The 72,089-nt window shown below is 35.8% G+C and overlaps 3 protein-coding genes across 4 annotated transcripts in view; 1 reads left to right on the top strand and 2 right to left on the bottom strand.

The window, feature by feature from the left end:
- Nucleotides 1-1,991, bottom strand: part of LOC127858049 (chorion peroxidase-like) — a 16,904-nt gene extending 14,913 nt beyond the window's left edge. The window contains exons 1-4 of the mRNA XM_052394919.1: nucleotides 1,902-1,991; nucleotides 1,557-1,789; nucleotides 1,047-1,229; nucleotides 524-569 (exon numbers count right to left, since the gene is read on the bottom strand). Of these exons, the coding sequence (XP_052250879.1) occupies nucleotides 524-569; nucleotides 1,047-1,229; nucleotides 1,557-1,789; nucleotides 1,902-1,978 (539 nt within the window). The 5' untranslated portion in view covers nucleotides 1,979-1,991. The remainder of the gene's footprint in view (nucleotides 1-523; nucleotides 570-1,046; nucleotides 1,230-1,556; nucleotides 1,790-1,901) is intronic.
- A 5,561-nt stretch (nucleotides 1,992-7,552) lies between these two features.
- Nucleotides 7,553-8,737, top strand: LOC127857178 (zinc finger MYM-type protein 1-like). The gene has a single exon (XM_052393595.1). It carries the CDS (start codon nucleotides 7,553-7,555, stop codon nucleotides 8,735-8,737), a length of 1,185 nt encoding a protein of 394 aa, XP_052249555.1.
- A 26,996-nt stretch (nucleotides 8,738-35,733) lies between these two features.
- LOC127858052 (lipid droplet-regulating VLDL assembly factor AUP1-like) lies at nucleotides 35,734-60,842 on the bottom strand. Of its 2 annotated transcripts, none has more exons than XM_052394930.1 (10): nucleotides 60,710-60,842; nucleotides 55,464-55,598; nucleotides 53,763-53,916; nucleotides 48,919-49,030; nucleotides 48,144-48,250; nucleotides 47,289-47,404; nucleotides 45,059-45,228; nucleotides 42,598-42,744; nucleotides 41,713-41,831; nucleotides 35,734-41,405 (listed from the first exon to the last, which is right to left on the bottom strand). In XM_052394930.1, exons 1-10 carry the CDS (start codon nucleotides 60,742-60,744, stop codon nucleotides 41,268-41,270), a joined length of 1,233 nt encoding a protein of 410 aa, XP_052250890.1. In that variant the 5' UTR covers nucleotides 60,745-60,842; the 3' UTR covers nucleotides 35,734-41,267. The 2 variants fall into 2 exon arrangements, with proteins under 2 accessions (XP_052250890.1, XP_052250891.1); XM_052394931.1 differs by lacking the exon at nucleotides 60,710-60,842 and adding an exon at nucleotides 55,801-55,943.
- Nucleotides 60,843-72,089: the final 11,247 nt, after the last annotated feature.

Genomic DNA, 72,089 nt, shown 5'->3' with positions numbered 1-72,089 from the left:
CAGGGTAAATTTTGACCCCAGTGTCATAACTTGAACAAACAAAGTAGAGAACTATTAAATGTTACTACATACCAAATGTGGTAGCACTAGACCCGTGGTTATGGACAAGAAGATTTTGAAAGTTTGCACAAAATAGGCTTTATATAAGCATATGTTCAATTTATTGACCCCCGGGGCGGGGACAAATTTTACCCCAGGGGCATAATTTGAACAAATTTGAAAGAGGTTCACCCCAGGAACATGTGTGAGAAGTTTTATCAGAATTGGACTTGTAGTTCAGGAGAAGAAGATGTTTAAAGAAAAAGTTAACGCACGCACGCACGGACGCACGCACACACGACGGACACAGGACCATGACAAAAGCCCCGCTGGCCTCTGACCAGTGCTGCTAAAAATGGACGTAATTTTTATATTAACAGAAAGTCAAAGCTTGTATGGTATTATCTCTGGTATTCGCTCACAAGCATAGATGTGTTACCCATTTTGAACAAAAATGTTTGATGTCTTACAATGTTAGTCTTACCATTTTGAGTCTTGTTCACAGCACTGAAGGGGTTCTTGGTCATCTCCTATTTTGTTTTAATAATAGAATTTGTCAATATTCGATAGAAAAAAGCAAACCATTTGTAATTATGCATAATGGTAAGTTGGAAACAAGTTCATTTGATTTAAATGTAAAACCACACGGAGAAGAACATGTGAAAGTTTCGATGTTTGTATTCAACTTCTTTCCTGTCATTAATTTAACCGAACATATGTTTAAAATCAGAAAAAGCAACAGAAACATAAAGTTATTAATGCGTTCCATCTGTTTATACCATATCTATAAAGTTAATAACAGCAAAACGAATATAATACGTAAGATCTATTCTGTAAACATGCACAATATCAGGCAGAACTAGTTACGTATGTAGACAACATTACAAATAATGTTAGTTTTGTATGGTTATATTGTTACTTGAACGAACCCTATAAAAATAACACTTTTATAAATTGTTAATTGGCAATAGTGATTTAATACCATACTAAACAAGGCATGAGCTTACGTGTAAATGTCTTGGTGCGTATAAAATCATGTCCTAGAAACTGTCCCGCTTGCATGACCATATATGACAAGTTCATCTCGGTCCTCGCCACTGGGCCTGCCGCGTGGACCTTGTTGCTGATTACACGGGGTGGTGGCAACTTGCTCCCCGAGCAAGATGAGGACACCCGAGGAGTTGAATGGCCTGGATGTGAAATACGTGTGTTTGTATATATTTTCAGCTTTTATTAAATTAAAGAACACATTTCGAGGGCACACAACAATACATTTAAGATAAATCATGCCTCAGAGCATACTTAAAATATTAAGTGAAGCCATTATCGAAATACAATTTGTGTTTTTTCAAAAATTTATTTTTCAATAAAATGCTGAATGTAGTCGTTAATTAAAATTATATGACACATGATTTTTTAAACATTAACCTCTATAACCATATATTGTAAATACAGTTGCTTTATGAATTCAACTAAATTTTAACTTAAAGACATACATATATTAACAAAACACTTACCGTCATGGTAGGCATTTGGAACTATACGCCGCTGCATTGCACCATAGGTACCCCAATCTGGGTGTAAGAGATTGTTGCAGACGCCGGTTGTCGTCCGGAAAGGATACTTTGGATCACATATCTCTTTCCTGGGTATACAGCCATTTGTGAGAACTTCCGTACGTGGACAGCCAACGGCTGCTGTAAATTGACGACCAGCAAACCGTCGACAGCTGTTCATCAAACATCGCGGTCTGTAAGCAAAATTTCGATATGCGTTAGAGGCATGGCCGATTAGTTATGGTACGGAAATAATAAAATGTTTTATTCAACCGGAATACACTTTATTTGTATTATAGTACTTACGTGTTATTTTCTCTCATCATCTGCATCATATTATGACATGGTGTTGCGCGGAAGTGTCCCGACCCAACCATGTGCATCTGATTTGTCCTTATACCATATCTTCCACCTGAAAAGCCATGATAAGAAAAATGAACTTCCATAAAGAAAAGATCTTAGTTTTCCGAGTGTTAAAAAAGATAATGCTTGGAGGCTAGCTACGCCTTTTTATATCCCGCCCAAAGTTGGTGGTGTGGTGAGGGGCATCTTCAAATTTCGACAAATTTGACTGGTTCAATGCGACAAAAGAACCACATCCACCATATAAATTATTTAATAAGCATAGTAGTATATGCATGGCAAACAACGAAAACTACCAGAAGATAGCGCGTTCGACCTTGACATTTTCCGACAGAAATTAAGAAATATTTACAATAATAACGTGGTCATTATGTGTGATAGGAAATGTGAATACACTAATGTTTAATATAAAACACTATTAATACAATTAAGTACAAAAGGTGCAGATTTAGAAACCAATCACTGTAGTATTATATTTGTAAAACCCTTGTAATTTTAACCCACTTATGCCTAGCGTCTAGAAAACCTTGGCAAACAGCGTAGACCCATATGAGACGCCGCATGATGCGGCGTCTCATCAGGGTCTGCGCTGTTTTCTTAAAGTAATTTCCGTAAGAAATATTCTAAATATAAAAATAAATATACTAGACATCCATAATGTTAAAGACTTTAACTAAAGAATGTCGCTGGGATAATGGCGTCATTTCGTCAAGAAAATGACGTCATTTCACAGTAAACAATGAAAATTATCGATAATTTTCACTGATTATTTTCACTGTTTGAAACTGTGAAATTATCAGTTTTAAGTCACTGATATATCTCTATAAACCACCGGAAAGCATAAAATAAACTGATCCAATTTAGAAGGATGGGAGAGTCCATCAGGCATAAATGGGTTACATTTACCGTTAATATAACATCAAACAAAATATGAGAGGGTGCCGACTGCTTAAATAAATAAATGTATGCCTATGCGTTTGCTATTTATAGAAATAATGATATAAGCAAAACTGACAAACAAAGGCCGTTACATCATCTAGAATATAAGAAAGTTAACATGAATGTTTCTATATTTTATTTCAAAAACAGAAACTAAATATAATCGATACATGTACTGCGTTAAAAAAAATTTGCAACAAATTATAATTATAATTGCGTTAAACTGATTCATCATTAAATAAGTAGCATTTTAAAATCACTGATAGTTCCCAATTTCGAAAGAAAAACAACACATAAATGTAAATGGTACAAACATCACATTTTGATAAGTCCGAAATTAAAATACTGGTCTGTTTTCACCCTCAAACACATTTAATAGTAACATGTTAGTTGTTGCTTAACTTATTACACGATTAATCTTTATAATTCATACCGACAACCGTGAAACGTGTAAAACTCCTTACGCATCATGCTCATGTAAGCCGCTTGTGGTTCATTTTCACAGCTACGTTCAATGCCAGGTGATGCGCATGCGCAGTCCAGTAGTAACGCAAATGCGAGGAAACCACTCAATGCAAACATGAGTCTATCCATTTTTTGGTGGCTGAAAATTTTAAGCAAGTAGATATGAGCCGCGCTCTGTGAAAAGGTGGTTGAATGTATGTGCGTCAAGTCTCGTTCCAGTTTAGCCTGTGCTGTCGCCTAGACTTGATTTTTGCTTAGTAGAGACTATCTTTAAACGAAATATATCATAAACGCAGAAAATGTCGTCCCTTATTAGCCTGTGCGGACTTCACAGTCTAATCTGTTATCTTGGTTAAACAGTTTTTTTTTGCAATCTAAAAAACGACAACAATAACAAATAACAACCGTGCATATACTTATGGTTGATAAATCAAATGTTCCTAATTTGCAAAGAATTTTTCTCTTTTAAAGAAATCGCTCGCTAGGTACTGCATGTCACGTGTATACAAAAAGCATTAATACAATCAATGGAACAATATATGTTATTCAGGTCACATATTGATCTCACTTAGAAACCAGAATATATTAGTAACTTGAATGCTGATGTCTCTCCAGTACCAAATACGGGCTTGTTCAAGTTCCCCATTTTACATGGTTGTATGTCGTATCTGCAGCAGTTCAACTTGACACAAACATAGACAGCAAATACAAACAAAAATGAAAGGATGTTTTGATAGCAGACCAATAAAGGTGTTAACATGGTTTTCACATGCAGTAGGAGCACGTGTTCAAATACATCCGACCAACCTGCAAATGTTTTGCATATGTACAGTCAACTCACGTTATCTCAACATCGGATATCTCTATTTTCTCGATATGTCGAAGTAAGCTCAATGTCCCAACTTTTTTCCTTTCTTATCTATATTAATAAACATCGCATGCCTCGATTTTTGTTATGTCGAATAATTCGATATAAAAATTTGTCCAGAGTCCCGATTTTACATGTATTTACTGTGGCAGTGCTCCAGCTAGGCTTAAATCGAATGGCGCCGCGCCCTGCCCTCCCGAACCTCCGCCCTGCTCCCCCCTACCGCCGCCCTGCCCCCCCCCCCTAATTTTTTTTTTTTTTTTTTTTTTTACATATGATAATTCATAAATCTCTTATTTCATTGTAATTACTTTAATCCTGATTATAGACATTATATTTAAATGGTTTAATAATAATGGGAATAATACAATTATTTATAACATATAAATTAACATACAATATGAAGCATTCCAGAAACACCCGCGCCCTCGTACGTGCCCTTTTCACAAAATACTGCGCATCGAAAGTGTCCTTTTGACAAAATACTGCGCGTCGAAAGTGCCCTTTTGACAAAAAAGCCCCCCTGCCCTTTTCAAATCCTAGCTGGAGCACTGCTGTGGTTTATCTCCAAGTGCGAATAACTGTCCCAGTGTCGGCAAAGTTGAGAATTTTTTTCTTTGTCACTTCACCAACCGCTTCGCCCGGCTGCTCCCGATTCATTACGGTAGATAATTAATCCGTTCATTGCGTCAATGATCAATCGTGTGTAATGTCGTTAGCCATTAACACTTAAGTAAGGCCTGTCACGTTAACTGTCACTTCAAATCAGGGGCGTAGATAATGGGGGGGGGGGCACGTGGGGGGGTGGCCGCCCCTCCCCCCAATATTTCGGCTAGTCATCGTTATATAAATAAACGTAAAATCCCCAAAACAGCGCCGCCCCAAAGCCATAGTTCGCGAACGGTCGCGAACGTTCGCTACTGAACGCTCGGTTCGCCGCGAACGTTCGCGAACCGAAGCGAACCCTCTTGGGAGGTAGTTCGATATAGTTCGCTAGCGAAACCAAGATGGCGGACAAAGAAATATGTTGTATTTGTTCAGTGTAACTTCGATATTGTTTCCTTTTTTTGTAGTACAAAATGAATTGAACAATAAACAAAGTGTATAGGAGGTTTTTGGGATTCCGATAATGACGTCACGTTTGCGCATCCTCAAATTTTGGCCGTCAACACTGCGGCCATTCTGCTATTGTTTGCGTTTGATGATCCGTATCGTGATAAGATTTCAATCATATTCGCGACCCTTTTTAAGAACAACAAAATACTCAGAAATTGAAATTCTTTCAGATTTAATAGAATCCAATGAATGAACACAAATAAGGACGAAAACAAACAACAAATTGATCGATTTTATGTAATCAACATAAAGAAACTATTTGAACCTTTATGTCCGTAAAAACTTACCTTGTTACAGATTAACTAAATCCTCTTGATACATATAAATGTTTTTATTTAATTGTTCACAACAATTTTGTCACTCCTTATTTCAGCATTTTTAACCACCCATTGTTTAATTGCCCCTTTGTTCATCACAAACCGATTATCTCGATATGATCGGATACTGTCCAGACAATTACTAAGAAAACAGGGTGTCATAAACCCAGGGACCTATATTTGTATGACTCAGTATGGGGTCATTAACCACATGTGTCTGGTCATTAAACACAATTTATGATACCTCCGTGTCATCTCTTGGCATATTAAGCCAAAAACTTAACAGTTGCTTTAATAAAACATTTGAACATATTTAAAAAATAGGCGTACATTTGTCCGAAATGGATTAACATGAACTATTAAGTATATATATTAACCAGTTTAAACATAACACTTAAGTGTTTTATAATGAAAATACATTTAAAATATTGTAGAAATTTACTGCTACACAATTATCGTATTTAACGGGTACCCGCAAATGTAAACTCCGATGTAATAACGTGTAAAGATCGTGCGTTTTTGCAGTGTTCGAAACATCATCGTGAAAACAAGCAATCGCGTTTGATCATAATGCGGATATAAAATACTTGGGTAAAATAAATGTATAGATTTATGGTATAATAAAATGCCAGATTTGTATCGCTCATTATCACTACAAAAGAGTTTTCAATATAGATGTGCATTCTAAGACAGTTCAATTCGCAAAATATACAGGTGTTTTTTTTCCATTTGAATGCTATAATTTATTAATATTTTCATTAAATGTAAACGAAACGAAAATTCATTCAATGTAAAAGAAAATTACAACTACGTTTGAAGATTGTAATGTATTGCGCTATTTTAGGGCTTTGTTTTATAACTGATTCAATGCACCTCTTACACTAAATTTCGATCGCTAATGAAAAATAACACTATCGCATCCACACCACTTATAATTATAATCAAATTATTATAGGTTTTATTATTTTTGAAATATCTGTTAGTTAAGTACTTTCTGTGTTATTAGCGATTTCCGCCATCAAAATCGCAATCAATTTTCTGGGAGCCGCCATCTTGAAATGTTCGCGCCGAACTTATCGTTCAATAAGACCGAATCGGAAACGAACCATCATTGGCGAACCTTCGCTGTAACTGAACGCACTACAGTATTTTTGTAATAACGCGCCGTCAGTGCAGAAGCCATGTGTCCCATCTCCGTCTGCTCTGAGGTTGCCTATAGTGATGTGTCAATATCCCTTGTTAGGTGTCATAAACTAGGGGACGGGGTAAATGTAATTGCGTTAATTGTTTTATTGTTCTTTTCCGTGATTGCACTGTCGGTGTTTTGATTAGGGACAGGCGATTCTTTTAATTTTAATTGATCGCTTTAATTCAAAGGTAACTGCCACTTAAAACAATTTTGAGTAAATATACTCGTGAAAAACAGTAATTAGTTTGAAAATATTTTTGTTCTCTAAGTACATCAGTTATTATTTGATTAGAAATCATTGAAACAATATCATATATGTAATTGTTTAATGTTCAAAATGAGTATTCCTTATCAGCCTCGAAATTTTGCGTTTCATAAGCGTACATTTGGGAAGAAAAAGCCAGAACAGCATTCATTCCAATCTTGTTGGTTTGATTCCTTCACATGGCTCCACTACGATGAGGTATGTATAGTAGTATTAAATTTTAATTTGCGATCGTTCTTATCTTTTATGAACCTAACGTTGATCTAAATACAAACGAAATTTTGAAAAAAAAGACACAACATACAAAAAATACTCGTATTGTAAAAAAAATTGTTGCTTAATAATTTTTCTTATTATTATCATTAATATTTAACACAAAATTTATAACAATGTTATTCTTTTCAGAGCCGGGACCTTGCGTTCTGCCATCTCTGCATGGCGGCCAAGAAGTTGGGCAAGATCGGCAACACGAAGGTGGACGGCAGCTTCATCAGTGACGGCTTCTCCAACTGGAAAGCGGGTACCGAGAAGTTCCGGAAGCACGACGAAAGCGAGTGCCACAAGGAGGCGGTCGAGCGACTGGTGACGCTTCCCGCCACGACGCGTGACGTGGGAGAGATGCTGTCAGCGGGGCACGATAAGGAGAAGGCCGACAACCGGAAGCAGCTGCTGCAAATTCTACGCAGCATACGGTTCCTCGCACGCCAGGGCATCGCGCTACCTGGGCACAACGACGATGAGGGGAACTTCATGCAGCTGCTACAACACCACGGGGAGACGGACAGCTCTATCCTCGCGTGGCTGGAACGGAAGCGGGACAAGTTCGTCGCCCCTGATCGTTCGTTCGTCCAGAATGAAATACTCCAGCTCATGGCACTGCGCATCCTCCGTAAAGTGGCCAGCGACATCAAGACAAACGAGTTCTACACAATAATGGCTGACGAGACAACAGACAAGTCCAACCGAGAACAAGTGGTGGTAGTCTTCAGACACGTGGACGAGGACTTAAATGTACACGAGGACTTTGTTGGGTTTCACCAAGTAAATTCCATTGACGCCAATACACTGACGTCGGTCATAGAAGACACTCTTATAAGAATGAACCTATCCTTGAGCCAGTGCAGAGGGCAGTGTTATGACGGGGCCAGCAACATGACCGGAGCGAAGCGTGGTGTGGCGACCAACATCTTAGCAAAGGAGGAGCGAGCTGTGTTCACGCACTGCTACGGACATGCGCTCAATCTGGCGGTTGGGGACTGTGTACGTCAGTGCAAGCTCTTGCGCGACACCATGGATACGGTGCATGAAGTCTCCAAACTGATTAAGTATTCACCAAAGAGGGACAGTACTTTACAGACCCTGAAGGAGGAGATGAGCCCCGATACCCCTGGGTTCCGTGTACTGTGCCCCACGAGATGGACAGTGCGTGCAGCAAGCCTGTGTAGTGTCTTAGACAACTACACTGTGTTACAGACCTTGTGGGACACCTGCTACGAGCAGACCAAAGACTCGGAGATCCGTTCCAGGATAGTAGGCGTGCGGTCCCAGATGGAGAGCTTCGACGCTCCACGTGCACAGGTGTGCTACCGACGCAATGGACTTGTTAGATGTTGCCAATAAGTTCGTCAGTGTGAATGAATCACGGTTAACTATCTTCGGGAAGTTTTCATAGAATGTGACACTTGGCATTAACATTACGCGAACAGTGCATGATAAATTGTGGCTTAAAAATGAATTATCCGTAATTTTTGTTTATTTAACTTAATTAAAAAATATTTCTTCATCCTGGTTCAGTATTTTAATAGTGCTCGAAATGTGGATACATTATTTACTAATCATGTCATATTGTATTGGTTGTTGTGTATTTTCATGTGGTTATTTATAACACTCTCCCATTTTCAGGTGTTAAATATGTCCATCAGTAATAAAATATATCCATTGTGAATGTAATGTTAACGTTTTTATTTCTCATATCACTTGTTAAACTTCGTCATTAAAAAACATAAACATTTACTTAATTTTATGTTGTAATTAGAGTTTTTGAAAAGAAAATAATAACATTTATATCAACATGAAAGTTCCCCAAAAACGCACAATATTAATTGTAATTGTGTTTTTTTTTCGGAACCACGGGAGAGGACAACCCTCTCAAACGAACCTCTTTGTGTTCCCAGTACAGAAACTGGATCGCCCCCCCCCCCCTCCCAATGTTGGGAGGTTATCTACGCCCCTGTAACTGCAAGTAACTGCAATTAATTAATACACAGCCTGCCGAAAGACCGAAATACTAATTCGTATTAAAAGCATGCATTGATTTATATTTTTGCGTATATAACCCGTCGCGAAGTTGCAGAACTACAAAATGTACATGTGCAGTTCAGTATTCCGGAACGTAATTTACGCATATTAAGATGGAAAACCCTCGTCTTGGTTGGACGTCAATTGACATGACGCCTTATCAGTGATCGCTCCGCCCACTTAATCACGTGGCTCAGCGGGAAGAAAACCAAGACAAGCTAACACCAAAATGGCTTCTATGCCTATAGACTGCATATAGATTTACGCGATATTCCGGATGATTTTATGGACTTGTTTAACACCATATTACACTTGTAAAGGGGTTGATGCCATTTAGTTATTCTGCAAATGGAAAAAATATACGATTAAAGAGAACATCAGCTATTTATAACGGGTAAATCGGTACATTAAAGATATTTCGTTACATTAACGCGATGCAAAATCTTTGTGAAATCTAAAGGACAATGTCCGATTCCTATTGTGAAGTTTCAGAGGGGGTAATCACGTGATTGTCAAGATGGAGGCGTCCAGAGCCGAGGCAGATATTTCTGGCCGTTTTATAACCTTTATTACTTGTTTTATATTTTCAGAAGCCGCCCACTTTCCAGCCATATCAGCAATAAAGTTACTAGCGTTTATTTCGTAATATTATTTGCTATTCATCTCTACTCGCTGCGGCATATCTTAGCGGTTCGACCTTATCAAAGCTGCAGGAAGAAAATATGCAGGAAGTAAAGTCGTGATATAAAGCGAATTTTAATACAAAAGAACCGCTAATCAGTTTTTTTTTTAAATAAATATGGCTGGAACGTGAGCACTATTTAAATAATAAACACAAGTTATATAAAAGTGTATACAACGGCAAATAACCAATGCCTCATAATATTTGATTTCCCTTTTTAAATAATACATCGCTTATTATTCGAATATCCAAAAACATATGCAACTATTACGTATCCGATGTTAAAGAAAAACTTATTGCGTAAAACTTAACTGCAGCGTACGTTTTTAATGTGTTAATTTCGATCAACGCTTTTGCATTTGACAATTAATAAATGCTCGTTGGGTATCTGCACAAGACCTTTTAAATGCATTTATTATCTGTTATTGATTTTTTTTTCGTATCACAAATAAACAATGGATTTTTAAAAACAAAAATTAAAATAATTTTACTATTTCGATGCAAACAAGAACAATAGTTAAAATCGCATTCGATTTTTTTATAAAGCTAATAAATTCCAGAAAATCTTACCGAACCACACTCTGGCAAAGCCCAAACTAGAATCATTAAATTTTTTCGACACGTATCTATTTAACTTTTTTGATGATCAAGCAAAAGCATTTATCAACATTCATCAAAGATTAATTGCCTAATTATGCGCTAATAACATTAAATTAGTAAATAAGTATGCATGTATGCAAATCGCGGTTCTGGGATCGGGGCAATACTACAGAATGTTAAATTACCTGAAGTACTTATTTTTTAACATGAGGGTGATGAAGGGTTTGTCATTCGTCTTCTTGCTTCACGTGTGATTGATTGAGACGTATCGTCTGATTGTGTGACGTACTTTACGAAGTGGAATAAGCTTAGTCTATGAAATCTGCATAATTGGTATTAATCATAAGTAAGCCCTTTAAACTTATTGATATACATCACTCGACGCTGTAGAAAAGGAACAGTGATGCAACACTAATGTTGTACTTTTTAAGTAAGAAAATACCGGTTGATGGATTTATATTTTGCCAGTAAAACATCACTACATTTAATGTGATATTTTTTAAGTAAGTAATGCAATATCCATCGATGGATTTTTATTTTGCATCTTAACGATGGCCGAATTGAGTATTGATCAGTCTTTATAAATCTATCTTGCATGGATAAATACTACGTTCACTTGTGAAAATAATTGCTTTTATGTGACATACTTTACACAATTCTAGTGACTTGATTAAAATGCTGACATTAACAAATCAGTCAACATTTTGCAGTTTATTTCAAATGCATACTTTTTAGAATTTCCAATGTTGGTTGTAATGAATATTATTTTAAATGACTTGTTTATAAAAACAGCAACCCTTTAAATCAAAGTACTGACAGTACTGGTGTGACGATGCTTTTGAAGAGGAAAGATATTAAAGCGTTAATTTAAGTTTATCTACATCACAACAATTGTGTATGCGGGTACGAAAAAAATTGGTTGCGAAAAAATTATGCCAAAAAATAATTTGGGTTCAAAACAAAATTTGGGCACGAAACAAAAACTGGGTACAAAAACAAATTGGGTACGAAAAAACATTGGGTACGAAAAAAAAAATTGGCTACAAAAAGTTCGGGTACGGAAAAAAAATGGGGGTACGGGGAAGTAGTACCCGTGGGGAATTTGACCCACAATCGCACATTCTCGGAAGCGGTAATGAGGTCCTACCTACGCGCGTCAAAATGTTAGCGAAATATGTAAACAAAGCGGTAGCCTGTCAGCAATGTTTGAAATAACGAAGAAAATCGTGTATTGATGTAAGTTAATTGAAGAAATGTACAGAAAATATGTTAAATAACCAACGACGATATTTTTCTCAGCCACATAATTGTTACTAGTTTGATATCGCAAAATGAAAGTGAAAGTAGAACTGTCAAAGATGACAACCTGTCAACGTGTTGTTTTTGCTGGCAAGAGAGGGCGATTACACTCAATGTGTTCACATTTTTACCATGGCTTTGCCAATGACATTTATAGTATGGGTGGCTTTGTTATTATTTATTGCTATCATGTAACTGCATGATTGTGGATATGTTTACAATACACAAAGTATAAATAATGATATAAATTACTGATTGAGATTATACTAATCTGATAACTATAGCCAGGTCAACTAAGGACTTAAAATACAATTGTTTGTCCTGATTTCATGAAGACTTGAGCTATTTATGCACATAGAGTATTAAGATATGGGGTGATCGACACATAAAAAGTATTTTTGATCTGTGTTGTGAAGGCTCTTTTTCCATGACTGTGAAAGGTAATTTTTCATGTGAAAACGATGTCAATTCTTTTCTGAAACATTTCATTCAACCATTGCATATAATGAACTGTTCTGCATATAATTTGCCATTTTGATAGGTGTTTATTAGGTGATCTACAGTAGATGACCATGGTGCCAGAGAAAAGGGATATACATTTGAGATCAGGTCAGGGCTCCATATAAAAGTGGTTAAATGGTATACATATTATATATGGCCAGTGCTGAAGGTAAAATGGGCATATATTTTCGAAAATGTTACCATTTAAAAATGTTTAAATACCGCTTGACTTAGACTCTTAAAGGGGTGTTGCGGCAGTTTATTTGACCGAGGAACTATTTATAGCAACACCGCTGATGCTATTATCACAACCCAATAATTTTGTTATCAGTATCATCAGAAATGACCGAGTTGGTTCATAATCCAATTGTCAGTGGTTCGATCCCAGGTGGAGGTTTACCTTTTTTTTTACTTTTTCGTTCTTTCTTTAATTTCATTCTTGTTTTATACTGGAGCTCTTAAGTAATGTTGTTTAAATTAATCAATTTAAAGTATTAAATCACAAACTTCAAAAAATGCCGAAATATGAGAACAAGTACATGTAAGTAATTAATGATTAAGGTCGAGTTTAATACTGTATGGTCTTATGTTTTTGATTAAATATTGTTTTTTTATTAATGTCTTTCGGTAAGCTGTTTTGATCCCACTATTTCTAATGTTTATGCATATTGCTAACAATGTATGTACCGTTACTTGGGTTTTTCTTCATTGCTGTATTTTATGAAATTTGACGTAGAGGGTAGGGATTGTTAAAACAAAATATCTCTGTTTTATGATGACAAAACGTAGATGAACATATTTGAGCAGTTTCGCAGAATTCTATTTGACAGAAAAAAATTAAATTCCATTTATGTGGTAACAATACAAAACAAGAGCTGTCAGAGGACAGCGCGCTCGACTATTCGACAGTATAACGTAAGCCATCATGTGGAAATTGTTCATATTCAATAATTTATAAGACGATCTTTCAAAAATAAAAAAAGGAAAAAAAAAATTCGGCGGGGGCTAGGGGGGGTAGGGGGGTGAGAGGGGGGTTGTGGTAATTTATAAGATGATGTTGTTGTTGTTTTTTTGGGGGGGTGGGGTGGGTAGGGGGGGGGTGAGAGGGGGGTATAATGTGGGGTGTGGTAATTTATTAGATGATGTTCAAAAAAAATTGGGGGGGTGGGGGGGTAGGGGGGATGCGGGGTGAGAGGGGGTATAATGTGGGGTGTGGTAATTTATTAGACGATGTTTAAAAAAATTGGGCGTGGGGGTAGGGGGAAGGAGGGGTAGGGGGGTGGGGTGAGAGGGGGTATAATGTGGGGTGTGGTAATTTATAAGACGATGTTTAAAAAAAAATATTATTTTTTTTTGGGGGGGGGGGTGGTTTGAGGTGGGGGGGGAGGGATTCTGGTGGGGGGGGGGGAGGGATTCTGGTAGGGGCGTGGGGTATTGTTTGGATGGAATCCATTGTGGTATTCAGGTAAGTGTTGTTTTGTCAAAGTAATAATATAATGTGATCATAAATAAAGAAGTTATGGCAGTTTAAGCAAAAGGTTCAATTATCTAAGTGTTAAAGGGGCCATAATTATGTCAAAATGCTTGATACAGTGGTCTGCTCTTGTTTATAGGTTGGGGTCATGTTGGTAAACAAGTATGCAACATATAAAAGCAATATGTTAAAGGATATAGGAATTATTTGGGGTAGAACGCAAACTCTAACATAGATTTATCAATAATATGCATATTCTAAGTATAAAAGGGGCAATAATTATGACAAAATACTTGATAGAGTTGTCTGCTCTTGTTTATAGGTTGGGTTGATGTTGGTAAACAAGTATGCAAAATATAAAAGCAATATGTCAAGGGACAATGAAAATACATGGGGTAGTTCGAAAACTTTAACATTTGCTGCATATTCTAAGTGGAAAAGGGGCCATAATTATGACAAAATGCTTGATAGCGTTGTCTGCTCTTGTATATAGGTTGGGGTCATGTTGGTAAACAAGTATGCAAAATATGAAAGCAATATGTCAAGGGAGAAAGAAAATATTTGGGGTAGTACGAAAACTTTAACATTTGCACGCAAACGCTAACGCTAAGGCAGACGCCGACGCCGGGGTGAGTAGGATAGCTCCACTATATATATTTCATATATAATAGTCGAGCAAAAAATGCCGTTTTTTTGGGTGAAATAAAAATTATAAAAAATAATTTTCTCAAAATTATACTTGTGTACTCCATTTTATTGGTAGTGTGTGGTTTAATTAAATGGTATATAATGTATCTTAGATTATATAATATCTACATGTTTCCAATTTCATAAGTTATTAGTTATTTTTACGCATTTAGTGATTTTTCAATTTTATTGAAAAATTACATGTAATATAATGGTGAATACAATCAAAACAAGGCCGGTGACCCTATGTTTTCATTTCATTTTTCATATAGTATTCGTATATATATCTTAGATCTTAATTTTGGACAAAATCTATTTGATTGTAAAAATTCAGCAAAACTGCAGCAACACCCCTTAATTCATCTAGCATTAACATATGTACTATATCTTTTTAACACTAAAAAATAATATTTAAAGAACACATTTAATCTACCAATGTGTACAGATAGTACTTAACATATTTGACTGTATTGAATGTAGGAACTAGTTAAAATATCCATTACAAAAAAAGATCAGGGGGTGAAATATTCATTGCCTGAAGCTTTGACCCTGGAGCTATGTTTATATATCTTTAAACACACTGATTAAAGAAGTTAAACAATACAACAGAGGGAAAATCATCCCCTCTAAACAACATGATATATTACTAGTATTATGTATAATATTTTGGATCTGTATCTGGATCTGGATAGGTACACACCTTAAGGTATACGCGCTGTGGGAGAGAGATGGGAGTGACTTACATTTTGGATTTAATTTAATTCACTGAAATTCATCACTGAAGTTACAGTATGATCTTATTTGATATAGATGTACATGATTGTATCACGCATATATGTTAATTAATTATCAGTATAAATTACTGTCATGATTTCAGTATTATTTAAATGATTTCACTCAAGTTTATCATTGATATACATTAATTTTGTAAATATTATCAATACAAGTATACTAGATGCAAACATATTTGAAATAATACAGTTTGATATACTGTATATAATGTAACTACACATCCAAGCAGTCCATAAAACCATTGCAACCGAGCCACCTGGTGTACCAATGCACCAGCAGAAAAGTCAAATGCCTTCTAACTTATTGCATTTTACTATTTATAACATCTACATTAGTTACAGGTACATGTTTACATTTGTATGTGTTTGAAAAAATGTATAATCTTTAATAACATCATCTGACCATGCATGTCCTAGATTTCAAAATCAAGGCCCTAGTCTGACACATTGATAACATTAACGTTAAACTGTTACCAGGCCTCTGAAATTAATTTGTATTGAACTATATAAGGAAATCTAAATTAGGCAATGATTTTTCTTGTTTAAAAACAGTCATATATCAGTTGTGGCCTTTCGGAAATGACCCATTTGTGCTTACTTGTCAAACCTTAAAACTTTCCACACTTCAGTAATAGCAAATCTGGATTAAGGTAGTCTTCAATGGTACATTTACACTTTAGCTGTGTCACAAGAGTGCTGGTAAAGACAATTCACATATTTAAATCTAGGCCATGTCAAACTCAAAGTGTCAAAGACAAATGAAAGATGTGTTTATAAATTATTGTCCCTTTGTTTACTACTGCTGTGAGTTTTTATATAATATAACTGATGACCATCATGTTAGAGAAAATTCACATTATCTTAGTATATCAGGTTTAGCAGCCTTTTAGATAACAAAGTTGGCTAGTTTTCAACGTCGCTTCTGGGGATCAAAATCGCAGCGCAACCTCCTGCAATCAAAGTCGACACTCTACCACTAGGCATTTAGGTAGATTCTGAAATTGTTCGATCCCTCGAGAGCAACCAAACCAAACATTAAGTCAAATATTTCCGACTCAGTTTTATTGAGTCTGTTCATGAGAGATATAAATGGAAGGTGCAACATATTTCTCACGGCCCCCTAGCATTGCCTTAAGCAGTATTCAATTCTCGACACGAAAGTGCTGGAGTCATTGATCCCGAGGGACCAGAAAAACAAGAGATGTGTTTGTCAGAAACACAATAGCCCCTATTGCGCCGCTTTGAAGCCATATATTTAACCTTTTACCTTGAAGGATGACCTTGACCTTTCACCACTCAAAATGTGCAGTTCTATGAGATACACATGAATGCCAAGTATCAAGTTGCTATCTCCAATATTGCAAAAGTTATCGCAAAACTTTAACCAAGGTTAAAGTTTTGATGATAGACAGAATGACAGACAGACAGGCCAAAAACAATATACCCCGATCATTCGATCCGGGGGCATAAAAAACACTGGATTAATGTTTGAAAAAAAATCATTTGATTAATGACAATTCTAATATTTGAGCCAGGTCACAGGGAAAGGGCAGTCTTATCAGTATTCAATTAAACTATTTGTTATCGTCAGAAAACCGCTTTTAAGCAAACAGCTTTCAAGCGACTGCAGGCTGATCTGGATCCAAACTGGCCTCAATCGCCTTGATGTCTCTTTTACTGTGACACAGTGCATTTAACTTTAAAATGATATCAAGTACTTAAAAATAGAAAGAAGAAAGAATACTTAAGTCGTCACAAGCAGTCGACGAACGAATACGTAAGGGTCGCTCATCGGTGTTTTCCCTGATGACAATAAAAGAAACAACATACGACATTAATCCGTTGAAAATGGCCGATCTCGTGGAAAAGATATCAATCCCCATAGCTCTGTAAGGATCGGAACTCTGGTCATCACAGACGAACGACGATATCCTTAAACTAGAAAGATTCATCAGACTCACAACAAAAATGTGTCAAAATCTGCCAACTCGCACAAGGACTGACATGTCATTAAGCCTAATCGGTTGGTTACCAATGATTGCTAAAGTTGACGCAAGACAACTGATGTTGTTTCATAAACTGTTCTCTATTAACACTTAGTACCATGCGAAACAATTATTTGAGTATAGACTAGCGCTATTTAATATCCGAGGCAAATCATCACAGAAAGTGTTTATACCGGACATATATTCATTATTGGAAAAGTATAATCTCGTGAACTATTATACAGCGTATTGTGAATCCACTGTGATTCCTCCTAAACTGACGTTTAAACGCATAGTAAATAATGCGATACGCCAATATCATACGGAGCAATGGACGGTACGCGTCACAGGGGATCCAGAATTTGTGCAATTTAGCGTCGTTCACCTCCACATCAGGGCTGCTCGCCTCTGGGCCGCGGCGAGGCCCCCCCCCACCTATGAAACAACTGAAGCCTCGACAGCTGTGCGTGTGCTAGTAAACACACGGATACAAACTCCCGGACCTCCTTGCAGACACTGTGGTCTCATAGTTATAGACAGCGACATTCATGCCGTCGCCTCCTGTCCAAGACTAAGTGCACTCAGACTTACATTACAACGAGAGTGCCACATCCTCCCCGATACTAATCCATATGATAAAGTGACATTACTTCTATCAGCGGCCAACTCTCTCAATGATGAGACAACCAGACGTATATGTACTTTTATTCATATGAGTATAACTACAAAGTAATCGTGTTTCAACAAACAGACATTTTTCGAATTTCAAGTTACATTTTATTCAGATGTAAATAATACTTGTGTAAATAGTATATGACTTTAGGTTTATATGTATGAATGTATATTTTTATTTGAACGAAAAAAAATGGATAATGATTATTTAAAATAAAAACTTAAGCAAAACTTGAAAGTTCAAAATGTGTCCTTGTGACAAAAGTGTTTTGATTTGATGTCAGTTTGTTAAATGAAATATTATTGTAAGATATCATACTCACATGAATTGATGTTTGAACAATTCTTTATACACCTACGAGGCTACGCATGTAAAAATATTAATAACAGTACTTAACATGCAAATAATGAACAAAAGCAGTATTATATGTGTAAACAATAAGTTAAATAATTCTTTGAATAAAAGCATTCCAATACCTAGTTTTGATGTAATTAATATTTTTTTGTACATAATATGTAAGCATATTTTAATTTAAATATTATATCAGTATTGAAAATACTGGTTTAACGTGAAATTTTAAATAGTTTTTAACATAAAAATATTTAATATGGCCTACTCAAAATGTCATTGTACCTTATAATTACAGTGTATACAAAACTGTAACATAATTTTAAATGACAAAAGTATATTTTAATGTGCAAATTTTATAAAGGAGCATAAAGGAGCACAATCCTTTTACAACAGTCACTGTGCATTAAAAACTGCAATGTCATTATTATACTCCGTTCCCACAATGAATGAAGACAGATAACGGGTTAGTCATACCATCCTTCTCCTCGGAAGGGCATGTAGAACTATAAATACTACCATACATTTTGTTTTACTTAAACGCTTGTATACAGAGTAGTTTGAAGATAATCAATTTAAAATAAAAAGTGTTCATACAGATTAGTATTTATTTCCTCTGCGATGAAGCGGACTAAATTGCTGTGCACCTGTGCATCATTCGGTCGGTATTTTAGAATTAAGGTCAGGTGGACCATACGTTTCTACAAGAAGTCTACAGGAATATAATTCTTTGACATACCATCATGCACATTTGTTTGATGGTTAGGAGAGGGGAACGTAAGACGCCTTTTGATTTGAGGTCAACAAGTTACAGCTCATTGTCACAGGAGCTTTTCATACAATAAAATTTGCTTCAATTTTATCATTGCATATCTTTTGAAGTATATGCTTTATATATGTTCCTGTCATGCAAACATTCTACTAGTAATTACATTTTACACTTAACAACGGTGAATGAAAATTGAGACGAGGTTCCAAATATGTTTTATCCCGTTTTGTGACCTTTCTATTTGAATTTAAGGAAGATGACAAGTTATGTTTGACAGATGAATAAAATAAAAAATATATCAGGTCACCGGCCACTGGCTTATGTTTTTCTTGCCCAAAGTTACATGCTTCTTGAAAAATGTGTAATATGGAGCTCTGAACATTTCCAACAAAATTACTTGGAACACTTCTCACAGTAAAATTCAGCGTCTGTGTTTACATCATTTTCCTGACAGGTGAAGATAGAAAAGTCATAGAACAAATCCGATCCTCCGTGAGTTGAATTGTCGAATTTGCATGCCATTGTTGTAATATAATGAAACGATGAAATGAAAGTTGATGTGTAAAGTAAACATCTATCAGGTGGACCATCATCAAATGCTGTTTACACACATGATAAATGTCGATTGACACACCTCACGTACTTCACGCATTTACAGACGGTGGACACCAATATATCGTAAAAGCTCCCTATGATATTTTAGCGAAAGTAGGCAAATAACTTATCCAATGTTTAATGAAAATTACCCAAGGATCATTCATGTGAAGTTAAATTAAAATCTACCCGATGTTTCAGGAAGATACTGTAAGTCGTTACAAGAAAAGAAGGCAAAATTAACACACACACACACACGCACACACCCAGACTGACAATGAAAAATACGGTAGCCTAAAAGCTCCACGTGAGCACTGTGTTTAATACTCGATTGGCAACTTTTGCACCTAGCCAATAACAAGTTAATAATTATATTTACAGTTTGTGTGTACAATTTACTCAATTTTTATTGTGATCTACAATTACACGTACATGAAAAATTACTTAGTTCCCGGATGTTGAACTCTTGTCGTGGGTCACAAATATATCTTGTATAACTGTATGACTGTAAATGAATGGATTTTAGATAAATCTAATCGCATATTCAAAGATTTACGTAAACATTTTAAGCTATAGCATGCTGTAAAGATCAGTTGTCTTGTGAGCAGCCCATTGATATTTGTTCAGTATGGGTATTTGGGACAACTTAAAGGGATCTTTTCACGCTTTGGTAAATTGACAAAATTGAAAAAGTTGTTTCAGATTCGCAAATTTTCGTTTTAGTTATGATATTTGTGAGGAAACAGTAATACTGAACATTTACCATGGTCTAATATAGCCATTATATGCATCTTTTGACGATTTTAAAACCTAAAAATTATAAAGCGTTGCAACGCGAAACGATTGAATAATTTGGAGAGTTCTGTTTTTGTCGTTAAATTTTGTGAAACTACGAAGATTGCTTATATAAGGTATAAAATACGTCAAGTATATGTATTCGGCGGAATAGCTCAGTAGGCTAAGGCGTTTTTACTTCAGGACTCTGACAGGACTCCAGGGGTCACTGGTTCGAAACCTGGACCGGGCAATGTTCATTTCCTTTTTTAAATTTTATTCTTGATTATTTACTGGAGCTGTTACGATAGAATGCTTACATTTATCGATATAAAGCATTTAATGAATAAGTTTAAAAATGCCAAAATCTGTGAAAAGGCCCCTTTAAGGTAGCTGTTAGTGATGTATTGGTTTGTATGTATTTGTTTATGTTGTATATTTGTATCATCGTATGTTGCACAATGGACCACAGTGTACAATTGTGTAAGGTTGATTTATTGCTTTAAGTTGTTTTAATATTAATATAAGTGCTTTGATTCTTGTTTGTATATGTAGTATCATATAATCTAGTATCATATAATCTAAAGGGGAACCACACATCAGCACGGTTATCAGCTGGAAACCGTTTGGACACCATAAATTATTATAACGGTTGCCATGGCGACTGTCGAGTACACATTTATGTTTAAATTAATGTATGTTGTTTTAAGTATTTTAAGGACGTCTCCCATCACTCCTGTATTCATGCCTCCTGCCTACATTGATGTATTAATATACTCAAATAAACTGTAACTTGCTTGTTACAACTATGTGAGTTATTATCAATACCCAACGTGGCAGGTGGTGATATTAAATTTAAATATCTACGTATTTTATTATAAGTACAGTCCACTCTCGTTATCTCGAAGTCGGCGGGAACAAGAAAAAATATCGAGATAACGAGAGTTCGAGATATCCGATTCGGCGTTTTCAAAGAAAAAATGAGACGAAAATTTACCTTGTTTTTAGCATCTAAATACCTGCTAAGTGGTCTAACTAAAGCCGTCACCGTGTGGCATAATACTCTCTACCTGATATATACGCGTTTTTACGAGGTAAGATTAATTTTGCTATTTAATTGCTTAAGTATTACAAAATTGCATGAACACATGCGGTTATAATTGTTCTAAACTGTCGAGTAAACATCCGGTAATGTTTCTAATTAAAATAATGATGCAATTGACGTCCAATCAAGACGAGGGTTTTCCATCTGAACATGCGTAAATCACGTTCCGGAATACTGAACTGTACATGTACATTTTGTAGTTTGAAATATTCTTTAAAGTTAGCCATGATAATGAGTTTTGGAGAACAACATTCTGTAAATTTGCAACGGTTTATATACGCAAAAATATAACTCAATGCATTTTGGAATGTTGTTTGTAAAAACAAATAGTCTTTCGGCCTTTCGGCTTACTGTGTATTAATTGCAGTTAATATTGATGTTAAAAAGTGACAGTTAAAGTGACAGGCCTTACTCAAGTGTTAATCGCTAACGACATTATACATGTGTGATCAGTGATGCAATTAACGGATCAATTTCCTATCGCACAGTATGGGGAGCAGCCGGGCGAAGCGGGAGGTGAAGTATCAAAGACAATTTTTCTCACCTTTTGCCGACTCTGAGGCAGTTATTCGCACTTCGAGATAAACCACAGTAAATACATGTAAAATCGGGACTGGGGACACAATTTTATATCGACATATCGAATTATTCGACATAACGGAAATCGAGATAAGCGATGTTTATTTATATAGACAAAGAAGGCAAAAAAATGGGACATTGAGTTTACTTCGACATATCGAGAATATCGAGATATCCGATGTCGAGATAACGAGAGTGGACTGTATGTTATTCCAGTTTGAAATAATAACAATAAGGCGATCTTCTTAAATCATTCACTATAAAATTTGAACATGACTTTTTTGATTATTTAAGATACATACCATAGTGTGTGTGTGTGTGCCTAACCGATACTTTTAGTAAGACGTACTAATGTAAGGACGGACACACGAAATTCCTAAAATTGTCCGCTCGGATACTGGCCATTGCATTGTGTTAACTCAATTTATTACGTTTGACAGTAAATGCATTATTTTCACATTAAAATGATCCTATCTTATCAATTGATAATTCTTATATTGTAGTAATTGTATCTATTATAAATACTTCATCACTTCATTTATTATAAATATTAACACATACATAATAATACGTTATTGGAATAAAACAACATATAACATAATCAAGTATGCATCAGTTAGTTGTATTGAAGATATGTTTTAAAATGAACGTTTAGAATATATATATATAATATGAACACACAAAAACAACACTCTTTTTCCGGTTCCTAGTTCGCACTAAATGGGACGGACAACATTGTTTTCAATATTTATTTATACTTATAGGATTCTACCCCATTTTGATTATCGTTCCCGAAATATTATCAATGCAACACACATGCTCACCAGGGGAATTCCTGGTAGTTCGGAGTCCAAAGTTCGGAAGGTAGATTGGATTGAACTTCGATGTAACTCCTAATGCGCGTATATCTGAAGAGATCAATCATAACTCACCATCGTTTTCCGTGTTCTCCCTTTGATACTAATATATCACTAGTAACACAGTTATTTGTGGAAACTCGGTTTGAAAAATTAATACATAAGTGTTGTTTATTTGCAAATAAAATACTCAGTTTTACCTTAACTCGAAATTTGGTGTAAATATTCATCTTCTATACAAAACCATATAGCGCCCTATAACATTAGCAATACATCAAATTAATGTTAATTTATAGCTTAATTCTACACAAGTATTTAAATTCAATTTCATTCAGTACAGATCTTATGATACAATATTTTTAATACATTATGACATCGATAATAATAATAATAACTTTATTTTATGAAGATTTCACATTAAAAAATAATTTCTTTTTTACAATGTGGTCTTCAGTAACATAACACAAGTTTATATTTTTAAACATGCATACTAACATAAAAGGGAAAAAGAAAATGAATTATACAGTTAAATGTTATAATAACTTCCTTATCAATTCCGACGACGTGGGCGACGACGACGACGATGATGATGACGACGATGATGATGATGATGATGATTATGATAATAAAAAATATGCAAAATATTATACAAAAATCAATATTTCAAAAATCAATCTTTCAAAATTAATCACATCAGACACATCACAACAAAGTATTAACATAGAAAAAATGAGCATACACATATATCAATGATTTGTTTGTATGTATTCTTTAAATTATATTTTTAATGTAGTATTCGAAGACACTTGTCGGATGCTTATTGGAATGAAATTCCATATGATTCCTGCACAAAACAAAAGCGCTCGTTTTCCATAATTTGTTTTAAACGGAATAGATGATATATCAGTGTGGGTGATCGATCGAATTGCGCACACATTGTTATTTGAGATATGAATAACATAAGTCAAATAAGAGGGCATTGCGCCTATTACAAACTTATGAACAATAGATCCAATAGGAAAGTACATCTGTTATTAAATGTCAACCGACCAAAGGGACCATCATTGAAACATATTGATCGCTTATGTTTTAAAGAAGATGTACTTTATGGACGATTTTGTGTTCAGGTATATTTTCCACAATCTATTGAACATAAAGACATAAAACAAACTAATAAGATTTTATTTCAAGTTTGATAGCAATAGCTTGGGTGGGATGGTTGGACGGTCCTTCAAAAATAAAATAAATAAATATTTGTTATTTTTACCATGTTTCAAAAAAATCTTTTTGGGGGTGGGGTGGGGTGAAGAGGGGAGTATAATGTGGGGTTGTGGTCATTTATTAGATGATATTTCAAAAATACGAAAACAAAAGAAAAAATATTGTTTTCATTTGTTTTGGAGAGGGGGGGGGGGGTCTTTTCATTTGTTTTGGAGGGGGGGGGGGGTCTGGGGGGACGTGGGGATGGTTTTTATGGAGTCCATTGTGGTATGTCAGGTAAGTGTTGTTTTGTCAAAGTATGAATGAAATCTAATCATAAATAAAGAAGTTATTGCAATTTAAGCAAAATCGATTAATTTGACCTTGAGTCAAGGTCATTCAAAGGTCAAAGTCAAATTCAACTTGCCAGGTACAATACTCTCATGATAATAGGAAAGTATTTGAAGTATAAAATCAATAGCCTTGATACTTTAGAAGTAAAGTGGATCTAAACACAAAATTTAACAAAATATTCAAAGTTACATCGACAAATAAGGGCCATTATTCCGTTAAAATGCAAATCAGAGTTATGCAACTTGCCCTGTACAGTCCCCTTACGATAATTAGCGAGTCTGAAAGCAATAGCTATGATACTTCAGGAGTAAAATTTACCAAAACACAAAACTTAACCAAATGTTCAATTATAAAAGGGGCCATAATTCTGTCAAAATGCCAGTCAGAGTTTCATAACTTTACCTGCACAGCCCCCTTATGATATTAAGTGTTGCAAGTATGAAAGCAATAGCTTTGATACTTTAGGAATAAAGTGAACCTAAACACAAAACTTAACTAAATGTTCAATTTTCTAAGTATAAAAAGGGAACATAATTCTTACAAAATGCTCGTTACAGTTGTCTGCTCTTCTTAATAGATTGTAGTCATGTTGGTAAAGAAGTATGCAAACACGAAAGCAATATTTCAAGGGACATAGAAAATATTTGAGGTGGTACGCAAACTTTAACATAAATCAGATTTATCAATAATATGCATATTCTAAGTAGAAATAGGGCCATTATTCTTACAAAATGCTTGTTACATTTGTCTGTTCTTGTTTATAGATTTGGGTCATGTTTGTAAAGAAGTATGAAAAATATGAAAGCAATATATCAAGTTACATAGAAAATATTTGAGGTGGTACGCAAAGTTTAACAGATTTATCAATAATATGCATATTCTAAGTGCTAAGTGAAAAAAGGGCCATAGTTCTTACAAAATGCTTGATACAGTTGTCTGCTCTTGTTTATAGATTTGGGTCATGTTGGTAAAGAAGTATGCAAAATATAAAAGCAATATGTCAAGGAAAATAGAAAATATTTGAGGTGGTACGCAAACTTTAACATTCCAACGCTCACGCTAACGTTCACCCGCACGCATTTCATATACAATAGTCGAGCTAAAAACTAATATTTGAAATATGAAAATTGTAGTCTCTCTTACCACGAAATGTTTTGATTCTCCGTGTGGTTTGCATTCAACCGTTCGGTAGTAAAAGTATATTTATTGAATGTGTTGTCGTTTTCGGAGTAGATGCCTACCGATTTTTTGACGAATATTATTATCAAATAAGAAAATGTTCCGCCACAAAGAACGCATGAATAAAATCTTTTTCTTCATGTGCTAATTTGGAAAATATAAGGTTTAAGCAATCCGTTTTGCAACGTTCGAGGTCGACACACGACATTCGAGCGACATTCTCTCGACGCTCTCTCGACGCGCGACAATCATGCGACAATCAATATTTGAGTGTCGCATATCGCTCTGGGTTTTAGAAAAAAAATATCGCAGAAAATCTTGACTGTCGACTGATTTGTCGCGCGTCGTATTGAGCGACATTCTCTCGACGCACGACATTCACTCGACGCTCAATACGACACTCTCGCGATATATGGAGCCAATATCGCGCAAGTGTCGTATGTCGACCGGTGTGGGAGTAATTTTTTCATATGCAAGCAAGGTGTTATAGTAACTTTTTCAGCTTAAGTAAAAATAGCGGCATCTAGTAGCAGCAATAACAACAGCAGCAGTAGCAGCAGTAGCAGCAGCAGCAGTGGCAGCAGCAGTAGCAGCAGCAGCAGTACAGGCAGTAGCAGCAGCTGCAACAGTAGTAGCAGGAGCAGCAGAAGAATCAGTTGCAGCAGTAGCAGTAGTAACAGTAATAGTAGTTGTTGTAGTAGTAGTAGAAGCTGCAGTAGAAGCAGTAGCAGCAGCATCATTAGCAGCAGTAGCAGCAGCAGCAGTATCAGCAACAGCAATAGCAGCAGTAGCAGTAGTAGCAGGAGTAACAGCAGTAGCAGCAGTAGAAGAAGTAGCAGCAGTAGCAGTAGTAGCAGAAGTAGCTGCAGTAGTAGTAGTAGTAGTAGCAGTAGTAGTAGTAGCAGTAGTAGTAGTAGTAGTAGTAGTAGTAGTAGTAGTAGTAGTAGTAGTAGTAGTAGTAGTAGAAGTAGTAGTTGTAGTAGTAGTAGTAGTAGAAGTAGTAGTAGTAGTAGTAGTAGTTGTTGTAGTAGTAGTAGTAGTAGTAGTAGTAGTAGTAGTAGTAGTAGTAGTAGTAGTAGTAGTAGTAGTGGTGGTAGTAGCAGTATTAGTAGTAGTAGTAGCCATAGTGGTAGTGAGACTGGTAGTAGTGGTAGTGGTAGTGAGACTGGTGGTAGTAGTAGTTGTAGTAGTAACATAATCAGGAGTAGTAATAGTAGCAGTATCAGTGTAGTAGCAGTACCAGCACCACCAGCAGTAGCAGTAATAGTAGTTGTTGTAGTAGTAGTAGTAGTAGTAGCTGTAGTAGAAGCAGTAGCAGCAACAGCAGCAGCAGTAGCAGTATGAGCAGTAGCGGCAGTAGCAGCAGCAGTAGCAGTATTAGTAGTTGTTGCTGAAGTAGTAGTAGCTGCAGTAGAAGCAGAAGCAGCAGTAGCAGCAGCAGAAGTAGCAGTAGTAGTAGTAGTTGTTGTAGTAGTAGTAGTAGCTGCAGTACAAGCAGTAGCAGCAGTTGCGGCAGCAGCAGAAGTAGCAGCAGCAGCAGTAGCAGTATTAGTAGTTGTAGTAGTAGTAGTAGTAGCTGCAGTAGAAGCAGCAGGAGCAGCAGCATCAGTAGCAGCAGCAGGAGAAGCAGCAGCAGCAGCAATAGCAGCAGCAGCAGCAGTAGCAGCAACAACAGCAGCAGCAGAAGTAGCAGTAATAGTAGTAGTAGTAGTAGTAGTAGTAGAAGTAGTAGTAGTAGTAGTAGTAGTAGTAGTAGTAGTAGTAGTAGCGGTAGTGGTAGTGAGACTGGTCTTAGTGGAAGTGGTAGTGGGACTGGTGGTAGTGGTAGTAGTAGCAGAATCAGGAGTAGTAATAGTAGCAGTAGCAGTGTAGTAGCAGTTGCAGCACCACCGACAATAGCATTAGTAGTTGTTGTTATAGTAGTAGTAGCTGCAGTAGAAGCAGTAGCAGCAGCAGTAGCAGTAGCAGCAGTAGCGGAAGTAGCATCAGCAGTAGCAGTATTAGTAGTTGTTGTAGTAGTAGTTGTAGCTGCAGTAGAAGCAGTAACAGCAGCATCAGTAGCAGCAGTAGCTGTATCAAAAGTATTGGCAGCATCAGTAGCAGTAGTAGTAGTTGTTGTAGTAGTAGTAGTAGCTGCAGTACAAGCAGTAGCAGCAGCAGCAGTAGCAGCATTTGCGGCAGCAGTAGCAGTATTAGTAGTTGTTGTAGTACTAGTAGTAGCAACTAGATGCAGTAAAAGCAGTAACAGCAGCAGCAGTAGCAGTATCAGCAGTAGTGGCAGCATCAGTAGCAGTTGTTGTAGTAGTAGTAGTAGCTGCAGTACAAGCAGCAGTTGCAGCAGCAGCAGTAGCAGCAGTTGCGGCAGCAGTAGCAGCAGTTGCGGCAGCAACAGCAGTAGCAGTATTATTAGTTGTTGTAATTGTAGAAGTAGCTGCAGTAGAAGAAAGAAGCAGCAGTAGCAGCAGCAGGGGTAGCAGCAGCAGCAGCAGTAGCAGCAGTAGCAGCAGCAGTAGCAGGAGTAGCAGTAGTAGCAGAAGTAGCAGAAGTAGTAGTTGCAGTACTAGTAGTAGCAGTAGTAGTAGTAGTAGCAGTAGAAGTAGTAGTAGTAGTAGTAGTAGTAGTAGTAGTAGTAGTAGTAGTAGTAGTAGTAGTGGTAGTAGTAGCTGTAGTGAGACTGGTAGTAGTGGTAGTGGTAGTGGGACTGGTGGTAGAGGTAGTAGTAGTTGTAGTAGTAGCAGAACCAGGAGTAGTAATAGTAGCAGTAGCAGTGTAGTAGCAGTTGCAGCACCACCAACAGTAGCAGTAGTAGTTGTTGTTGTTATAGTAGTAGTAGCTGCAGTAGAAGCAGCAGCAGCAGTAGCAGTATCAGCAGCAGTAGCAGTATTAGGAGTTGTTGTAGTAGTAGTAGTAGTAGCTGCAGTAGAAGCAGTAACAGCAGCATCAGTAGCAGCAGTAGCAGTATCAGCAGCAGCAGCAGCATTAGAAGCAGTAGTACTGTAGTAGTTGTAGTTGTAGTAGTAGTAGCTGCAGTACAAGCAGTAGCAGCAGCAGCAGCAGCAGTTGTGGCAGCAGCAGCAGTAGCAGCAGCATCAGCAGTAGCAGTATAGTAGTTGTTGTAGTAGTAGTAGTAGTTGCAGTAGAAGCAGCATCAGTAGCAGCAGCAGGAGTAGCAGCAGCAGCAGCAGTAGCAGCAGTAGCAGTAGCAGAAGTAGCAGCAGTAGTAGTAGTAGTTGCAGTACTAGTAGTAGCAGTAGAAGTAGTAGTAGTAGTAGTAGCAGTAGCAGTAGTAGTAGTAGTAGTAGTAGTAGTAGTAGTAGTAGTAGTAGTAGTAGTAGTAGTAGTAGAAAAAGAAGAAGTAGTAGTAGTAGTAGTAGTAGTAGTAGTAGTAGTAGTAGTAGTAGTAGTAGTAGTAGTAGTAGAAGTAGTAGTAGTAGTAGTAGTGGTTGTAGTAGTAGTAGTAGTAGTAGTAGTGTTAGTGAGACTGATCGTAGTTGTAGTAGTAGTTGTAGTAGTAGCAGAATCAGGAGTAGTAATAGTAGCAGTGTAGTAGCAGTTGCAGCACCACCAACAGTAGCAGTAGTTGTAATAGTAGTAGTATCTGCAGTTGAAGCTGTAGCAGCAGCATCAGCAGTAGCAGCAGTAGCGGCAGCAGGAGTAGCAGCAGCAGCAGCAGTAGCAGCAGTAGCAGCTGCAGCAGTATCAGCAGCAGCAGCAGTACCAGCAGTAGCAGTAGTAGCAGTAGTAGCAGCAGTAGCAGGAGTAGCTGCAGTAGCAGTAGTAGCTGTAGTAGCAGTAGTAGTAGTAGTAGTAGTAGTAGCAGCAGTAGTAGTAGTAGTAGTAGTAGTAGTAGTTGCAGCAGTAGCAAATAACTGCATAAACATTGCATGCTATGCATTTTCCAGATTTTTCATCAAGAGTCAATAACATTAACTGGAATTGTTATCTCTTTTAGTTATTATGTTGAGTGCGAGCCGCACATCATAATTATGATATTGGTTCTTATTCCATGAACAATGAAAACAAAGCACAATGCTCTATAATCTGTAGATTATGTAACTTTTTCAATTGTTTATCAGTCTCTTAACAACCATTTATTGTAAAAGCCTTACATATAGATGATACAAATGTTGTTTATTCATAGATAAATAATTGATGGAACTTGGAAACAATTTGCTCTGGACAATTTTTGAAAATTTGGAAACTTGATTCTGAATTTTGTCAAACATAGTTTTGTTCCATGAATATAGGGTATCATGTTTTGCGTTCATTATGTTATGGATTTTGTTGTTCTTCTGGTTTAAAATATATAAATAAATCACATGAAGAAAAGAGAAGCTAGTTTTTAAAATTTTATTTATTATATTATGCTATATAGACCGCATCATTTATCACTCTTATGAAAATAGTGAAGCTGTGCCGACAGTGGTATACAGTGTACTACTTATTGGAATCCTGTATTTGTCCAGTTCCATAATTATTTTCTTAATACTGTAAGTAGACAATGTTCATATCAATTAAAAATAAATCAGCATAAATATATGATATCCCCTATCTTGTCATGTTTACAATGTACATAATTGTTACCATGTCCGACATCTTTTAATGTTAAATGACATTATTTTAAAATAAAAGTTATGAACTCTAAAATATTTTAATAAAAGTGTATTCATTTCTCCATATATTTAATTAATTTTAGAAAATATTTGAAAAAAAGATTTGATTTGATTAACAAAAGAGTTTCACTACGTGGCAAAAGTCTATGATTTGAGGTAAAGTTTGATTATTGAATTTGATTTGTACAAAACATGTTGAAATTTTTTAGTTATACGTTTAAAACTTGTATGTCTATTACTTTAAAAGAAACATTCTTGAAGTGTTTGTAAAGTAATGAACTTTTTGCATAAACCATGCAAGCATGAATGAACTTAAACATTGTACTGAATAAAATTGTTCATTACAGTGTCAAACATAGTTCGTTCTATTCCATGCTGACCAGTTTGGTCTCCTAATGTGGTAGTTTCAGGTATGAACACTGACTCAACCTAATTTAGTAAGCTTCAATGTCTCTTTCTAGGTTGACAGAATAAAATTTACACTATCCTATTGTCCTGCAATGTTATGCCAAGACGAGTGGTTGGCGGCAGAATCTTCGATTCATCACATTTGTGGTGGCAGCGTATTGGCAAACAGTCCCTTGCGACTTCATGCGGTTTACTTATATCGGACCGTTTAGATTTTCGTTGCTGCTTTCCGCGCTTCGATGGTGATTCAAATGCATGATTTCTGTAAACAAAGATATACATGTATACACCCAAACAAATTACATTAATGCAGCCATCCCCTAAGAATCAAAGTAAAATGTAAACAAGGGCTGTTTGTAAAACATGCATGCCCCCCATATGGGCTGTCAGTTGTAGTGGCAGCCATTGTGTGAATACGTTTTTTGTCACTGTGACCTTGACCTTTGACCTATGCAGTTTCATGATCCTAGGCCTAATTATTCTTGAGTTATCATCAGGAAACCATTTTACCGTTTCGAGTCACTGTGACCTTGACCTTTGACCTAGAGACCTGAAAATTAATAAGGGTCATCTGCCAGTCATGATCAATGAACCTATGAAGTTTCATGATCCTAGACTTAAGCATTCTTGAGTTATCATCTGGAAACCATTTTACTATTTCGAGTCACTGTGACCTTGACCTTTGACCTAGTGATCTGAAAATCAATAGGGGTCATCTGCAAGTCATTATTAATGTACCTATGAAGTTTCATGATCCTAGGCATAAGCATTCTTAAGTTATCATCCGGAAACCATTTTACTGTTTCAAGTCACTGTGACCTTGACCTTTGACCTAGTGACCTGAAAATCAATAGGGGTCATCTGCCAGTCATGATCAATGTTCCTGTGAAGTTTCATGATCCTAGGCGCAAGCATTTTTGAGTTATCATCTGGAAACCATTTTACTGTTTCGAGTCACTGTGACCTTGACCTTTGACCTAGTGACCTGAAAATCAATAGGGGTCATCTGCCAGTCATGATCAATGTACCTATGAAGTTTCATGATCCTAGGTTTAAGCATTCTTGAGTTATAATCCGGAAACCATTTTACTGTTTCGAGTCACTGTGACCTTGACCTTTGACCTAGTGACCTGAAAATCAATAGGGGTCATTTGCTAGTCATGATTAATGTACCTATGAAGTTTCATGATCCTAGGCATAAGCATTCTTGTGTTATCATCTGGAAACCATTTTACTATTTCAAGTCACTATGACCTTGACCTTTGACCTAGTGACCTGAAAATCGATAGGGATCATCTGCTAGTCATGATCAATGTACCTATGAAGTTTCATGATCCTAGGCGTAAGCATTCTTAAGTTATCATCCGGAAACCATTTTACTATTTCGAGTCTATGTGACCTTGACCTTTGACCTAGTGACCTGAAAATCAATAGGTTTCATCTGCCAGTCATGATCAATGTACCTATGAAGTTTCATCATCCTAGGCCTAAGCGTTCTTGAGTTATCATCCGGAAACTATCTGGTGGACGGACCGACTAACCGACCGACATGTGCAACACAATATACCTCCTCTTCTTCGAAGGGGGGCATAATAAATCTAGCGGTTAATTGGAATTTAAATATATGACAGGTGGTATGACATTTCATGGGTGCTTTAATGTCTATTGCGCATTACCTGGAAGTTAAGATGATAAGCTTTTCTTACAAGAAGTAATACGTGTAACAAGTATCTGCGTTTAATGATTACGGTACGTTTTTTGTCTCTCACAATCTAGAAACCTATATACGCATGTCGTTATGAATATCTTAAAGTTACAAGCACATGACTGGAAATTGCAGCCATATCGATAGTTCAAAATTCGTCACCAACTTCAAGTACTATATTAAACGTTTAACATACAATGTGAACATGTTGTTTAAAACATGCTGAATGCACGTAATAATCTGTATATGTATCAATCGATTTCGTGTATTATCCAGTGTGGTGTTTCCGGACTTTATCCGGTGCCAGTATATTGTGGTTTTGTGTGTTATCCGGTGCCCATGAAATCAATATGCGACCCCTTTAAAACGCAAATACTCACGTTTTGAAGTTGCCAGTAATTTCCTATAATTTCATTATAATTCTGAATGATTATAATAGTGGGGTCATATGGTGAAATGATTGTTCACTTTTTGATAAAAGCAACAAACTTGGCACATTTGTAGATTTAAGTATTTTATTCAATTTTAGCTATGGACCCATCTCCAATTTTCAAGATGGCCGCCATTTTTAAGATGGCCGCCAAAATTTAGGATAGATATCGACATTTGCAAATGTTGTATGAAAACCGCACAAATAAATCAGGTGAAATTACTCAAAAAGCAAGAAAATGTAAAAAAAGTTAGTGGTTTTAAACCTACAAGTACACTGTACTCATTGGAATGTTTTGTTTTCTAGCTATGTTATTCTCATATGTACTAAGACGAACAGTTTTTATTATTATCGTGATCACATGTTTTATAAATCTAACTATATCAAATTATTCCAGAAATCAGCAGTTTTGTGTTTGATTTCGTATATTGTTCCTGAAATCTCACTAAAAGTCGTCATTCAAAAATTTTCATGTTTCAATTAAATCAGGAGACCCTTTTGTGTGTTTTAATACAATGGTTAGTCTACTATTTTGAAAATTATTTCAGTTGAGTAAAAATTTGACGAACTTAAATCTGAAAAATGGACTAAACAGCTAAAATAGTTAAAGGTTAGTGGTTTTGAACCTACATAAACTGTAACAAATAGTGGTTTTGACCTATAATAACACTGCTGTCATTTCATTTTTTGTTAAGAGTGATCTTATATGCATGGTTTGTTTCGAGTGATCTTATATGTAATTGTATATATGCGAACAATATTTGATTATTATAATGATCACATGTCTTATCAATCTAATTAAATCAAAGTATTCCAGAAATCAGCAGTTTTGTGTGTGATTTTATTCATTTCCACCCAACATCACTAATAGATGTTGATAAAAAAAGTTGTTGTTGGAATGAAACAAGGAGGCCATATGTGTGTTTTAAAACACTCATTAGACAAATATTTTGAAATTGTTAACTTGGTAAAAGAATTCGCGGAATTAAAATGTGAAAAATAGGCAAATTTGCAAAAATAAATGCGAAATTTGGTGGCTTTTCCCTAAAAAAAAATACATGGATTTTTTTTTTTCTGAATTATAAGAAAGGTTTCTGATACCTATTTAATACCCCAAAACTGAAACCCTGGGTAAATTCCTATGACTGAAAATGTCAATTTGTTTAATTATTCCAGAAATCGAAGGGAAAACTTTCGATTTTGAGTGATTTTACCCCAAAAAAAACATAAATATGCACGGCTGTGACACTAAAGAAATGGGTTTTCTGGAAGGATATAAAATTCTCTTTTCAAATATACACAAGCATTCTTGGCCTCAAAACTTGCAATAAACACCAGTAGCCTGACCATGATAATCTGTTTTATGGATTTATTTATTATAAAAGTAAATGAATATTTGCCAAAAAAGCATATTTTTCCCCCAAAAAATGACCTTTTGACCTTACAAAAGTACAAAATTAACAAAATACTTATAATAAATGTTTTTCTTGCAAAGATTTTTGATTATCAGCATAATTAATAATAAAGTATTGTAATATTTCATTTGATTTGTAAAAGATCGCCATTTTGAAGATGGCGGCCATTTTGAAAAATATGAATTGGGTCCATAGCCTATTTTGTCTTAAATACTTTAAACTACCAATGAGCAAAGTGTGTTGCTTTTATCAAAAAGTGAACAATTCCACTGAATACAAGCACCATATGTTGTGGAGGATGTGACCGCGGTTAGATTTTAAGGCAGCTTTAAGGTCTTGAAGTGTGAACTCGTTGAATGCAGTTATTGAAGGACTGACACAATTTGTTGAGAATATTATACAAATGAATGTATCTGTAAATTCAAAAAAGAGAAAAACACTTGCTTACATAAATACTTTCAATGAGTAGTGAAATTATAGATTTGAGTAGGAAAATCCTATTTGTTTGTACTTTAGGTGGCCATTTTGGAAGCCATTTTGACTTATATGCAATATTTAATTCATTGTTTTTCATGTAGAAACATATTTTAATAAATTGATAACATAAAACAGCTAATTTCAATGCCAAAAACAGAATATTTTAATCAAATATGGCAGTAACATGTAATTTCCTAAATTTTGGCGGCCATCTTGAAAATGGAGGCCATCTTGAAAATTGGAAATGGGTCCATAGCTAAAATTGAATAAATAATTTTATCTACAAATGTGCCAAGTTTGTTGCTTTTATCAAAAGTGAACAACTCCACTGAATACAAGCACCATATGATCCCGCTATAACAACAATGTAAAGTGGTAGTATTATTGGGTTTTTTCTCTCCAGTTATAAAAAAACAAGTATTTTAAACTATTTCATGACTCTGAGGTAGGTATGATTCATTTGTTTTTGATCGTTTTGATAAAATGTTTTATTTTCATAACGTTTTGATAAAATGTTTTATTTTCATAACGAATTTTGAAGTAAACAATTAGCTGAAACACCATAATGTTCCGTGAGCCATAGTATTAGGCATTTTAACGCGGTTTTGTGACCAATTTCACTTTCAATAGCGCATCCTGCATTTTACCTTGTTTATTTTCCGATATGATCCGTTGCCGTTTCGCGTATCATCCGGAAAAGCACAAATGTTTCCAGTATTATCCGTATTGGTTAAGCACCGTGCACAGTGTCTCCAATGTACCTACAGTACTTAAAACTTTGTTGCATGGCTTTTACAATAATAGATACCGGTAATTGAAAACGATGTATGATTTACTTTATTTGACTCTTCAATATCATAATATATAAACATTACAGAAACAGAAAAATTTACATATATAAAGAAACCCAAAAATGACAAAGGAAAAGCATTATTTATATCATTCTTATTAAAATACAGAATGGTACATTCATTTTGTCAAAGCCTTTTACATAAAGAAATGGAATCATTTATAAATACAAAGGTATTTTGTACTTCTTTTTACATTCATGTACAGATGTGTTCCATGGAAAATAAATTCTTTGCAATTGCAAGCAAAAACACAAGAAATGTTTGTTTTTTAATAAACATGAAGTATACTATTATCGAGTGAACAAGAGCTGTCACCATATCATGACTCATGCTCCCTATAAACGCTTAATAGAAGTTATGAGCTTTTTTCGAACCCTTAATGCAGATTTCGAAACCTAAACGCGGACCCTAAGTTCAAGGTCAAGGTGACAGGGGTCAAAATTTGTGTGCGTATGGAAAGGCCTTGTCCATATACACATGCATACCAAATATGAAGGTTATATCTCAAGGGACATAGAAGTTATGAGCATTTTTCAAAACCTAAACGCAGATTTTGAAACCTAGACGCGGACCCTAAGTTCAAGGTCAAGGTCACAGGGGTCAAAGTTTGTGTGCGTATGGAAAGGCCTTGTCCATTTACACATGCAAACCAAATATGAAGGTTATATCTCAAGGGACATAGAAGTTATGAGCATTTTTCAAAACCTTAACACAGATTTTGAAGCCTAAATGCAGACCCTAAGTTCAAGGTCAAGGTCACAGGGGTCAAAATTTGTGTGCGTATGGAAAGGCCTTGTCCATATACACATGCATGCCAAAAATTGCTTTCTGAAGCGACATAGAAGTTATGAGCATTTTTCGAAACCTAAACGCAAAGTGTGACGGACAGACTGACGGACAGTCCGATCACTATAGGACCTCTTTTGAGGGAATAAAAACAGGCATCTGTTTGTCAAAATAGATCCTAGAAATAGTTCACATTCCAAAAATGGCGATTTATTCCAAGCCTTACAAACCTCCTGATAAAAATATGCTTGAAGAAATGTACACTTTCTTTTCAAACTCGTACAATGAAATAGAAATAGAAATCTTTCATCACATCAAAAATTAAACCACCAGACAAAAAGCAAAATATATAAATAAGGAAATAAAACTTATGTAATAACAGTTTCATGTATAATACAACATACAATATTATATTTATATATTGATAAGAATAATATTGATCAAATAAGCGTCATTTAAAGTTCACAGTGATAGATCGTTATACAGCAAACATATCTACTTAGTATTGCTATGATGTGTTTGGATATACATGTGTGTTCTCTGGAAAAAGGGCTTAATGCATAAATGTAATATCTCCCAGATTTGCCAAAGCAGTCTGAGTTGACAGGTACACATTCTGCTTTTATGGTTTTTTTTTTCATTAAAAGGAAGTCTCTATTTAGCATAAATCCAGTTTGACGATAAGTATGGCCCAAGATAAATCAGGTCTGACTGCTCGTGATAATCTGGGACAACACTTAACACACATGCATTTAGCACCATTTTCCAGGAGCGAGAGTCACATGTATATCAATTTATTTCATCTCTGCATATAGATCTATCAGAGGATAATATGTTACTTTTTTACCTTTCTCTCTTTAAGAAACTAAAACTATTTATTTTAAAAAATATATAAATTATCAAATTACATGACTTTTTCTGCCAACCCATTTTCCATGACTTCCAGATCTGTTAAAACACTACAGTACATTTTGACCATAAATAAGTACTGAACATGTAAAGAAAGCATTCATGGTGTTCGTCCCTGAATTTCATGAAATAAAATGTCTACTCTTAATAGTTGTAAACTGAAATAAAATATTTAGATCTTTATTTCAACACAATTTGGACAATTACCCTTTATCAGGATTATTTCTCAAATAACTTTATATTATGATTGTGTGTTTTGCTTGCACATTTACTAATATTTGTTGTGTTTTGCAGCAGTTTTTAACTACCTTTAATGTTAAACCCTTTCCCACTCAGAGGAAAAGTAAAAATGGCTATGTGCAAACAGCATAAAACCAGAACAGCCTTTAAGTAACTTGCAGTCTGTTCAGGTTTTATGCTGTTTGCTGCTCATTAGTATCGAAGGCTTGGAAATGAAGCCCATAAAACTCGAATCTAGTGAGACAGGTCTTGAATTATCCCAACGCTTTTCGGAGAAAAAGTGGGGATATTGTATTGATCTCCGTCAGTCCATCCGTCTGTCCTGGCCACTATCTCCTTCTACACTATTAGCACTAGAACCTTGAAACTTACACACATTGTAGCTATGAGCATATGTGCGACCCTGCACTATTTGGAATTTTTATCTGACCCCTGGGTCAAAAGTTATGGGATTTTCACTCATTTTTTATGTTATTTTACATTAACTTCCTTCATTTCTACACAGATTTACTTCAAATTGATACTGAACCTCTCTTATGACAATACGGTCAATGTCAACTATGCATGGCCCCATTACCAACCCTGGGGCGCCCCGCCCACATAGACCACACCCACCCAAAATTGCCATTTACTATAATTTCTTCATTTCTACACCGATTCACTTCAAATTGATACTGAACCTCTCTTATGAAAATACGGTCAATCTCAACTATGCATTACCAGCCCTGGGGTGCCCCGCCCACATAGACCATGCCCACCCAAAATTGCCTTTTACTATAACTTCTTTATTTCTACACCGATTCACTTCTAATTGATACTGAACTTCTCTTATGACAATACGATCGATCTCAACTATGCATGGACCCTTTACCAACCCTGGGGCGCCCCTGGGTCAAATATGCGATATGGGGATACGCGTCGGCCTCTGCCGCGCCATTTCTAGTTGAATTTAACTTTCAAAGGGACTAAACATGCCTTACAATACGTATCTAAGTGGTAAAGGCTTAAATAAATATCTAGGTTGTAAAGGATTAAATACGTTTCTAAGTGGTAAAGGGTTAAATACGTATCTAAGAGGTAAAGGGTAAAGCTCAATAATCATTTTATCCTACAGCTAAATGATTTCATAGAACATAATAGGACCCAAAAACATTTTTTACAAATATTAAGAGCGAGTGCTCATGACATCATTATGAACATGTCAAACGACAAAAGTCATATTCTTTCCCAGTAAAACTGCAGCTTTTTAGCGATCTTTTCATTATTTCTTTAAAATCGGGGACGTAGAGGTCCCAGAAAGGCTTACAAGGCTCGGCAAGCCTCGCCATGTAAACTTTTCTTCACTCGTGGGATAAATTTAAGTACACAATCACACTAACATAGTATTCTCTATAGGCTGATACAAATGAAATACAAAAGTTACAAGCACTAAACATTTTGATGAGGGCTTACAGGATAGAATATATAACTAGAGCTTTGCCACAGACGTGACCTATACCCCCACGTGCCGCATTGACACAGACTATTTTGCATGCTGTCTTCAAAAAACAAGAGAATCTAATTTATGGCAATCTTTAAGAATTATTATGCCATTATCATTTATAGCCATTTTGACCTTTGAACTCTTTAATTCTTTCACATGACACGCCGTCCAATGACTGTGAACAAAATTAATGTCATTTTAAAATCTCACAATGAATGACATACTTATGGCCAAGATCATTTATTGCCATTTTTGACCTTTAAACTAAAAGTGTGACCTTGGAGATATTGACGTAATTCTTTCGCGCGACACACCGTCCAATGATGGTGAACAAAAGAGCCAGATGATTTTAAAATCTCACAATAAACGACTTAGTTATGGCCCGGACAAGCTCATTTATGGCCGTTTTTTTACCTTTGAACTCAAAGTGTGACCTTGACCTTGGAGATATCGACGTAATTCTTTCGTGCAACATACTGTCCAATGATGGTTAACAAATGTGTCAAATGATTTTAAAATCTTACAATGAAAGACATAGTTATGGCCCGGACAAGCTCATTTATGATCGTTGAACTCATAGTGTGACCTTGACCTTGGAGATATCGACTTAATTCTTTCGCGCGACACAGCGTCCAATGATGGTGAACAAATTTGCCAAATGATTTTTAAATCTCACAATAAATGACAAAGTTATGGCCCGGACAAGCATTTGACCTTTGAACTCCAAGTGTGACCTTGACCTTTGAGATATCCACATACCTTTTTCACACGACACACCGACCTATGATGGTGAACAAATGTACCATGTCATTTTAAAATCTAACAATAAATGACATAGTTATGGTCTGGACAAACTTTCAGTTTAAAACACACTAAGTGACACCGTGACGTAGTTTTTGACCTGGCATGATCCGTATTCAAACTTGACTTAGACATCATCTAGATACAACTTCTGACCAAGTTTGGTGAAGATCGGATGAAATTTCGGGACAGACCGACGGACCGACAAAGTGACTCCAATATAGCCCCCATTACCAATGGTAATGGGGGGTATAATAACAATGCATGTTATCATTGAACAAAAGACACCAGAACATTGGCTCTGCATTCAATCAGGTTAAGATAGTATGAAAACCCAAACATATGTGAGCATAATAGAGCCACTTTCTGCAAAAAACTTGTCTTAAAACATGTGCGCAAAGGGTAATCCCAGGCAAGCCTCTGAATTCACCACATAATCGGGGACGACTATTCTGGATTTTCATTTAAAAGATACATCCTTTAAACGATAAGTACGATACAAATGGACAGTGTCATCCTTTTTGAACCTGTAGGGACTGCCTAGGCTAATCTTAAACGACACTTTACACACATGCATTAAACCCTGTTTTGGCAATGCAAAGGCTCACTTATAGAATAACATGTAATTATTCAAAGAAAGACTCAAAAATTATTTGCATTCAATAAGGTAAGATAGCAACAAAACCTGTATATACCTAAACATCTCCAGGCCACATTTTGGGAAAACCAGGCTTAATGCATGTGTTTAAAGTGTTTTAAGTCCCAAATAAGCCAGTTCAGTGTGCGCAGACTTATCAGGGTTGCCACTTTCTGTCTACTCTGGATTATTGCAAAGAAGAGACTTTCTTCAAAATGATAAATTCCATTTAAAGCAGAAAGTGTCCTCTCTGATAAGCCTGTGTGGACTTCACAAGCTTATCTAGAATGACACTTTACGCACATGCATTAAGCCCGGTTTTTCCAGAACGGGGCTCATTAAGTTCCAACAATTTCAGATAACTGTTCCAATGTTACAGCACAGGTCTACTTTCTTGATCACTGCACAGGTCTACTTTCTTGATCACTATCTTCAAAGAATCTATATTCAGCCACATTTTAAATTTAAATTTCTAACACAATATGTAAAAACACAATTCACCAAATGTTTTACTGTTGAACCAATATCGGACATTCAACATTGACACACATTCTTCGCCATTTTTTTGCCAAGTGAAAAAAAGTATCTTAATATCTACTTAGCCTGATTCAACAATTGCTTTTACCAGTCAACCAGTCAACCACTGTCAATTAAAGGGAACATTGTGTTTTTCTTTGTATCGAAGACGTGCAGTTTCCAGCATCAAGCGTTTTCTATCTTCTAAGGACAAATGTCTATCATTTGGGTTTCGGGAAAACGATGAGGCTCTAAAAAGGGTTGAATCCTGCAATAAAACCAATTGTGTCAAAACATACTTGCTTCATTATTGGTAAACTGGAATAAATGCATGTGCCTAAATTGTCATCCCAGATAAGCCTTTGAATTAAGTCCGGTTTTACATGAGTTTTTTTTATTTCTATATATATTTCTACCAAAATAAATCAAGGAAAGTACAGTCTGTGCCAAAACATAGGCTATACTTTTTAAATATAAATCCATCATTGGTAAAATTGAATTCTTTACTTTACTGACAAGTAGCTTACATGACAAGGTTGTAATCTAATCCAACATTCAGTATTGTGAAGCCTTACCTTATCCAGAACACAAGTGGGTGATGATGCAGATGTGACTGGTTTTACCTCTTCCTCACAATATTCCACCCTACCTTCCAGAATGTTTGTAATGGTGGCATCCACATCTTTTGTAATTTCTATAAAGAACGTCATCAGCAATCAGAAAAATAGATTTATCACAGAAATATTATGATTGAAATATTGTTTAAAACAAAAACAAACAAACTAATAATATGTACAGTTCATGGATGTGCACATGATTTATGCAGATAAATTAATAAACAAGAGATGTGTTTGTCAGAAACACAATGCCCCCTTCTGCGCCGCTTTGACATCATATATTTGACCTTTGACCTTGAAGGATGACCTTGACCTTTCACCACTCGAAATGTGCAGCTCTATGAGATACAGATGCATGCCAAATACATGTATCAAGTTGCTATCTTCAATATTGCAAAAGTTATGACCAATGTTTAAGTTTTCGGACGGACGGACAGACTGACTGATGGACAGACAGACAGACGAACGGACTGACCGACATTTAAAAAACTATATGCCACCGTTCAGGGGCATAAAAACAACCTGTTTTTATGAATATCACAAATATGTTTATACATGAGTTAACAAACTTGGCCTATGAGGTAAATGAAATATGGAAAAGCGTTTGAATAAAATTCATCAAGCCATTTCTGAGAAAAAAGCTTACCAGAGAACTAAAATTTGAACTAGACTAAAGAGGCATAACTTATGCAATTTGTTAATAACAAGAGCATTCCCAAGACAGGGTGTTTGATTATTCTCAGCTTTAATGTATAATGTACATTTTCTGTCCCTGATATAATGACCACAAAGACTTGCTTGAAGTAGAATATCTGTAATAATTCAAATGCTACGCCCCCATACCAAGATCCTTTTTTACTGCAATGACAGGAACCTGAGGCAGTACGTCCTTCACTTGCTGTATCATTCTACGTAGCTCCGAGTCCAGGCTGTCAACGCAGCTCCCAGAGTTACCATAGTTACCCGCAGGCTGGGAGGGCATGGGTTTTGCTGAAATCATAACTCCAAATAATGAACATATACAATAACTTTTTTAACATTCTTTGTCAATTATCTTATTTTATCATATAACTGCATTGATATGTGTCTGATACAAAGCTTCCTGATGTTTTTGAGTATCACATCAACATCAACGGGATAGGTCAAATTACTTGGAAATCAACTATAAAGTCATCTTTTTTGGTAAAATAGAACCAGATTCAACAAAACAAACAATTTGATATTAAGATGTAATATATTTAAGACAAAAACAGCACCAAAAACAGCAAAAAACTTTGTTCTCAAATATTTAGCACAAATGCTCATGATTAACAAGTCAAACATCTTTTTCATTACCACTAAAAATGCAGCCCTGTAGCGTTGATCTTTCAGTATTTCTTTCAAAATTGGGACATAAAGGTACTATAAACAGAAAAACTGGTTACTGCTCTGCGGTTGTGTTATATATCTGGCTTGGCAGCAAGCATTGCCATTCTTTTATGCTAACAATCTCACCTGATATATTTCACATCAATTTGGCAGTACTTGGTATGCACTGTATATTGCAATAATATAAATGTATTAAATCAGTTTCACTTTTTATTATTATGTATTTATGTATTTTTTGTGCGTCTAACAGTACATGTTTTCCTAACTTTGTTTAAAAAAATATGAACAAGACCAAATTTCTTTTCATTATAAATGTATAAAATTTATTGTGGCAGAAAATTCTGTTTGCCGGGGTCGGATGGGCATTACTACTTATTCTTAAACATATATCTCTTAAAGCTAACCTTAACGACATTGACTGAACACATTTGCTCGGTTGGACTCTGCCTTACTTGTGTAACATCAGCGTGTTCTTTCGGGTAAATGCCTACTTATTCTAAAACATATATCTCTTAAAGCTAACCTTAACGACAATGACTTAACACATTTGCTCGAATGGACTCTGCATTACTTGTGTACTTAGTGGTATTATTGTCCGAGTTTAAAAGTGTGTAATCATTGGTCCGAATTATAAGTGTGTAAAAAGTGTGCAATTGCTGGTGGAGCAATTTAAAGTGTCTAAACGCTGTCTGAGTTATAAAGTGTGTAAATATCGGACTTCAAAAAAGTGTAAAATCGCTGGTGGAGCGATAAGTGGTATCGTGTGTTAAAGTGTAGTGCGATTGTTAGAATTAGGTTAAGCCCAGTCAAGTGCATGGTTTTTCCTAATTTGTCGCTCCTGAAACTTTTTTAATTGGACAGGCGGTATTGCTGCTAATGGCGTAACTTCACGATGGTAATTTAACGGGTGCTCATCCACCTCCTGTAGACATATTTTTTCAAAACAGTCCTGGTCACGTATGACAGCCAACCTTGGAACCGTGGTTACCACTGGCTGTTTTTTCTGTACTGCTGCGGCCATTCAATATCACACTTTAATTACTATTTATACTAAATAGATATGTTGTTGAATACTTTATCATATGTTATTTTATATTTATGTAATCGTTATTGGGAAGCAAAATATTTTGACATAGTATTATTAAACCAGTTAACTAAGTAATGTGTTGTTATTTAATAGTAATTAATTACTAATTATTATTGGTTGACTTTGCTTGTGAAGAGAATAACATTAATTTTTCAATATTTTGAATAAAAAAGAAAAATGTTCATGTTTATGTTTTCTGTTTTGGTAGAATCGGTAACTCAATGAAATAAAAGTAAAAGATCACTTGTTCAATACTTTTTCAAACAGATATTTATATAACTAATTATGATTAATTAATTGTGTCTTGTTCTGTGAAAGCTGGTCATAATGCATGTGCGTAAAGTGTCGTCCCAGATTAGCCTGTGCAGTTCGCACAGGCTAATCAGGGACGACACTTTCCGCCTAAACTTGATTTTCGGTAAGGAGGGACTTCCTTGAAACTAAAAATACCATTAAAGCAGAAAGTGTCGTCCCTGATTAGCCCATGCTGACTGCACAGGCTAATCTGGGACGACACTTTACGCACATGAAATAAGCCCAGTTTTCTCAGAACAAGACACAATTTATTTATATTTGAGCCTCACTCTGGGAACATGGGGCTAAATTCATGAGCGTTAAGTTTTGTCCCAGATTAGCCTGTGCAGTCCAAAATGAGTAATCTGGGACAACACTTTCCCCTAGCCTGGATTTCATTTACAAAAGGCTTACTTTAAAAGAAAATACCATAAAAGCAAAAAGTGTTATCCCTGATCATACTGTCTGCACATAGAAATCTGGGACAAAACTTTATGCACATGCTTTAAGCCCCATTTTTCCCAGAGCACCGCTTGATTGTTATTTCAAACTTACTTCTAGTGATAGTTTGAGGACTGCTCTTCAATCGTTTCACGTGTTCGGCAAGATCAGCCGCCGTTAAGTCTGTACGTTCTATAGTAAGAGCTGTGGAGATCACCTCGCGAACCCTCTCAGCAAAATCTTCCACGCTTTCTTCTTCATTTTTTACCATTAATGGGTGTGTTCTGAAAAAAAATCTTGTTTATTTATTATAAATTTGTTGTTGCCATGGCGTAGTGGATATGATGTCTGTATCACGACTTAGAGGCCTTGGGTTTGATCCGCACTTTTTTTTTTTATCTCCGCTGAAGACACCAAGTACTCGTTATACCCAGAGAAGAGCAGGGGAACATTTCAATTAGCCTAAGGATTGCAATGAAATCAAGCTTAAACAAGCAAATTCATTGAATCGATATCTCCTGCCAATATGCTTCTGGACGCAAAAGTGTTGTATTTGACACTCAAAAAAGCATTTTTTCAAGATACAAAGGGCCATAACTCCGTTGTTAACAAATGGTGTACAATGCCATTATGCGTGCATCATCCTCTTATCCATATATATACACATATCAAGTTTCAATGAAATCCGCCAAAGCACTTCCAAGATATGGCTCCGGACACACACAAATAGCATTTTCTCAAGATACAAAGGGCCATAACTCCGTTATAAACAGATGGTGTACAATGCCATTTGGCGTGCATCTTTCTCTTATCCGTATATATACTCATACCAAGTTTCTATGAAATCCACCAAAGCACTTCCGAGATATGGCTCCAGACGGACGGACAGAAAGACATACAGACAACGCCAAAACAATATCCCTCTGCCTATGGCAGGGAATTATAAATAGGTTTAAACTAATATAAAATTTGAGTTACTAAATTATGCTGATAGGAATTGCTGTTGGTATTGAGGGCTTTTTCAGCAGATGGAAATTTGGTCGTAATTCCATTGGCATATTTTGTTATTTTTCACAATCCAATTCCAAAATTTTATAACTGATCTTCAGACTTTCTGGTGTTTAGAAAAAAAGGTGTGCTGTGTGGAAATTTTTTTGTGATATGTGTCAAATTAAGATTTGTTGGTCAATAACTAAAAAAATTATGTATGTAATTATTAGAACAAATTGCACTGTTCACGTCTGGGTTTTTTTTCAACTTCAAGTTTTAACAAGGGACAAAATTGTCACAAAACCAGGTTTTCATTGTGAAAAAAAAATCTGATAAAGGGAGAAAACTCAAACTGAACTTTTGAAATGACCAAAAAAAATTAACCCCCTTTGTAAGTTTTTGTTTTTTTTTTAAATCTATTTTTAGTCGTGGCGACCTTGACATTGGAGATATTGACGTGATTCTTTCGTGGGACACACCGTCCCATGATGGTGAACAAATGTGCCAAATGATTTTAAAATCTCACAATGAATGACATAGTTATGGCCAGGACAAGCTCATTTATGGCCATTTTTGACCTTTGAACTCAAAGTGTGACCTTGACCTTGGAGATATCGACGTAATTATTTCGCGCGACACACCGTCCAATGATGGTGAACAAATGTGCCAAATGATTTTAAAATCTGACGATGAACGACATAGTTATGGCTCGGACAAGCTCATTTATGGCCATTTTTTACCTTTGAACTCAAAGTGTGACCTTGACCTTGGAGATATCGACGTAATTATTTCGCGCGACACACCGTCCAATGATGGTGAACAAATGTGCCAAATGATTTTAAAATCTGACAATGAACGACATAGTTATGGCCCGGACAAGCTTATTCCGCCAGCCCGCCAGCCCGCCAGCCCGCCAGCCAGCCAGCCAGCCCGCCCGCATTCGCCAATCTAATAACCAGTTTTTTCCTTCGGAAAACCTGGTTAAAAACAAGCCCAATACTCATAGTTACATCATAACCTTTTGTGACCACAGCAATTATTCTTAACACTTTCCCATTAAGAGGCAAAGTGAAAATGGCTACATGCAAACAGCACAAAACCAGAACAGCCTGCGAGTAACTCACAGTCTGTTCAGGTTTTATGCTGTTTGCTGCTCATCAATATCTAAGGGTTGGAAAAAATGAAGCCTTTAAAACTTGAATCTAGTAAGAAAGGTCTTAAATTAAGTGTTGTTTCTGATTAGCCTGTGCAGACTGCAAAAGCTCATCTGGGATTACACTTAAGGCACTTGCATTAAGCCCTGTTTTCCCAGAGTGAAACTCACACACTTTTTCAATACAGCCTGTGTACTTACTTGAGTTTGTACACAGTGACAGGTGCAAAGAAGCACCAGAGCACGTCAGTCCAGCGCGGGCTGTCCATGGTTGATAATGCGCAGGGAAATGAGAGCCGCGATAGGTGAATAGAAACCTGGAAACAAGATAACAATTTGTAATGTTAAGATTAAGCGACGAGCATGCAACTGTTTGATTGAAACGTTCAGAGTTAAACGTGCAACTGTGATCTTTGCTGAATGAGTACATCAAATACTGTACATACTCAGTCAAAAGTAAAGATTTTAAAACTTTTAACAATAGTTGTTCACTAAAATTCTTAATTAAAGTGGGTTTTTTTTAAAAGCATCCTCATGCCTGAAAATTTTGGTTTTGTTCTTGCATGAAAATTCTTTTATACATCTCTTGGATTTAATGTTAATATAATATAATGTTACAAAGTTATGTTGATATAATGTTAATATATCTGTTAACATATATTATTAATGCAACATTAGTATTCGGGTTAGGAATAAGGAAATGTTCTTGTCATAAAACAGACAGTCCCAATAAGTGAACAAGTAGTTGGTCCCTAATAAATATCATAAGAAACTTGCTATGAGAAAGCAACATTAGATGCATGCGCCTTAATTGTCGTCCCAAAATAGCCTGGTGGTCTGCACAGGCTAATCAGGGATGACACTTTCTGCCTTAAAAAGATGTTTGCTAAGTAGAGACTGCCTTAAAACAAAATAAAACTATAAAAGTGGAAAGTATTTCCCTTGTTAGCCTGTGTGGAATGCACAGGCTAATCTGTGGCAACACTGTACACACATGCATTAAGCCCTTTTTACCAGGTTGCTGCTTATTTATTTTCTCCTACAACACCCACATACCGGCTGCACAGCGAGCTGCAGCTCAAACGCCAGTGGGTTAAACTTGAGAAGTCCCGAGCCATTAGTGGTAGCTCCCTCGGGCTGGATCAATAATGGGATCTTGTGCTCTGCAAAGAAAAAAAATATTTGAAAACTGTATGGGTCCAGATTAGCCAGAGCAGTCGGCATAGGCTAATGTGGAATGACACTTTCTGCCTGGACTGGATTAAGATGAGTTTTCATAACATTTTATTAGGTTTCATTAGATTTTGAAAAGCAGGAGTCAAATAGCCTTTGTCTTAACATTTTGATGAGTAAAGCTGATAAATTTGGGTCTACGGAACTATTAGTGATTAGTATTTGCCTCATTCATCTGACTTCAAACTAATTATTTCAATTTGGATTTTTTTTTCAAGCATCTTCAATTTTTATTAATTGAACAAGAAATGTGTTTGTCTGAAACACAATGCCCCCTATTGCGCCGCTTTGAAGCCATATATTTGACATATGGCAGCTCCATGAGATACACATGCATGCCAAATATCAAGCTGCTATCTTCAATAATGTAAAAGAAATTGCAAAACTTTAACCAAGGTATAAGTTTTGGGACACGCACAATGAATGAATGAATGACAGACAGTCAGGCCAAAAACTATATGCCCCCGATCTTTCGATCCAGGGGCATAAAAACTTGCTTCTCATTGAAATCCATCATTGGAGGGTATTCTTAAACATGCAGACAAGCTCAAGTTGAGAGTAAATTACTATCTTTAATGGTTTAATTTATTCTACATACCTTGAATAAAGTTTCGAAGGTCTCGTGGAATATTTTCCTTGCAAACCCCAGTGACTAGGTCTTTATATCCCAGGACCCACTGCAGTGGCTTTGGAACGTTGCTATGATAAGGCTGCAAACAAGCATAGCACTGCAAATGACTTTTGTTTTTTTCAATTCACAAAATTATTTACAAGTATTATGGGGGGGGTCAACATGCAGAATTACCAGTATCTTTTACAAATCAACAAGGACATAAGCACATGTCCTGTCATGGAGAATTAACTGTTTCAAGGCTATAGGGCACATGGGAAATATCTTGCTTTACTTTGCACTTTAATTGCATGAAGTAGAAATTACATCTTCCCCCATTTAAAAAATTATAATCAATAAGATGTAAATAATGGCTGGACAAAGCAGGAGTTTATGCCATTAGTTACCCCATTTACAGGCCATGCAAAGTATAACAATTATGGACACTGAGGAGTCATCAGACTTCTTGAAACTGTTCATAGATGATGCTTGATTCATTGCCTTGTGCTATTTAAAAATGCTTCTTCACAGTGAAATGCCCATGACCAATTTAAACAACACTCAAGAATGAGCGAATAAGAAGGTAAAACGTCTGCTGGAAAAAGGTTTTTTCATGGCACTGGCAAAAACAACCTGAGTAAGTAACCAAAGCTTTGAGATTTGTTGCGAAACAGTTCCAGCCTAAATGCAAGGCTAAACAAGATGTGTTTGTGAAACACAATGTCCCCCTATATGATGTTTGACCTTGAAGGATGACCTTGACCTTGTGAAGGATGACCTTGACCTTGACCTTTCACCACTCAAAATGTGCAGCTCCATGAGATACACATGCATGCCAAATATCAAGTTGCTATCTTCAATATTGCAAAAGTATTCATAAAATAAGCGATTTGGGTCACATATATTTGACCTCTGACCTTGAAGGATGACCTTGACCTTGACCTTTCACCACTCAAAATGTGAAGCTCCATGAGATGCACATGCATGCCAAATATCAAGTTGCTATCTTCAATATTGCAAAAGTATTTATAAAATAAGCAATTTGGGCCACATATATTTGACCTCTGACCTTGAAGGATGACCTTGACCTTTCACCACTCAAAATGTGCAGCTCCATGAGATACACATGCATGCCAAATATCAAGTTGCTATCTTCAATATTGCAACAGTATTCATAAAATGAGCGATTTTGGCCACATATATTTGACCTCTGACCTTGAAGGATGACATTGACCTTGACCTTTCACCACTCAAAATGTGCAGCTTCATGAGATACACATGCATGCCAAATATGAAGTTGCTATCTTCAATATAGCAAAAGTTATTGCAAAATGTTAAAGTTGGCGCAAACAGACCAACAGACAAGGCAAAAACAATATGTCCCCCACTACAATAGTGGGGGACATAAAAATACTGTATTCAGTGCTTTCTTTTTGGCTACAATAAGAACAAGGGACAAAATTGTCACAAACCAGGTTTGCAATTTAAAAAAAGTCTGAAAAGGGAGACAACTCAAAATGTGCATTGCTACTGATTGTTCATTAGTTACCCCCCTTGTTTCAAAATCAATATATTTTTAGTCGTGGCGACCTTGACCTTGGAGATATCTAAGAAATTCTTTTGCTCGACACACCGTCCAATGATGGTGAACAAATGTGCTTAATGATTTTAAAATCTGACAATGAATGACATAGTTATGGCCCAGACATGCTCATTTATGGCAATTTTGACTTTTGAACTCAAAGTGTGACCTTGACCTTGGAGATATCGGCGTAATTCTTTTGCGCGACACACCCTCCAATGATGGTGAACAAATGTGCCAAATGATTTAAAAATCTGACAATGAACGACATAGTTATGGCCTGGACAAGCTTGTTCTGCCGGCCCGCCAGCCAGCCTGCCCGCATTCGCCAATCTAATAACCAGTTTTCACTTTCGGAAAACCTGGTTTACAAAAACAGCAAAAATTTAAACAAGAGTTCCGTGGTCGGAGACATATGCCCCCCTAACAGGGCTTTGACCTAGTGATCCCAATTTTAATAGGGGTCATCTACTGTCCAAGGCGAATGCACATGTGAATCAGTCAATTTGTTGATGAGTTATTGATTGGAAACCATTTGACACTTATTGTGACAGTGACCTTGACCTTTGAGCTAGTTACCCCAATTTCAATAGCAGTCATCTACTGTTCAAGGCCAATGCACATGCGAAGTATCAAGCCAACAGGTCAATCTGTTAACGAGTTATTTATCAGATATAATTTTGACACTTATTCAGACGGTGGCCTTGACCTTTGACCTAGTGACCCCAATTTCAATAGAGGTCATCTACTGTCCAAGGCCAATGCAAATGTGAAGTATCAAGCCAATCGGTCAAATCGTTGACGAGTTATTGATCGGAAATGATTTTCACACTTATTGTGACAAGTGACTTTGACCTTTGACATAGTGACCCCAATTTCTATAGGGGTCATCTACTGTTCAAGGCCAATGCACATGTGAAGTTTCAAGCCAATCAGTTAATCCATTGGCGAGTTCTTGATCGGAAACAAACTGGTCTATGAACAGACCGACAGACATCCAAAACAATATACCCCCTCTTCTTCGAAGGGGGGCATAACAATGATTGAGATAATCAGAGCTTAACCCTTCCTCAAAATGACCTTCAGGAAATGTATAAAATACATAACAATTTTATTACACAACCATTAAAACCAGTCCTTAAATGTGAACAAGGGCTGTTTGTAAAACATGCATGCCCCCCTTATGGGCTGTCAGTTGTAGTGGCAGCCATTGTGTAAATACTTTTTTTGTCACTGTGACCTTGACCTTTGACCTAGTGAACTGAAAATCAATAGGGTTCATCTGCCAGTCATGATCAATGTACCTATAAAGTTTCATGATCCTAGGCCTAATTATTCTTGAGTTATCATCCTGAAACCATTTTACTGTTTTGAGTCACTGTGACCTTGACCTTTGACCTAGTGACCTGAAAATCAATAGGGGACATCTGCGAGTCATGATCAATGTACCTATGAATTTTCATGATCCTAGGCATAAGCGTTCTTGAGTTATCATCTGAAAACCATTTTACTACTTAGAGTCACTGTGACCTTGACCTTGTGACCTCAAGATCAATAGGGGTCATCTACAAGTCATGATCAATTTACTTATGAAGTTTTATGATCCTAGGCCTAAGAGTTCTTGAGTTATCATCCGAAAACCATCTGGTGGACGGACGGATGGACGGACGGACGAGCAAAACAATATACCCCCTCTTCTTCGAAGGGGGGCATAATAAGTGTCCTCCTAGTGAATACAAGGTCTTGCAGTGTTTTTTTCTCACCCTTTTGATTTGGAAAAATCGCTGCGTTATGACTAGAATTTGGAAATAATGTGATGTTGTTTTGCTAACAAATGCTTTAAAATTGAGCACAAAAGTGTTTTCAATATAATATTTACTAAGGTTCAACTCTTAGATGCTGATGGAAGATGAACTAAATATCTAAACAAGAGATGTTATCGTCAGAAACACAATGCCCCCTACTGCGCAGCTTTGAAATAAAATTTCTATTTATCATTTGGCAGGTATAGAAATCATCTCCATTTAAAGCTTATTACTTCCCTTGGATTTTGTTTTTTGACCTTTGACATTGAAGGATGACCTTGACCTTTCACCACTCAAAATGTGCAGCTCCATGAGATACACATGCATGCCAAATATCAAGTGTCTATCTTCAATATTGCAAAAGGGATGGCCAATGTTAAAGTTTTCGGATGGACGCACAGACTGACAGACGGACAGTTCAAGTGCTATTTGCCACCCTACCGAGGGCATAAAAATGCACTTTAATAATGGGGAATTTTCCAATCCCATTTTGGAACAATACAAACTATTTCCATTTCGAATGAGGCAAAATACCGGCCCTGATTTTGAACTGAACAAAATGTGTTTGTGAAACACAATGTCCCCCTATATGACGTTTGAACTTGAAGGATGACCTTGACCTTGTGAAGGATGACCTTGACCTTGACCTTTCACCACTCAAAATGTGCAGCTCCATGAGATACACATGCATGCCAAATATCAAGTTGCTATCTTCAATATTGCATAAGTATTCATAAAATAAGCGATTTGGGCCACATATATTTGACCTCTGACCTTGAAGGATGACCTTGACCTTGACCTTTCACCACTCAAAATGTGCAGCTCCATGAGATGCACATGCATGCCAAATATCAAGTTGCTATCTTCAATATTGCAAAAGTATTTATAAAATAAGCGATTTGGGCCACATATATTTGACCTCTGACCTTGAAGGATGACCTTGACCTTGACCTGTCACCACTCAAAATGTGCAGCTCCATGAGATACACATGCATGCCAAATATCAAGTTGCTATCTTCAATATTGCAAAAGTATTCATAAAATGAGCGATTTTGGCCACATATATTTGACCTCTGACCTTGAAGGATGACCTTGACCTTTCACCACTCAAAATGTGCAGCTTCATGAAATACACATGCATGCCAAATATGAAGTTGCTATCTTCAATATAGCAAAAGTTATTGCAAAATGTTAAAGTAGGCGCAAACAGACCAACAGACCAACAGACAGGGCAAAAACAATATGTTCCCCACTACTATAGTGGGGGACATAAAAAAACACACACTGTCTTGGGTTCAATTACCCCCCTTTGAGTGTTTTCATAATCTTTTCATACAACATAAAGTTCTTAACTGTTCAGTTTTGTCCAAAATACATACTTTAAAGTGTCTAAATTAACAGATTTAAAGGTTGATTATATAGGCTTAAACTAAACTTGGTCTCACCACAAAATGACTTATGACTACGTCGATGACACAATGGTCGAGAACAGATGTGTTGTTAGAGACGAGTACTCTGGGTGTATCAGAGATTGTAGATGGGTCTTCCTCCACCCAGATATGGACACCCAACACTCCAAACATACCTCGAACAAACTGCCTGCAATTGTATAATAAGCAGGTTATATATACTGCATGTAATTTTATTCAATTTTGAAACAAAACACAATTTGAATGATTGTTCTACCAACAGTACACTACACATTAAACCATTAAGCTGAACTCTTTAAAATCAAATGTTTGCTTCAATAATTTGTATTGGCATTTAGTAAATAAATAACAGTTTTACACTTGTAAATATATATTTGCCACCCTAAACTGTGAACAAATCTCTTTAATACTGGGAAGACCAATGAAACATAAACAACAATTGTATGTACTTGATGCAATTATATTAACTCTTTACCACTTTAAGATGTATTTTCATGCATTTGTAGCCCCTTAAAAGTTAAATTTTATTTAAGACCTTTCTTACTAGATTCAAGTATTTAAGGCTTTATCTCCAAACCTTAGATACTAATGAGACGCAAACAGTTACTTGCAGGCTGTTCTGGTTTTATGCTGTTTGCACATAGCCATTTTCACTTAGCTTCTAAGTGGGAAAGGGTTTTAAATCAATATATTTGTAAACAAAAATACACACTATTTTCTAAACTACATGCAAAATTGTCCAAGTTTACATAAGAGATATACATGTATTAATGATAGGCTTGTGGTGAAGGCTCAGTAAACATACTTGTACAGCAAAAAAGATTTCATTAACCCTTTGCATGCTGGGAAATTTGTCTTCTGCTAAAATGTCATCTGCTGAATTTCTAAAATTAGCATTTTCTTCGAATTTTTTTCAAAGAATACTATCAGAATAGCAAACAGTTTGGATCCCTATCAGACGCCACGTTTTGTGGCGTCTGATCTGGATCGAAACTGTTTGCAAAGGCCTTTAAAATTCAGTTCCAGCACTAAAAGTCAAAGAGTTAAAATCTTTAGACAATTTAGAAGAGCCAAATTCAATTTTGGTTTCCGCTGTGATTTCAAATAAGTTTTGATAAAAACAGAAGTAACAATTTGTGAGGTTGTTTATTATAATGAACTGTAAGGACATCACAATACTTTAAGAAAAACTTGCTTTGTACCTTCCTATGTTTTAAATGCTCAGCAAATGAGGCTTTGTTTTAATAAAAATTTATCCAAAAACATTTATCATTTCTTCACATTTTTTTTAAGGGATGGCACATTACGCATTTATGGATTTTTTTTTATACATCTCTTCTAAACCAAAATCCAGTCTAGGCAGAAAGCGTTGTCCCTGATTAGCCGGACTGTGCAGACTGTACAGGCTAATGTGGGAAGACACTTTACGCAAATCAATTACATGTAAGCCCAGTATTCCCAGAACACGACTCATATATACGTATTTTGACCCATTTGTAGTCCCTTAGAAAGCTCATTTAATTAAATACCTTTCTTACTAAAAATATGTTTTAAAGCCTTCCTTACTTTCTTGCCCTTAGTCTACAGATGAGCAACCAACAGCATAAAACCTGAACAGACTGCAAGTTACTTGCAGGCTGTTCTGGTTTTAATGCTGTTTGCACATAGCCATTTTCACTTTGCTTCTGAGTGAGAAAGGGTTAAAGCTACACAAACCTTCTGGCGGCTGCTCTTGGCATGAGACACACCACCATGTAGGTGTGCAGAGCAATGAGCACCCTGCACACAATCAAGAAGACCCCGATCGGGAAATACAGAACCATCAAGGCATACTTGAAGCCTGGAGGGAACCTGAAACAATAAGTGAAGGTCAACAAATGTTTTAAAAAAAAACATAAGCGAGGTGGTACTGATGGATTTATCTGTATTAAATTACTTAACGTGATAAATATGCTACTACCCTATGCCAGCTTGTATTCATGTATTAGGGCGAAAAGACCCGGATTCGAATCTGGTGACCAATTTTCCAACGAGTAATTTCATTGGTTGTTACCTGGCTCCCTAGTCTATATATTATATATCATATATGATTTTTTTTTCTATAATTGTTTTTTATGCAATCCCAATCTCATTGTTGGGTGGAGCATCATCCCAAATGAGAAAAGTTGGGACAGCGTAGTCAGGTGAGCAGCTGACAAAACAAGCACATGCTTCATCGAGGAACCAACCACCAATCAGAATGGTGCTGGCAGGTAGAGCACATTCTTACACTCTCTCTGTGGACATGTGTTGCCCTGGACGAAAGTCCAACTTGTTGACACTCTCAAATATTAAGCTACTTTTTATATTGTTAATATTTGGAGCGTCCAACTGCTGAACCATTCGATTAATGGTGGAATTTTTTCCTTCTTTGTCTATATTGTTGCGCAAAGATTTTGTGCGCAACATTCAATCCCCGATATAAGACACTTAATATCAACGGATTACAATAATATTTACATGATACCTGTGTAGATAATTCATTTCTCGATAATGTTCCGTAAAAATTATGTAATGACACTTTGAATTTTGCACGCCTGAGCAATTTAAATCCAACCACTATTCAATTGTTCAATATCTCTCGATTCGCTCGCTGTGTAGATATAAATCAATAACACGACCTCGATGTAAAGCATCTGGTTTACATGTGGAAGAATAAACGACGTAAAATACAGTTTGGGTTCGTCTGTTGTGGTGCAGAGCGTTACATAGTAAACCGATGTTATTATACTTTTCTGGATTAATTTAGCATTGTTTTTTTTCTAAAGTGACAATTAAAAAGTTCTTAAATAAATTACATCTTTTATTTTTATACTGTACGTAAATAATATTGATACAGATCGTACAGTATACCGTCCTATGTAACGTAGAATGTAAGTACATAAAACAACACAGACAGAGTTGCGAAAAAGGCATGCATAAAAACTTGCTGAAACTTAGAAGAGTGAATAGAAACTGCACCATATCTGTTTTGAACATATGCTTATTAAATCGACAAAGATTAGCATACTAGATCTAGTTAGGTAAAAGTTGGTGTTAAAAGCTCATGTTAAATAAAATTACGCGTACACGTTACACCGTAATGCCTTCTTCTGATTCAGGGCCTGATCCAGAGAGGACATAACTGGGGGGGGGGGGGGGGGCACACAATTTGTTCCATAAAACAAATGCAGGGGGGACAGCTGCGGCATATATTAATACGTTTACACTTAATATAGGTGATTTCAACATAAACAAGTAAATATAAAACGCTGTCTGTTAAAGATGTTTAATTTTTATTTAAAATTGTAATTGACATTCAACAAGTAACAAATACACTGGCTCTAAATGATAGGGGGCTGGCAGCTATATTTAACCACACTGAGCTGGTAGGTGGACTCTAACAGTCATCTTCATGACGAGTTCTGAAAATAAAAAAGAAGAGAGTATATAGAAATGTAAAATTCAGTTGAATTAACTATGCAAACATGTTACATGTATTTCAAAATATACATAAATACTGTTGGTCTGATCAATATTTCAATTACCATATTTTATCAGAGCGTGATAAAATGTGAATGTTATTAGTTAAAAATGCAAAAGCTGAAAAAAGTGCACAAAACATTTGATAAAATTCAATTTTAACGAAATTAATATCTACAAGATGTATACAGAGCGGAACAGGCATACAATGTATATAAGTGTATGGGCTTTATTTATTGTACTATTAGTATAAAGAAATTTGTTAATAAATTTACGCTCAATCTTTTTGTTCCTTTATTTCAATAGTTGAGAGTTAAACATAAAACATACTGAATAAACTCAGCGCAATAAACGCATTAGGCCATCCTTAAAAATTATTTTGTTTGGCATAACCCGACCGACCCACTAATATCGGCCCGACAGAATTTTTTTTTGCTCGCCGAAAATTCTTTCCGCTTAATTTTTCCTTTCCGCTTTTTATCCTTTTCGGTTATTTGCTTCATTTAATTGAATGCTCTTTCAAGGATATCTAGAATAGCAATGAACAAAACGCGTACCGGTATTTATTTGAGTCGCCTATTTATTTGACATATGCATATGCGATTAATTAGACTTTAAATACAATTAAACCGCTCCTGTTTTTCTCGTATCCCTTTAATTAAAATACGATACTGTCGTTCAGGATAGTTTGGGAGTAAAAAAACAAATTAATTAATTATCACCGTTCAATTCAATTCGGCAATTTGCAGAGATGTGTAATATTATCGCCATATAACTAATTATTTAATTATCACCCTTTAATTCAGATCGGTAAATATTCGGTAGAAAGATAAAAAGTGGTCAGCTTAGAAATATTTATTGACGGGTATTGTCACGTTTTTGTTTCATTTGCTTATCTCTTTATACGACTTTCCGACCAGTCGCTATTTTGGAGGCAGACGGTGATATTAAATGTGTATTCAAATTATACAACATCTGCGCATGAATGACCCAATATTATCCGATAGCTCCACCCGTCCTCACGTTTCATTCGACAACGTCATGTCATGTGTAAGCAATCTCAATGCTGATTGGCCAGCTACCATTTGCACTTCATTAACAATAAGGTCAAGCAATGTCTAATCGGGTACAGACCGTGTTTCGTTAACTGTTCGAATTGCGAACACTTTCATTGAAACAAAGAGACAAATATAGAAAACCAGTCTGGATTAAAATGGCGGATGTTTTCAACGAAATTTACTAGATTTTCGCAATTTAGATTTTTCTTGTGCCAAAGTCTCAATATTTTCGCAAATGACTCAAATGGCGAACGACAGCACAAGCATTGCGAACGTGTTATTATTGGAATAAATGCTCACTATTACAGGGCTCGCGCTGTCGTTCGCCATTTGCAAAAGTATAGCGATTTTGGCTCAAGAAAAATATAATTTGCGAATATGCTTGAATCTCGTTAAATTTCATTGAATACATCCGCCATTTTAATCCGGAGTATATTTTTTTTACTATTTGTCTGTTTGTTTCCATGAACAATTTGAAGCGCATATGGTAGCTGGCCTATCAACATTGAGTTCACTATCGGGTAATATTGGGTCATTTATGCACAGATAATGTAATACACAGTTGATATTGTCGTCTGCCTACAATATAACGGCCGATGGCAAAAGTCGTATAAAAAATCAGCAAGTGAAAAGAAGCGTAACACTCAATAAATTATTTTTAATTTGATCACTTTATCAATTTCTACCGACTATCGATCTGAATTAAAGGATGATAATTAAATAATTAGTTACATGTCAAAGATGTTGCACCTTTCTGTTCTTGATTGGAATTAAAATGTTATAATTACTTTGTTGTTTTTTTACTCACAAACTATGCTATTGTAAAGTAATATGTCAACCAAATAGTATATTAATTACGTATTTGCTAGGTTACTTGTTTTCATTTTCTGTAGTCAAACGATATGCACATTTTATTTCATGTGCAAAATGCGTACATTTTTTTGGACTGTCGTTTTCAGATAAAGTATTTTTCGTTGATTATGGTATATTTTCGAAGTTCTTTATAGAAAAAATAGACTTACGAATACATGTGCGGTGATACGGACAGAGCAGAAAAATCTTTACCAGAGGCAGAAGACTTGGAGCTTTATTTGATAATTACCTTTCAGTTTGGTATATGTCGGAGTTCAATGTCAGAAAAAAAAATTACTAAAAAAAAAATCCCTACCTACCTACCCACCAAAATTTATCTGGGTCGGGTTATGCCAAACAAACCATTTTTTTTTTAGGATGGCCTTATAATACATGTTTTAAAATAAATTCTTACCTTAGACTCGACAACTTTGGCTCAGAATCAGACTCAGTGTTTTTTGGTTTGTTGGATAGACAGAAAATCGATCCAGTGTTGTTGCCTTTTGCTTCATTTTTATGAAGACAATGCCGTGATACGCTGTATTATATACCGCAAGAAAAGTCTCCATATCTAATGTTCCCATGTTTATTACATCTGACAATACAGTGTTAATTGGTATACTTGACATCAAAACAAGGTTCGAGATCATCCAGACGCTTATTTAGTGTACATGACAGACGCTTAATGTTACCCAGAAGCTTAAAATATCTGCCAAAAAAGAGAGCATATGGCACTAAAGACATTCTTGCGACGGCGATATACGAGTCTAAACGTACAACAGGTGACCCCTTGTGGATAGTAGGCAGTAAGGTTGGAAGGGGCATGTCTTCTGTCGGAAATCGGGTAAATCGGAACATCTGGCCAACTTTGTTTCACAAAAAAAAACACGAAAAAAAAGAAGGCTTTAGCGGCTGGGGGAGGGGCACGTGCCCCCCCCCTGGTAAATCCGTGCCTGTGATTGGTTCATATTTAAATCAGTTTCATGACATGGCTACAGGTCAGTGATTGTTTTGCGATTTAAGCAGAAGTTTAACTGAAGAATCTATGCCTTTCTAACTTCAATTCAAAGATATTTGAGATAAAAACGGACTACTGAACTAAAACATTATGAGTTGGTAATGTTATTTTGCAATTTTACGCAAATTGATGAAAATTTAAACTTTCTGGTATCCACCACAAAAAAAGGTCCTCCATCGATGAGACGTTCCAAAGAATTTAGCCCAGATAGAAAGTATCTCTAAATTCTTTGGGAGTCTTATAAATGAGACTACCCTGGACGAGTGATAGTTAGCCTGTGACTGAGTGTGAATATGTGTTTGCCTGCAGGTGTATTCCCTTGAGAACACAATGATAATTGTGAGTTTTCAAGTCGATGTGAGTCCCTGATTGAGTTATGTTGTTAGGAGTTGAAATAGTTGTAGACGAAACCCACGGAGAGCTGACTGCGGTAAACACCATATTTTCATAATTGCAATTATTGAGAAGCAGACTTCATATTTACCAAAAAAGTACATATACTATTTTTAAACAATTACAAAAAACTTCAATACCTAGATTCGGTAACAAGAGCACTAATTTCCACCATTCTATAACCTGTGTGTGCTAAATATTGGTCAAAATATGCAAAAACACTGAAAAAATCCTTCCATGGGCGCTGACATTTTTATAAATCCAATACCGAATAGTATGTTAAATATAAGTGTAAGGTTACAGACAAACATAAAAATGTCTGAAATTTGCAAGTCATGAACCTGACAGACTGACAACATGACAACAGATCACTTGCTGCAGTCCTGTCCACTACACGAAATTTCCGATAAATGCTCAATATGATGTAAAATAATAAGGAATATTGAATGTAATAGGACGACTGGAAACTCTGCACAGCCTGATGCACATCTCAACGGAAAACGTTACGGCCGGCTCAAGGCTCGCAGGTCCATCTAAGTGATCGAAAATATTAAAAAAGTACAACATGAAAATTAATTGTTTCTAAAATCATTAATTAACAACAATTAGTATTAATTGAGATATCTCCTTTACAACGAATCAACAAAGAGTTTTATCAAAGGCAGTTTATTTGCTGGTTTCTTTGTTGTTTTTTGGAGAGAATGGAGAAGATTTCTACCGGGCTGTTTCACTTAACTTTAGCTACAGATAAGTATAAAACAATATCATTTGTGAATGAAATTAATTTTCGAATAAAACCTAAAAAACTACTGAGTTCATACGGACCCAATATTGAGCAATATTTAAATAAGATATATACGTTGATGACCAGGTGGCATGCGAATCATGCGAACTCTTTATTCATACATAACAATAATTTCTACCTGGAGCCAATTACAATTGGCGAAAAATCGTTCCATGAAATGTAACATTACAATAATTTGTGCATAGGTTTTAGTGGAGATCCTTTTTATTCGACACTTTTGCTTCTTTTCTTCAGGAAACTTTCTCAATACATTTGAACAATTTAGTACTTAAACACCATAAAAACCGACAATATATATAATGTGATCATAATATTATATTTAAATTATATTGTTTCTTTAGTATGGCGGAAGCGGTGGCGCATTGAGGCATTTGATAATGTGTCGGGTTTAATTCTTCTTTTTATTCTTTGAAGTCGATAAAGATACTATTACGGTCGCAAAGTCTATTTCAGAACTTTATAATGTAGGTTTTAAAAAGCCTTTTAAAAGGAACGAGTTTTTTCCATGAATAAGCTCGCGGTAAACGTACGTTGAAAATGCGCTCACGTGTCGGCACCCGACTTAAAAAAATACACGAGTTGCTTTAAAACGCCAGGTTGATTGAAGCAGACCAGAAGGCAGAAGCGGACGACAAAGTTCAGTCCATACTTAAAGATCCATAAACACTCCAAATTAACGGAAAAACTTCGTAAAATAAAGATTACCCATAAAAAAAATCATTCTTCCTTTAGGCAATAGCCAAAATTTCAATGATAGGTGTGGTCTGGTAACATTGATTTTACGACGTACAAAATGCTCGTTTTTATTGTTTTGGGACAATATATTCCATTTAAAATTTCCTCGAAAATGTCCTAACATTTACGAGCAAACGCGATATTGGCTTAGGGCAGCGTCGGAAGCATGACGAAGTTCTCATCGTTAATTATTATTTTATTAATCAGCGGAGCAGAGGGCCAGATAAGATGCGAATTTGCGTAAAATACGCATGGAAAAAAAGAAAATATGCATGACTTAAAACTTTGTTGAATAAAAAAACTCCTGGCTTAATTCGGATTACGCACCGTGTGCTATTTCAATGCGTATTAACCGTTTATACATGCGTATAAATTCATGTAAACATGACTGGTTTCCGTTATCGTGCCCACACCGGTAACGAGAGCGCCGATGGCGTTAAAAGCATAGGTGCAAGATACAGGGAAGAATGGCGTCACGTGGTATAATGTAGTTCGATATCGCCATCCGCGAATTTCTCAAATCAATAATTTCAAACAATTACCGACTATTTAAATAGATAATCTTTCCATTTACATCAGTGTTTGAAACGCTTATGAGAAATAATTACCCAAGCCTTTCAAAATTTAAGCACGGACAGATCTGTATCAATTCTTTTCTCTATTCTTTTCACAAATGAAAATAGACGCTACCCTATTCGTCTGCGTCAAGAATTTGTCGTAAAACTTGTGGTAAGCGTTAGATGCAGACGTGCACAACAGATTGAGTTCTGAATACAGATTTCTGAATGCAGATTTTTATAGAAACTCCTCACAGCAGTTACTTCCCTTGCTTCGCCCGGTCAGTAACTTCTAGTATAAGGGAGACCACTGCGTAGGAGATTGAGATTTATAGTGCAGATAGAATTGTTTTACGAACAAAATTTGTTTTAGGTTATAAGAAGATTTTTTGACATAAAACGGTCTTAGAAAAATTCACTAAAAACGGTGTCAGCAATATTCTTGGAAGAAAACGTTAAAAAAACGTTTCCAAAAAAAATTGTAAGAATGACCATATACTAAATCAAATAAATATTTCGTCTGATTTTTGATCAGGTAAGGCTTCATAAAGGGCAACCGATGGATGTGGATTTTTGAAATGTGGTATATACCATAAGCATAGGTGCGTAAACGCACCTATGCTAAAAACGTTGTGACATCAGCAGTTATGTATAGAATGTGGCAATCTGAACGCATCGGACAGTGGGCTACACCACACCGTCTCTCTGATGTACGTAGGCGGCCGTCATATTGGATTTGGAACTACTTTAAAAAAACAAGATGGCGGCTCCCTTGTAAAGAGGAAAAATTTGAAAGTGTGTTTGAGCTCGTATTTTTCAAGATAACATTCTTTAAGTAATAATTTAATGTAGATCTGTGAATTCCCACAACGTACTTGAAAACTTGTTAAAATTTAAAGATGTCATGACTGACATACTGATAGGAGTACTTATAGTATTGACATCGAGTAAATTTAAAAATTAAATCGACTGTTTTCATTATATTTTGTGAGATACGAGGATTGCTTACATAAACTTGATAAAGTATGAAACACATCACTCATTTTATGAGCATGGATGGCCGAGTGGTCCAAACGGTAGACTTTTACTCCATGGGGTCAATGGTTCGAGCCCATTTGAGGGTTACTTTCATATTTGTATTCAATTTTATTCCTTTTTTTAATTGCATCTTTTAGATCCAATTTTTGCATTTATCAATATAGCATAGAGTCTATAATGAAAAGAAAATTTGGGGAAATCTTATGTTGTAGTTAGATTTTGTGACATTACAAGGATTGCTTATATAAAGTATAAAATAAACAAGGGTTGGCACCAATTGACCGCCCCCGGTTTTAACCGGGGTTTTTTACTGGTTAAAACCGCCCCGGTCAATACTCCCGAAGTGGTCATTACTGGTCAATTTAGGATTCGACACTAAGGCACGTCCGACAGACATTGTCTAGTAAGATCCGTGGTCGGGCTAGTAAAACTGTGGGCTAGCTTGTCCGACTGGTCGTACATACAAAATCTATACTGATTCATATAACTATAACTAACCGAAAACCTTTTTCTCTTAATGTGTAAAATAACTATTGTATCCATTATTTACATCAAAACAAAACTAGCGTATATAAATAAACGCGGAGCATTCACATGAATCATCGCTATTTTAGACGCGAAGGAGAGCTTCCCGCAGAAACAGCTTGTTTCCATTGGTAAAGTTGTCATGAATATTAACGCTTTGCATGCTGGGAAATTTGTAGACTGCTAAAAAGTTGTCTGCTGAATTTCTAAAATTAGCATTTTCTTCAAAAAAAATTCAAAGAATACTATCAGAATAGCAAACAGTTTGGATCCAGATGAGACGCCACGTTTTGTGGCGTCTCATCTGGATCCAAACTGTTTGCAAAGACCTTCAAAATTCGGTTCCAGCACTGAAAGAGTTAATGATTTTCTGCAGTGTTGTAGAACTTTACATCATGTTTTTACAACTTCTATGGAAAATCTGTATCGTCAATGTAAACATTTTGGCGTAGCAGACGAGAGAATGTAATTTAAAGAATGACTTTGTTGAAGATTGGATTTTCGTCCGACAAATAAGTTAATAAAGAAGAATCCAACGGTAAAACTGACACAGATTATGATGGAAAAGGGCATTGGAGCTGTGGTAGCATGGAGCACAGCGGTCAAGGAGGCCAGAATTTGATAACGTTTAATAAATGTCACCTGCTGTACAGACATCATTTGTTTAACTGGTGATAAACAGTGAAATTACAACAAACAATTTATGTTTTTAAATACTTAGTAGTTTTATTTAATTTTTTACTCTGTGCATCAAAATAACTTTCTTGTGTTCACTAATTATTTTCTGATAAAACCTGATTAAACAGTTACATGACACAATTCTGTTTATTTGCTATGTCATTTATGGTCTAGTAGACATCAGATTCGGGCTAGTACATTTTAAGAGGAGCTGGTCCAATGGTCTGGCTGTAAAAAAAGTTAATGTCGAACCCTGTCAATACTGGTCGATTGAACTTTACCCCCAATTTTAATTTATATTCCATGCCTAATTAAACAATATTGATAATATAAATTAAACCACAGGAGTTTGAAATTCTATCAATATAGCTAATCTAATGGCTAAACATTTTTGTTAATTAGCCATAAGATTAGCTATACATGTATTGATAGAATTTCAAACTCCTGTGATTACACAGACATGTTGCCAATAATGTCTTAAGCTATTAATACCCACTATTTTATACCCGTTCATGCAATTTGTAGGCCAACCTCTCAAAATTTTGCAAATAAGTCAAAGTTGGTCAATTGGATTTTTCTGGTTGATTGAACCTTTTTTCAATTCTAATGAATTATGATGCTCAGATAATTCTGTGCTTGATTCAACAATAACCTGTCAATTACTGTGTATGCGTTGTTCCTCATACCCCACTGTCCCCACAGTCTTCTAACAGTCTTCTCACCTATACTGGTTGGGGCACCCGCAACTGATAATAGGGCCTTAAATGGCACCTTTTTGACACAATCCTTACTTGTAGTGTAATCTTGCATTGATTTCTTTAAATACTTTTTAAACAAAATAGTGAAAAAAAACTTCAATTTTTATTGATATAAGAATAAAAAACATAATAAGAAATAATTATTAAAAGAAAAAAATAATTGAAAAGAAAAGTAGACCCCCACTTGGAAAACATTATTTGTTGGCAAAATCAAGAACTTTGATTGTTTATTCATTTGAATACCAATTGAACTTTTTCATATGAAAGGGAAAAAACCCTCATAATACAGAAAGGAAACAAGTTAGAAGTAACTATTAAATAAATAGCAAGTACAATGTAATCTTCTTTTGTGTGAGTGATATGAAATAGCCTAAGGGCAGATTTGCTTAATTGTCAATATCAGAGACATAACACTGCATGCATTTTATTACCAACTAAGAGGCCAGATTTATAACCCTAGAATACACAAGAGTTCTGTTTGTCCATCTGCTTATCAAATAGATATACCAATAGATAAGTGAAATGCTATGGTACCTACAATAGTAATAATACTTTAGTAACAGATGTGATACACTGAGATAAAGATATTGCCTTAGTCCTTATGTAATTGAGGCTGTTTCCATAAATAATAAAGAAGTAACTTTTTACAGCGTTAAAGATTTTTTTTTACAATAAATAACTCAGAAAAAAGTTTATCAATTACAGAATAATTATTGATTTAATATAAAATGGCTCCTTTGTAATGTTTAAATGCTACAATTTTCAATCGACCAGTATTGACCGGTTTTAACCGGGTATTGACCACCGGCCCGGTCAATACTCAATTGACCGGTCAATATGCCAACCCTGAAATAAACCACTGACTATAATGGGAGCACCGATGGCCCATTGGTTTAAGCTTTTACTCCAAGGGTCAGTGGATCGAGCCCTGTTAAGGAAGACTTCCTTTCTTTCTTTTTAAATTTCTATTTTTTATTGAGGTATTTTGCTCAAATGTTTACTTATCAATTTAAAGTATTTAATAACAAACTTCAATCAAGTCTAATCGGTGAAAATTTCCCTTTGAAATTGCTAGTTTTCCTCTTACATGCCCTTGTATTTTAAGATAGAATACTTTCCTCTCCAGAGGAAAGAGGTGTGGGTTTGAATCCCATCAGGGGCTTCAGAGGATGATTCATTTTGAGACAAATGTTAATATTTGCTTTAGTGTATCCCAAAAATAACCTAATATTAAATATATAACTGTGAAAGATAATTCAAAATAATGTTTATTTCTATATACATTGTGATCCATGGACATAAACATTCAATTATGCAAGAAACATGTATGATTTGAGGGATGAATACGACAGAAAACTTAGAATGGACATTCATTTAAGATTGTTAAGTAATTAAAACTATAAATGTTGTAAAGCTTGTATATGACGTCCTTGCTTCTGGACAGCAGAACAGTTTAGGCATAAATGATTACTCTTTTTCTTTAGAATCAACATTTATGCATTATTACTTAAGCAAAGTTGAACTTTTTAAAAACTCGATGAATTGGGAACTGAATTTTTCATGTTCGTTGCTTGCAATTTACCAGTACTGAACATAATGTTACTGGTGAACAAATGCCTTCTCTCTTTACACTTTACAGGGAGATGGTGTTTTTCATAAATATCCAGGTTAATTTGTATAAATACCGGGTATCATATTTATATACACGTAAGCTTTACATTTATGATGATCACATTTTGTGTTTCGCTGTAAATTTACAGAGAAAATATACTACAGCAGCATGTCACCAGAGTTGTTAAAAGGGCATTTAGACAGTATTGTCCCTGACTTTTGCCCATTTTGACATATTCTTATAAACAAGAGGGCCACGATGGCCCTCTATCGCGCCACTGCTGAAAAAAGGCTGAAACAAATACCCTTGGCATGTGCAAATACTTAAATATAAGCCCTATTTAAGCACATGTACACTTTTGTGACTCCCTGGGCTGGGTCAAATTTAACCCCAGGGGCATAATTTGAGAAAACTTTGTAGAGGACTACTATACCTCACTACATACAAAATGTGGTAGCCCTAGGTCCTAGAGTTAAGGATAAGAATATGTTAACAGTTTTCACAAAATAAGCAAGATATAAGCGTATATAATGTTCAATTTTGTGACCGCCGGTCAGGGTCAAATTTGACCCAAAGGGCATAATTTGAACAAACTTGGTAGAGGACTATAAGATGTTAATGCAAACCAAATTTGGTAGCTGTAGTCCGAATGGTTTTCGACAAGATTTTTTTTAAAGATTTCACAAAATAGGCGCTTTATAAGCGTTTATTCAATTTTTTGACCCCCGGGGCAGGGTCAAATTTGACCCCAGAGGCATTATTTGAACAAATTTGTAGAGGTTTATTAGATGCCACTACATACCAAATTTGGGAGCCCTTGGCCCAATGGTTATGAACAAAAATATTTTTAAAGTTTTCACAAAATAGGCCCCATATAAGCGTATGTTCAGTTTTGTGACCCCCCGGGCAGGGTCAAATTTGACCCAAGGGGCATAATTTGAACAAACTTGGTAGAAAACTATTAGACGTTACTACATACCAAATTTGGTAGCCCTATGCCTTATGGTTAAGGACAAGAAGATATTTAAAGTTTTCACAAAATAGGCCTTATATTAGCATATAATCGATTTTGTGGCCACCAGGGCAGGGTCAAATTTGACCCCTGGGGCATAATTTGAACATACATGTACTAAGTATAGGACTATACAATGTCACTACATACCAAATTGTGTAGCCCTAGGCCTAATGGTTATGGACAAGAATTTTCTTTTAAGTTTTCACAAAATAGGCCTTATATAAGCATATGTTCAATTTTGTGACCCCCGGGGCAGGGTCAAATTTGACCCCAGGGATAAAATTTGAACAAATTTGGTAGAGAACTATAAGATGTCACTACATACCAAATTTGGTAGCCCTAGGCCCAATGGTTATGGACAAGAAGGTTTTAAAGTTTTCACAAAAAATAGCCCTTTATAAGCATATATTCAATTTTGTGACCCCCAGGGCAGTTTCAAATTTGACCCAAGGGGCATTATTTGAACAAACTACGAAGAGAACTATTACATGTCACTACATACCAAATTTGGTAGCCCTATGCCATACAGTTATAGACAAGAAGTTTTTAAAGTTTTCACAAAATAAGCCTTATATAAGCATATGTTCAATGTTGTGACCCTCGGCGCAGGGTCAAACTTGACTCAAGGGGCATAATTTGAACAAACTTGGTAGAGGACTATAAGATGTCATTACATACCAAATTTGGTAGCCCTAGGTCCAATGGCTATGGACAAGAATATATTTTAAGTTTTCACAAAATAAGCACTTTATAAGCATATATTCAATTTTGTGACCCCCGGGGCAGTTTTAAATTTGACCCAGGGGCATTATTTGAACAAACTAAGAAGAGAACTATTACATGTTACTTCATACTAAATTTGGTAGCCCTATGCCATACAGTTATGGACAAGAAGTTTTTAAAGTTTTCACAAATTAGGCCTTATATAAGCATATGTTCAATTTTGTGACCCTCAGGGCAGGATCAAACTTGACCCCAGGGGCATAATTTGAACAAACTTGGTAGATGACTATAAGATGTCACTACATACCGAATTTGGTAGCCCTAGGCCCAATGGTTATGGACAAAAGATTTTTAAAGTTTTCACAAAATAAGCACTTTATAAGCATATATTCACTTTTGTGACCCCCGGGACAGGGTCAAACTTGACCCCAGGGGCATAACAAACTTGGTAAAGGACTTTATATGCCACTACATACCAAATTTGGTAGCCCTAGGCCCAATGGATATGGGCAAGAATTTTTTTAAGTTTTTACAAAATAGGCCTTATATAAGCATATGTTCAATGTTGTGACCCTCGGGGTAGGGTCAAACTTTACCCCAGGGGCATAATTTGAACAAACTTGGTATAGGACTATAAGATGCCACTACATACCAAATTTGGTAGCCCTAGGCCCAATGGTTATGGATGAGATTTGTAAAGTTTTCACAAAATAGACCCTATATACGCATATACTCAATTTTGTGACCCCGGGCAGTGTCAAATTTGACCCCAGGGGCATAATTTGAACAAATTTGGTAGAGGACTATTAGATGTCTCTACATAATAAATTGTATAGCCCTAGGCCCAATGGTTATGGACGAGAAGATTTTGAAAGTTTTCACAAAATAGGCCTTAAATAAGCAATTTTCAATTTTGTGACCCACGGGGCAGGGTCAAATATGACCCAGGGGCATAAGTTGAACAAATTTGGCCAGTGGAGCTAAAAACTGATTCTTTGTTTAGCGTGCAAAGGGGATGGAGGAACATTTTTTGGTGCCTTTTTAAAAAGCTGCTTCATTGTGTGGAAAATTGATTTTAAAAATGTATGCACAATGCCTAATATGTGGCAAATTCCAACAATGTCTGTGGTTTTTCATGTAAAAACAAGAGACGTGTTTGTCAGAAACATAATGCCCCCTAGTGCGCCGCTTTGAAGCCGTATATTTGACCTTTAAGGATGACCTTGACCTTTCAGTACTCAAAATGTGCAGCTCCATGAGATACACATGTATGCCAAATATCAAGTTGCTATCTTCAATATTGCAAAAGTTATAGGAAATGTTTAAGTTTTCGGACAGACAGCACATATAAGTTGGTTTTACAAATTCACTGAGGGTAAACATTGGGCACTTATATAGTTCAAAGTGACCGGGAAACAAATTCTTGTGTTCTGATTTACATACATGTATTTACACTTGCAAAATTCAAAATTAAGAATGGTAATTGTTCTCTTATTGCCAACAACTGCATAAATCTTAACATTGTAAACTGGTTGTTTTATCTTTATTACTACTTTTGTACATTCTTTTGTATTGCCCTCTTTATATTAACTTTCAACATATATATTATATCCAGTAATTGTAGATATCATATGTTTTGTGATGTAAATGTGTAGGGTTCTTGTTACTTGTCACACCATTTCCATTTCATAATGCCTTAACACTGATATAGGATATTAGTGATTTTTGATTATTGTATTTATGTAAACTTATTCTATATGCCGATGAAAGTGTCATCCTTTATTTTCACAAAGAATCTAGTATCATCAGTAGTGTTTTTTGTAAAATACTTGCAAATTGTATTAAATGGTTAGTGGATAACAAACTGTCTTTACACCTTGGAAAAACTGAATGCATAGTGTTTGGTTCCAAAAGGAAATCTAAACTTCATAATTTTAATGTAAAATGTAATGATCACACTATTGTTTCTCAATCATCTGTTGAACACCTTGGTTCAATATTCGACACTGATCTTTCTGCTACATCTATTGTTAATAATATAATTAAAAAAGGTGAACTCAAGAAAAAGATTCTTCAGGGGCGTAGCTAGCATTTTTTGAGCTGTAGGCCCGAATATGTTACATAAAAACGGGGTGTGTGCGGGGTCCTCCCCCAGAAATTTTTTTAATGCAATAACGCCTGTGGTGAGATTTAAAGCATATCTAGACAAATAATAAGGTAAGAAAATATAAGACTTTGGCCTGTATTTCTTTGATATTTTACTTTTTCATCTCTATGTCAGAGAACTAAATTTTACTGTATTATCTTTATACCAGAGAACTAAATTTTAAAACAATATGGAACAGAGAAACATTTAAAATTGTAACACTCGCTTATTCACAAGTCAAACCATGGGAATTCTTTCCAATAATACTGTCTGCATGTCTATATAGAAAGAAGTAGAGTTGATAATTGGAAGATATGTCCTTTGAACAAGACCAGAATCCATTGCCTGAGGATCATGTCAATATGAAATGCAGATTCAGGGTCAACATTTTAATGCATTTTTGAAGTTGAAGCAATTTTAATTTTTTCATGTTTCAAAAAAAAAAATGTAGGCCCGGGCCTGCTGTGCCTAAAAGCAGCTACACCCCTGTTCTTTTATAGACAAAACCACTGTTCAAATATGGAATTAAGAAAATTGTTATGTAACTCATTGCTTCAATGCCATTTTGACTATGCTAGCTCTTCATAGTACAATGGTATTAGTAAACAGTTAAAAAATAGATTACAAGTTGTACAGAATAAAGTTGTTAAATTTATTCATGGATATGACTCTAGAACATCTTTGAAAGTTAAAGATTTTAGTAATATTGGTTGCTTAAATGTTCAAAACAGAGTTAAGCAAATAACACTCATTCATGTTTATAAAATTGTTAACAAGAAATGTCCTTCTTACATGACCTTTTTTGTATAATAATTTTAGTTTAGTGTCTGATATACATAGTTATAACAGTAGACATAGTAAAGATAACTTTTATTTACCTCAATGTTCTCAAGTGAATGGTTTTACCAGCACTACTTTTAATTATAAA

This window comes from Dreissena polymorpha, chromosome 14 (assembly GCF_020536995.1).
Source record: "Dreissena polymorpha isolate Duluth1 chromosome 14, UMN_Dpol_1.0, whole genome shotgun sequence".
Classification (NCBI taxonomy): domain Eukaryota; kingdom Metazoa; phylum Mollusca; class Bivalvia; order Myida; family Dreissenidae; genus Dreissena; species Dreissena polymorpha.
This window is presented reverse-complemented; position numbering and strand designations above follow the sequence as displayed.

What these genes read in the sequence shown, in the direction of transcription:
- LOC127858052 (XM_052394930.1), bottom strand. Translation starts at nt 60,744, where the DNA reads ATGGTGGAAATTAGTGCTCTTGTTACCGAATCTAG. An exon ending in GTCACTGTGTACAAACTCAA is followed by an intron (nt 45,229 to 47,288) that starts GTAAGTACACAG and finishes ATTTTTTTTCAG; the next exon opens with AACACACCCATTAATGGTAA. An exon ending in TCCTCAAACTATCACTAGAA is followed by an intron (nt 42,745 to 45,058) that starts GTAAGTTTGAAA and finishes TTATGATTTCAG; the next exon opens with CAAAACCCATGCCCTCCCAG.
- LOC127857178 (XM_052393595.1), top strand. Translation starts at nt 7,553, where the DNA reads ATGGCGGCCAAGAAGTTGGGCAAGATCGGCAACACGAAGGTGGACGGC.